The following is a 72,089-nucleotide window of genomic DNA, read 5'->3' as shown; positions in this document are numbered from 1 at the left end:
TGATACATAATTCTGTATGTTTTGGCTTAAATTATCAAGGCAAAATGCCGACCTGGCGATCAAGGATGTTCGAGTCGTGTACATGAGAATGAAGGTGGATCTAAATATTGGAAAATCAAGTGAGCTTAGGGTAGTTTTTAGGGGGGGGGGTGGCAACACCGCTCCAACTATGGATCTACCACTGTATATTAGTAGCTTTTTTTCTCGTAGTCGGTCATGTAGTTCATATCCAAGCATCCAGAAACATTGAATAATATTAATATTCAAACCTTTTTTATAGTTATTATTACTATGGTATTTTATTTAATGAGAATCTTCCTCAACATGTGCTAAAATCTCACTGAATGCAATGCATAGCATATTTTAGGAGTAACTGGATATATATTAGTCTCTGACCCCATAAATTTGGGCATCCTATGAATTCCCCAAATTGTCTACCAATGGTTTTAATACTATACCAATTAATTAAACGAAACACGGTGGTAACATAAAACCTGTGATTAATATTCCAATGTGTACATTATTGTTGAAGTTAAATCTCCCACAGTGACATCTATAAATATTCTGGCAGTTATTGTGCTTGGTATAAAACCTGAATATCTTGATAGAAGACCCTTGTCGGTGACCTACGGGCATTGTTTCATTTCTCCGTGAGACTCCTTGTGGGAACCTCCCGCATCCAAATGGAATATTCCCAGCGCCACACCATCGAGTAGATTATCCATCTCGAGACTGTAATTTACTTGTTCATTTCATTCCCTCCTTCCACCATACCTCCCTTTAAAAGTCGTCCTAAAAGAACTTGTATATGTGCACGCACCGGGTGGGCTCGAAACAAAAGTATTATGTTGTTGTTTTTAACATCAAATTTCGATTGGTTGAAAAAAAAGCGAGAGCAGTTCACTGTGTGGCAAAAGAGTTTAATCGTGATGTCAATTATCATGTCTCATCAACGAAGAATTAAAAAGAAATAATCAGACCTTACGTGTCTATACTACACGAAACAATTGAGATTTCTGGTTTTAGTTACGTAAAGCAAAGCAAAAAGGTGAAAACCTGAACGAACCTTGACCGATGAACTAATATTGCGTCTTTCTGATGTACAGCCTACATGTAGCAATTGTCTTAATATATTTATGGACTGAACTGAAAACTAGCATACCACAAAGTTTTTTTTTTTTTTTTTTTTTTTTTAAGACGAACTACAAGTTACTTTTTTATTTCTTTCTCTTAATTCTTTCACTCATTCTGTTGCTGGAAGGCGGAGACAGTAGTAAGGCAGTGAGGGTACAAATGATGGTAACACAGTCAAGGCGGAGTCCACTCTTGTCCGGCCATCTAATATAGTCGCATCCTATTGTCTGAACTTACATTGCGCATGAGCACTTAGGAAAAAGGTGGGGGAGTATAACATGGAGAACCCAGAATTTCTTAACTTTTCAAGGTAGAGAGAAAAAAATGAGATGAAGAGAGAGAGACTGACCTGAGTGAGTACTTCCCCGAGAGAACATAGCCAGTCGTTGTTTGCCGCCTTGCAAACCCCTAATTATCCTTTAATTGCGCTCAGAAAACCCGCGCAGAAGACTCCAAACCATAAAATACAACACAGGACTCGAAGGGGTGAGAGAGGAAGAGAGAGGTGAGAAAGATGGAGTAATCACGACTAGCTGAGGCGGGGAGAGGAACATGCAGGATCGCTTTGATCTTTCCCGCTGGACGAGCAGTCGCCAAAGGAAGCGACGCATGCATTTTTCGTAGGTAATCCTACACAGATAGGCGTCGTAAATTCTCATCAGTCTGTCAAAAGAGCTGGCCTGGACCATTTAGGTGTGCAGGCAGTTCTTGTCTATCCTATCCAACAATTTTGCTTCTAGTCATTCAATTAAAAGAAATGCCGTACGATACCACATACCAAGCAATGACATATTTTAAACTGTTCCATACATTTTTATCTGCTCTCTAGATATTCTTGTTCTATTATAGTAAAATGTATAATTAGCGCCCTCACTTGTTACATCCTCTTTTTCTCTCCAGTTCTTTGGTGAAAATCTTGTCTAGACTTGGTGACAGCTGAAGATTGGAGGCTGAAGACTGACTGCAGATGAGCTGTCGGTGGACAATGTCGCCTGTCCACATTACCAGTTCAGAACAAGATGTTGCTGTAGTCAATAATGACTGCTACCGCATACTTAAAAGGTGGTGGAGAGAACAAATGAACATGCTGTAAAAAGAAAGAAAAAAAGAAACTTTTCTTTTCTTTTCTTTTCTTTCTTTCTTTCTTTTTTTACAGCGCTCTAAATAAGCTGTAAGAAATACGTTAAATCGTTGAATATGAAGTAGTGTTCCTAAGATTTAAATAACGGATTATTCGGATATTCGAATAGTCGAATAACAGCAGAAAAAATCGAATAATTTTCGAATAACGAATATTCTAATAATTTTACAAGATTAATGCTTCTTCTTTATATTCGCCTTTTCTCACGTTTATATGGAGTCGGTGTTCCCGTCTTTAATTACAGTGAGAAAGGAAACGTATGTTACGTGCGCAAATCATGTAGTTTTTGGACATAACGTACAACTCAGTGTAAAGACATGCAGGAAACGTATAACAAACGTATAACTGAAAACGTATTTTTATATGCTTTTTCGAAAAAAAAATAAACGTCGGTCTGGAAATCACGTACAAATGGACGTATGTAACATATAGCTGACTATGTAACATACGTATATATATGTAACATACATAAGATTGTTAGATGTCATACATCCTGCAGCGGCATGATGCAGCATATAAGCGGGAAAAGTGTACGTATCATGCATGTATGATACACATGGATAAGGTAGGCTATATTCCGTATAGATTTTCATAGTAAACATAAGGATTCAATATATGTTTACAGTCTGTGGCAAAAGCTATTTCAGTTTGGTAAAACATATATTTGGGAATAACGGTGGTATGGCTGGAACGTGCAGAAAATTACCTTCTTTTTACTTTATTGAAATCTGTACTCAAATTGTCCTTCGAGGTCATCCGTGGCTAAGCGGTTAGCGCACGCGCCCTTGGCGCGGGAGACCCGGGTTCGATTTTCGACGGGAGCTCATGTGGTTCGGATTCCACGTTAATCAGTAGGTCCACGTCTCGCATAGCCTCGCTGCTGACAGGGACGCTAAACTGAAATTCAACTCAAAATTCAATTCAAATTGTCCTTCATTATGAAGGTGTTTACGAAACTAATTTCACCAAAGAAATGTTGTCGCTGACCGTACAATATAGCAATATTAGGATAACTTTTTTTTTTCACTATACTACTTTGCTCCACTCTATTTTGAGTATTTCTCTTTTTTCCATCCCGTCAACTTAAAATCGCCTTGTAACTTGCCATTTCATCTCATTTTCGGTCTTCCCTTCTATATGTTGCATTAAGTTTGCTAATCGTCTTTCCAACATATATGTCGTTTCTTCGTTCTACAGGTCCCAGTCATCTCAACCTCCATTCTTGAAACATTTTACTCGAGAATTACATGTAAACAGTGCCACTTATACAACTGTTTCTTATATTTTAACAACACCACAACGAGCTTAAATTTACTTCTGTACATTTTGAGGCGTTTTCATAGAACCTGATTCTCAGATGAGGCTGACATACTCAAAATTTGTTAAAATGAGGTTGCAAATATGCATGTCAAAATATTACTAAATGTTATATATATATATATATATATATATATATATATATATATATATATGTTCAGAAGTTTATTTCTTCCTATGTATATATATATATATATATATATATATATATATATATATATATATATATATATATATATATATATATATATATATATATACTTTTGTTCAGAATTAATTTCCCAATCTTAATACATCTTTGTTGACTTAGAATGGTATTATTTGTACGATATCAAAAACTGCAATCATATTTGTTTATTGCTTATTTGGATTCGAGTTCAAATATTTTTTTTTCTTTTTTTAGCACCGGAGATATAAGACTTGCGATCCTATGGATCAAGACGAGATCTGAACCACAAGAATTCCTACCATCAGATTGGTTTATTATTTATAAAGTTATTGAAAAAAAAGATTGTGGTAATCACATATGTTTGCTGGAAACTTGGCAGTTGAGGAATCACATCATCACTGAATTATAATAACAACACAACCTTAATGATTTTAACATTTGTTTTCAATTACTCTATTGAATTGTACTGATTTTAATTTTATACAACTTTTCTCTCTAGTTTCTTTTATTTTCTTTTTTTTTAAGTGGGCTTGCTAAATAGATTTCTTTTTTCAAATTCTTACCCTTTTCTCCGTATGTTCTCTCTCTTTCTTCAAGTTTTGTTTTATATATTAATTTACTATCAATAAAAATACTTTTTTTCTTTCTTTTCATTACAATATTTCTATTAAAAAAAGATCAATTCAAACTTAAATACTATTTTTTTCTAAGATTTTTTTTTCTTTTTCTAAGAAAGATCTCTCTCCCTTTATTTAATAAAATAAAGAGACGGAGAGGGACATTTTTTCTCTTCCCCGAAAAAAAGAAAGAAAGGAAAATGAAAGAAAGAAAAGAAAAAATGAAAAAGAGAAAAAAAAATAAAACTTTTAATGCCATTCCCCAAAGGAACTTAGGGATTCCCTATAACATGGCAAGTAGTCCCTATGTTCCTTTGGGGAATACCTCACACTCATCTTGCGGAGGTTTGAAACATGCACAATTCAATCGAGCAGGTATGACTTCGAGTGTCATGTTCTAAACCGCACTCTCTACGTTGAGTGGTTTTTGAATTACAGCCGTCCGAAGTTCATTTTCCCACGCATTCGGCATCCTATATCGCCGAAACTATCCCTCACTGACCAAAGTTCCACATGACTTTTTGCTTGTTTTGGTGTCGGGAATCAGCTCCCGAAGTTTGTTCAAATAGTTTCTTACCATCCTGAATATATATATATATATATATATATATATATATATATATATATATATATATATATATATTAAAGCACTTTTGGCACGGGAGACCCAGGTTCAATTCCTGTCCGGAGCTCATATGGTTCGAATCTCAAGTTACGCTGTAAATCTACGTCTCACACAGCCTTGGTGCTAAAAGGAACAATAAACTTAAATTCAATTGCTCTTTAAAAAACTGTGAATCATCTGGGACTTTCTTTGTAGTGTGTAAATTAGTGAATTATTTTTGCTTATGAGACGAAACATTTTTCGTCTGGTCGTCCCTATTATTGTCTCTAAGAAGTGACTAGAGTCGAACCAACAAATGTATTTTCAAATTCGAGACGAGGCAATAAGTTTCACATCGTTTGCAACACTAGTTCAACCAAGTTTTAGATATCAAATACTATTCCAGTGTTATATGGTTCATAGTACGTATGAAAACTATAAATTTATAATGGGATTATATGAATAGAATGAAGAGCATTTATAAACCTTTAAATGTATGCAAGTAGTTACACAAATACACTCCAATAGCTTTCGCTTACATGTTGTGACCTAACACCTATCGTAGATCTCTCCTAACGTGGAAAGACTCTGATAACTTGTAGATTAGATTACTTTTAAATTATCAGGGCATACATTTTGTATATACATTACAACATAACATGAGAAACCAGTTGAAGATGCTCCAACAGAATTGCCACAACGAACTTCAAAATAATTATTTTCTTATTAACTTCTACAGGCTTTATACCAATTGTTCTTTCCGCTTTAATATTGTACTCATTAAGCAATTCTTATAATATATCTATCCATTTATAATTTCCTTGAGTAATACTTTTTTAAACGATTTATTAAGACCCTGGTATGGAGCGTGGCGCTTCACGTATCAGAGACGTGGACATTGAGAAAAGCTGAAATATCCAAGCTGGAAGCATTTGAAAGGATGTGTTGGCGCAGAATGCTACGCAAATCATGGACTGAAAGTAAAAGGAATGAAAACGTACTAAGAGAAGCTACACTGAGAAATATCCGTTCTCCGGACAGCGGTATATTGGACAAATATACTGTATCTTCTTGCTTATTACAGAAATCAGTACGGAGCATACGTTATCCGTATGTTGCATAGGCACTGCCCTTAGAGGTTACATCATGCCGTTGCAGGATGTCTGACATCTAAAGGTCAACATACACTAGCGTATTTTCAGCGCGCATTTTCGGTCCGTAAAATGATGTCGTAAATTTCGGTCCGTAAGTTGGCCCATACACCTAGCGTAAAAATAGGCGCGTAAAAGAAGAAGAAAAAGAAACGGTCAGTTTTCGCTCTTCCTCTTGCCTGTTGTTTGAGCACGCAGTCGTTTTACAGTTTGCTCAAATTGTTTGAAAAGAACGCATATATCTTCTAAGTGCAGGTCCTACAAACATTATGCTATTAAGGAAACGAATAAAAAGAAAGATCAACAGAATAGATTTGGATAGGAAGTGATATTCAAATGTAGGAGTACTTTTTGTTTCTTTTTCGTAGTATCGGAATGTGAAATTCCCATAGAATATTTAAAAAAAGTTAAATCAGATTAAAAAAAGAAAAAGGAAGAAAGAAAAACAAAAACTAAATGCATGATTTTGCGAAAGCAATTTAATAAATTTTCTCACTAAATTTGTTAGACTTCTCGAACAAATAAATAATTCTACTCTCTTGGCGTAACATATCTCATGGAACCAGGGCCTACCATCCAGCTTGTGCCACTCATGTCTTTAGGGCAGGGTGCGAATCCCGAGCCGGAATTTCCTTGTATTTTGTTTTAATCCCTTCCAAGAGCAACAAATTGAAACATTGATCGCTCACAAAGCAATCAACTATCTCCTGTTAGGAACTATCTTATTCCCCTTCAAATATACACAACCTAATTTGCGCACTGCTTTTGGGTAATATATGCTCAGCACATCTGCTGCTCTTGTAGAATCTAGTCCTTAATGAAAGGGTCAAGTAAAAGAAGGAAAGTCAACCGTCTCCAAGTACAAACAAAGCAAGTTTTAATTTCGAAGCGTGACTTGACAAGCTATTTAAAAGTTACAAAGAATATCTAGAATAATTAAAATAGAAAACGAATTAACACTTGATCTGAAGTACAACATAACCAAATGAAAACAATATCAATGGTATTGTTGTACTTTACTAATATGAAAGGTGGCAACTAATTCACTCTCCTGTTTTCTTTCACGATCTTTGAAGCATAGCATTTGTTCTAACACTGACGATATTAATGCACCATGCTACATTACATTGGATAGTACATTTGCTCATAATAATAAGTTGCTTGGAAGTTAAAATATCTTTTTAAGATAAAAAAATACTTTACCTTAAATACAACTAATTTTTAAATATATAAGTGCTTGTGCTATCTCTTATCCGTTTAGCAACTGTAGAATAGATTGCTTTATATTTAGAATAGTTCTCATCAGAGTCGTAACTAAGTTGGGGGCCAGCGGGGCGGTTGCCCCGGGCGCTGATAGCAAGAGGGTGCCGAAGGAGCAAGAAGAAAGGAAAGTATTGGAAATGAAAATAGATTTGTTAAAAATTTTCTTGCTCGCTACGCCCGAAATCCAAACGTTTCAATAAGTCAGAACAAGTTTTTACTTATTACTTTTTTTTTGTTTTTTTTTTTTAAAAAGCTATTATTTCTTAATGACGATGTGACATATATGCTGCCAAGTAATGACTTACAGTGTAAACAAGAGCGTTTTCAAAATCAGAAACGGTCACAGTCTTGAATACGTACGAATTACGCATTTTGATGATGATGAATTTGGTTAATCACGTTTTTCTACCCAATCGTTTTAATCACGACGATGAGAATAAAGGCATGACAAATGAAAGGAGTGAAGAGACACACAAGTTGGTGTTCGCGTTGGAATATTAAAAATGAAGGTAAACAAGGGGAATAATAACGTTCTTGAATTTGAAACAGTTGTAGAATAGGGGTTTAATGGGTCAGAACTTTACCCCACGAATTTCGTCTTTTTATTATTTCATTGACATATGAAATGCTTCCAATTTAAAGGAATTTATTGGCTGCATTAACTACTTGTATCGCCAGGATTCTTTTTTGAGCTTACGTATCTGGTTGTATGATTTTTTTTTATTTATCTACATACCTACAAAATATACACACACATTATATATATATATATATATATATATATATATATATATATATATATATATATATATATGTGTGTGTGTGTGTGTGTGTGTGTGTGTGTGTATCCGTGTATTTTAATATGTTTATTAATAAAAGTAGCATTAAATTCAAAATTTTCTGTCATTAAGAAATTAGTTAAGTACTATAATTCTGAACATACACTATGTGATCAAAAGTATCCGGATACCCGGATGAAAATGACTTACATGTTCCTTAGCGCCCTCCATCGGTACTGCTGGAATTCAATATGGTGTTGGCCCACCTTTAGCCTTGATGACAGCTTCCACTCTCCAGGCATACTTTCAATCAGGTGCTGGAAGGTTTCTTGGGGAATGGCAGCCCATTCTTCACGGAGTGCTGAACTGAGGAGAGGTATCGATGTAGGTTGGTGAGGCCTGCACAGTCGGCGTTTCAAAACATTCCAAAGGTGTTCTATAGGATTCAAGTCAGGACTCTGTGCAGGGGCCAGTCCATCACAGGGATGTTGTGGTCGTGTAACCACTCCGCCACAGGCCATGCAGTATGAACAGGTGCTCGATTGTGTTGAAAGATGCAATCGCCATCCCCGAATTGCTCTTCAACAGTGGGAAGCAAGAAGGTGCTTAAAACATCAATGTAGGCCTGCGCTGTGAGAGTGCCACGCAAAACAACAAGGGGTGCAAGCCCACTCCAAGAAAAACACAACACAATAACATCACCACCTCCGAATTTTACTGTTGGTACTACACATGCTGACAGATGACGTTTACCGGGCATTTGCCTTACCCGGCCATCGGATCGCCACGTTGTGTATCGTGATTCGTCACTCCACACAACGTTTTTCCACTATTCAATCGTCCAGTGTTTACTCTCCTTACACCAAGCGAGGTATTTACCTGCATGATGTGTGGCTTATGAGATAAATCCAAGTTTTTTCTCATCTCACGCCTAACTGTCATAGTACTTGGAGTGGATCCTGATGCAGTTTGGAATTCCTATGTGGTGGTCTGTATAGATGTCTGTCTGTCAACAATCGACTATTCGACTTTTGTGCTGTACGTGTCCCTTCACGTTTCTACTCCACTATCACATCAGACACAGTGGACCTAGGGATCTTTAGGAGTGTGGAAATCTCGCGTACAGACTTCTGACACAAGTGACACCCAATCACTTGACCATGTTCGAAGTCCGTGAGTCCCGCGGAGCGCTCCATTTTGCTTTCTCACGATGTCTAATGACTACTGTGGTAGCTGATAATGATTACCTGGCAGTAGGTGGCAGCACAGTGTACCTAATATGAAAAACGTATGTTTTGGGGGGTGTCCGGATACTTTTGATCACATAGTGTATGTAGTAGCCAAACTACATTTTGGATTTCAAGTACAAACATTAAACATATTATTTACTTCTATCGATCAATGTTAAGAAATTCCCAAAGAAGGTCCCTTCAGAGTTTCCGTTACATTTCACAAAATATTTTTTACCGTAAAACAATCAAAATTAATATCTTCTTTATGTGCTCACATACAGAATATCATAAAATTACAAAAGTTTATAATTATTACTGGAAATTGATGCTGTTACCAATTTCGAACATTTTTAAATCACATAATTTTTAACGTATTAAAATTTATTTTCGTATATATAGTATGAAACGTAAATAGCTGTAAATTTTCATAATTGTTCTCAAAGTGGGTTTGTGCACAGCAAAGGCAGTTTTGTAAGTTTAACAAAAAAGTCCAAAATAAGCCTCTTGAAAACAGCTTTTATTTGTAAAAGAATAGAGAATGATCACTTTTGGCTGTTGCAATAATCTGTGCAAGCAGCATAATAAAAATTCAACGTAGCATAACGACAACAGCTGTTTCTTTTATTTGTAAAAAAAAAAAAAAAAAAAAAGCTTGATAAGGTGAGTGTAGGGGCGCCGAATTCTACTTCTGGCGCCGAAATCTCTACCAACGGCTCTGTTTTTCTTCCACCTTCTAGACATTTGTATTGTTTACTAACACTTATCGATTCGACTGTGATATTCCTCATTGTTATATATATATATATTCCCCTTCACCTGACCCAAATTCTTATTAATTAATACACTGAGAAAAGTCCGTTATTCGGACAACGCTATATTGTACAAATATACAGAATCATTATGTTTACTACAGAAATCTGCACGGAACATACGTTATCCATATGCTACACTTTCCCCGCTTAGATGTTACATCATTCCGTTGCAGGATGTATGACATCTAATAGTCTACCATATATCATATATGTATGCGTATGTTACATATGCCAGTTGTATGCTACATGCGTATATCTGTATGTGAGATCCTGACCACCTATATACAGTTCTTTCGTTCGTACAGAAAGCACGTTTATTCGAAACATGTATGCGGAAAGTATGTATAAAATGTACTTTTTTCTGTTATACATTTGCTGCACGTTAAGTCCTAAAACTACATTATTTACACATGTAACCTACGTTTTTACGTACGCCACATACATTTTTCTCAGTGTATAATTTCCCAATACGCCCTCTGCCCTCCTCTAATGTTAATGTATAAGAAATAAGAAATTTACAGCATTCAATGTAGGGTCTACTGAAAACCTTGTGACACAGGAAGCAGACACTTTTAATCGATGAAACCAACTTTTAAATTAAAAAAAAAAAATTGATTGATTCTAATGACTGGAGCAAAACACATGTTCAAATTAAATATAACAAATTTGGTGTTTTTTTTAAAAGGTCATTTATGTAATTGTAAACAAATTAATTTAAGTTGTTGGCCAATGTAATGACTATTAGTGAATATTCTACATTTGAACGCATCGTTTGATTATTAACAGTTAATGAAAACATAATGAAACTAATTGTAGATCTGAAATGAAGTAATTCAAATAAAACCGTATAGATCTAATTAAATACTACTAAAAATATTCCTCAACAATTTCTTAAAATTCACTTAAATTGGGAATATTATTAACAAGTTTGCTGTCCATCGGCGATTAGGGGCGTGGAGGTAATTGCTGCCCCTACTTTTTTGGCTTTACACTAAAGCCTATTTACATGCCCCCTTACTATTAGTAGTGTTTTGTCCCCCTTTCTAGTGTTCATACCCAATTGGCGTCACTGGTACTTTCCATTACAAGCGAATAGATCTGTGTTTTTGAGCAACTAGAATTGATTACGGAAAGTAAGATAAATTTAATGCTTTATTAAAATTATTATAGTTATTTAGTATACTAAATATTAAATTTGTCTAAAAGAAAGATGTTTGCACGTGTATGTTATATGGGAACATAAAAAACTGCAAATAATAAAATGTGGGGTTGTTACAAATGATTGTAGCTGTTTCATGAATTTGGCGTAGCTATGATATTTGGCATATTATCACGAAGCTTTACCATAATATAGACCTTAATTTATTTAATTTCGAACTTATAGTAGTCAAATTCCGTTCAAACATTAGCTATTCACAACTCTCTATCCTTCAATTCAACTCAGATTAGGTTATTTTCAAACAAAGTTAAACTATTCTGAACGACTGGTTTGTTTAAATGTTACTAGAGCTACCCAATTTTAGTTTAGATTTTTTTTCAAAAGAAGTTTAAACTGTTAACTCATTAAAGACGTTTTGAACCAAATCCATTCGTTCGTTTAAACTTATTATTATTATTATTATTATTATTATTATTATTATTATTATTATTATTATTATTATTATTATTATTACATTTGTTTCACAGCTTATGAACCAATGATTTGAAGCAATTTAAGTCGGAAGAGTTTCCATTTACTGGTTCAGAAAATAAACAGATTTGTTTTATTTTAAATTTTCATTTCTCTCAGTGTAAAGAGCCCGTCGTATTGTATGTTTTTAATACTCATAGTTCTTATATTCATTACATAGGGGAAAGGAGGGTAAGTTGACGAGGTGTTTAAGATGACGAATTGTCAACTTCAGAATCCTGAAGTGATATGGCAACACAGCCTTCATGCGGTTCGGAAGGCACTAGTGCCACACGTGTTGGGAGATAGAAACTATTCTAATCGGCCATGTTTCAGTTGACCAGGAGTGCTTTGGCTGTTTGCACATCGGTTCGTTGTAAGATTCCGGTGTCAGAAAATAACGTCTGAAGCTATTGTGGGAAGTCCCCAGGACATGATTTCTGTTTTTTTCGAAACAACGTAGTATATTAATTTCATCAATCGATCAATGTAACTCAGAAATAACTTGATGACAGATTTGTCTCTTTTGCAATAAAAAAATGGCTTTTTCGCGTAAGATGACGAATCAAATAGGCGGACAAGATGGCGAATTCGTCATCTTGCCCGAACTGCGTGAGCCTAATAAGGGAGCAATTTTGAAGAATAGTTTATGACTATGTTGAGACTATGAAGATTCCTTACCGATTCAACCAAGGAAAGAAGAAGGCCGGCAAGGACATCATCAAGACCTTTATGGATAAATTTCATTACTCTCTGCGAAAAGCGGAACCTACATCTGCAGGGAGGCTAGCTGCTTTCAACAAAACAAATGTTGAATCGTTCTTTAATGTCTATAAAGATGTTTTAAATTAGAAACACTTTGAATCTCATCAGATTTTTACCGTGGATGAAACGGGCTGTTCAACTGTACCCACGAAAACCCCAAACGTATTAAGTTCAAAAGGAAATCCAAGAGTAATTAAAGTTTCTTCTGCTGAAAGAGGTGTGAATGTAAGTGTGGCTTGTTGTTTTAGTGCTGTTGGCAATTACGTCCCACCATTCTTTATTTTCCCCAAGGTGCGTATGCAGGAACACTTTTTGAACAATGCTCCTCCTGGCTCTGCTGGTATCTGCAATGAGTCCGGGTGGATGAATGCAGAAGCTTTCGTAAAATGGTTGGAGCATTTAATAAAAAATGTGAGACCAAGTTCGGAGAAACTCGTACTTCTTTTGATGCACAATCATTCATCCCATATTACCTTACAGGCAGTTAACGTGTACAGAGAAAATCATATTAGCCTCTTAGGATTTCCTCCGCACACAAGCCACCGGATGCAGCCTTTGGATGTTGCTCTGTATGGTCCATTGAAAACTGCATATAGCCGTGTTTGTGATGACTACTTGATGGCTCATCCAGGTGAGAGAATCAGCATAAAGAATGTTGCTGCCATTCAATGTGGCATATAGTAGGGTGGCCACGATCAGTCACGCAGTAAAGGGTTTCCGTGCCACAGGGTTAGTGCCATTAACTTTTCAGATTTTCAGTGATTCTGATTTCGAGGCATCATTGACAACCGAAAACCAATATGTTCCTTAAGTTATAGCGACCCCAGCAACTGAAATAAATGCCACGGAACATTCAACAACTACAATGTCGAACTCAGCATCTGCATCATCTGTATCAGTACCTAAACCTTCTATTTCAAAATTGTCTCCTTCCTTTGCGCAATCTAACCAAATACACTCTGAACCTGCATCAACACTTGCAGAACCTGATTCTTCCATTTTTGAACCCGGACCATCTCATGCAGACCCTGGACCCTCAAATGCGAAATCATACATTGGTCTACCCCTTCTTCCTAAAGCAGTTAACAAAGGAAGGAAACAGCGAAAGAAGCTGCCTTCGTTGCTTATCATCAGCAGTCCTGTCAAAAGAACTCTGGAAGAAAGGAAAGCCGGGAAATAAGCCAAACAGAAGACAAAAGAAGATATGCGTACCCAGAAAAAAGGAATACGGAAACGAAAAGATAAATCTCCGCAGCATAAAAAGAAGACATGTATTAAAAACTTATATTCAGTCGACTCCTCTGACTCTTCTATATCAGTGGCTAACATGGACGGAGACGACGATTCCGATATTTTGGGGCAAGAAGTGTGTGCAGTATGTAATGAATACGGTAAAAGTGAAACGTGGTTCGCATGTAATGTGTGTCAGAATTGGACCCATGCTGCTTGTACTGGATTGTCTGTAACAGAAGCAAATTTCAAAGCATACATCTGTGACCTTTGTGCTTAAAATCACATTGCGCTTGTGTTCATATTCTTCTATGCATGTTATTATTTGGGTATTCTGCAAAATACTGCGTTTGAAATACAATAACCAGTTCCAGTTCTGTTCTCGCTTTTTGTCTCGTCATCTTACCCACCTATGGAAGTCATCTTACCCGCATAGGAGGGTAAGATGACGAAAGTGATATGGGGTCAATAAAAGTGAAATATCATCGTAACTTATGAATTTAAAACCATCAAACAATTAACAGAGTACAATGAAAGTCTAATAATTGCCGTGAACATAAAATCGAAACATTTCATCAACACAAGGCTGACAAAACATGCATAGAAGCTTACTATCGTCAACTTACCCTCCCTTCCCCTAAGGCATTAGTTATAAGGAATTAAGCAGAAAGTAAAAAGAAAAATGTAAACAAACTTGTTTGTTATACGAAACTGAAAACAATTAAATATCAATTAATTTCGAAGCTCTAGTAGTAAAAATGACACTAAAAAATACACTATTAAATAAGAAGAAAAATAGTACACTATTAAGTCAATTATTACATAAATTCTCCTGACAGGATGTACATGCTACTTATATAGATAGTAAAACGATTAAGTTGAGTTGATTTTGAGTTTAACGTCCCTTTCACCAGCGAGGCTATATGAGACGAGGCCTACTGATTAACGTGGAATCCGAACCACATGAACTCCCACCGGGAAGCAAACCCGGCTCTCCCACGTCAAAGACACGTATGCTAACCGTTTAGTCACAGAGGAGCTCAGTAAAATGATTGAGTTGTTCGTGAAAGAAATTATTTAAGTGTCAGATATTCATTGTTATTTAATATTTTGTGATAATAGACCTTAAGTTAACGTTTATCTGGGGAGAATTGATAGTAACCACACTACAAAGGTTGAGAAATGCTTTAATGGCATACTAGGAGTTAACATCTACTATTATGAGTGTAATCCTATTTCCTGCAAATGGGTGTCATTTCAATTTTGGCGTTAGGTATATTCTGTTTTAAGTCTACATAAGCTTTTCAAATAAGTGTTGGCAAGTCCCCATCATGACGAGATATAATAAATATTCAACATGGCTGGTACCCTGGATTGAACTTGAACTTTTAAGGCTGAAAGCAAGCACACTAAAACGAGCGGTACAATGATTGTGCTATTTAGACTTAGTATGTGAGCACTAATGGCGAAATAGGATTATTAGGCCTATTAAATTTAAATAGACTAAAGGCCAATCTACACCATAAAAGATCTTGTACAAGATCTTGTAGCTGTCATAAAAAAATCTTGAAACCCAATCTTTCTATTTACTGTCTACACATATCAACTTCTTGAAAGCAAGAAAGACATTTCCACCCATGCAGCACTGCGCTCTAGTGGACAAATAGTGAACCTTCTCATTACAGGGTTCTGCCTGGATGACAAATGGGTTTACCTGAATCACCTGAATGAAGTCTACATATATTGTATTTTTCTTCACATTTATGTGGCTTTCAGATATTCACTATTTTTAATTAAGAGTTCAAATACAGAATTACACACCTACTATTTAAAAAATCCTTACATTTGACCTTTTTCTAAACAAAGAATCGCAAAATTTGAAATATTAAAGAAATTGGCCTTCATTCCCTCTTCAACATCGAAATTTTTGACAATGCTGCAGCATGTGTTCAGTTATTTATAACAAGGAGTTGATATGCCGAATTTCACGTCCCTTACTTAAGGGATTTCTAAAATACTCTCGGTAAAACATTTGAACACCCATTACCGCTTCCTCATTTGAGTTCGTATTTTAATTTAAAATCCTTTCTGATTCCTTGCTATCATATTAAAATGATTTTTCTTCCAAATATCACATTTTTTAGTATATTAGTATGACCTGGGTCAGTGGTGTAACTACAATGGAGCGAGTAGAACAGTTGCTTCAGGGCGCACAGTAAAAGGGTGCATGTGCGAACGGACTTTATGCAAAGAACGTTTGAAATCATTTCAAAAGGTACGCTATGACTATTAGCAATTAATTGGCAACAGCCGATACCGGAGGCGGATCCAGGAATTTTTGAGGGGGCGGGCAGGTTTGAAAAATAAACTTGAAACATTTTTCGATATTTGGTTCGCTAACTAAAAGTGTGGACTGCAGTGCTTCATAATTCGTATTTATCTCCACCCTTCTAGAGGCGGCACTGAGGAGTGGCGAACGCACCCAGAATCTTCCTTTTGAAAGACGTTTTATATATATTTTTTTCCTAAAACCTTTAAACAAGCGCTCCGTTAGGGACTAATTTATATATTTTACTCCTCATGGAATATGGATTTCTCTCAGGATTAGAAACCTGCTTGTGTTTGATTATTTTTGAAAGTATATTTTAACATCAAAAGATGATATTATATTACGAACGTTTCTATTCTATCCATTAATTAAATCATATCTAAAGGTGAGACAAGTGTAATATCAGAGAAGGGGGATGGGATAACGAGTCAGTTGTTACGCCATGCCAGCTCTGTTGGCCCGTGTTTCACGATGCGAGCAGGTGTTTTCACGATTCATCTTACAAATATCTCCCAAACCGTTTTTCCCTGTTAAAAATCTTAGTGAACCTTCTTTGTAGAAGTAGTCTTAGAAATAAAATGAAAAACGAACAAACAAGCCAGACTGTACGATAACGAAGATATGAGTGATACCGTAAACGCTTCCAGAGGGAGAGGGTCTCGATTTTTACAAATATCACCTAACCAGTTACTTCCAGCTATAAATTGTACTGAATCGTATTTGTACTACGTAATCTTAGGGGGAAAAAAAGAGTGAACGCGCTAGGGTATATAGTAACGAAGATATGAGTGATGCCATAAACGCTTCACAGGGGGGTTTAGGGGAATAGCGGGATAAGCATCGGGGAGAATTTAGGAGAATTTTGAGAAATTATACCTTTACATGTGTGCTAACGATTGGTAGATAATTCATCTTGCTACAAATTTGTTCTGACATTTTCCCTTCATTGACCGGGCTAGTGGGCAATATATATATATATATATATATATATATATATATATATATATATAACCGGGTCACGGATAATTCGCAACAGAAAATGAAAAGGGGTCAATTCCCACCAGGAAAGCAAAAGGAGATAGGTTATTCGTTAGCTTTCAATTCGGTTCCAATTAGCTTTTACTGTTTGCACTTGAAAGTAAAATACAAACCCATTAGAGGGGAATTTTAACTTGCTTTGAATATATAATGAAACTGCCAATAGTATCTTTACCGGTGTCTGTACTGTCAGAATGGACGGACAGATTTGAGTTCAATATTCAGCAACTTAAAGCAGATATAGTTTTCGGCAAATTTCAGAAAACTACTCAAATCAATCCATCAATTCCAAAGTTACAAGCAAAATAAATTTTACAGAAGAGAAAGAAATTTTGTCGCTGATTGTACATTCGTCACTGGTTTGATTCGTCGTGTTGGAACAATTCTAGTTCATAACATGTAAATTTAAATATCTATTACATTCAGAGTATTTTCCCACATTTTCTGTACTTCAATTATAAATGGTGCCAAAATTTCCGTTTGCTTCGTTTCTTGGTGCCAAAATCACCGGTGCCAAAACTACCGTGTCAAAACTACTGGTGCCAAAATTTCCGCCTTTCGTTAATCAGTAGGTCCCGTCTCATATAGCCTCGCTGCTGAAAGGTACATTAAACTCAAAATCAACTCAACTCAATAATAATAATAATAACATAATCCAGAAATGCTTTAGGGGTGGCTGCAAATCGGATGATTAATATATATCCTTCATATACATAAAACAAAACCTAATAGACGACTAATTAGCTTCCATGGGCACGTTTTACGTTACAGAAAGATCAGTATTATAAACGTAATTTGGAAGATTGTATAAATATAAAGAAGCAGGCAACAATGTAATCCTGGTATCTTATGCGTTCATCACAGGGATGATACCGTATTGTAGTAATATACATAGAATATAGAAATAGTCTATAGTTGTTTTAAGACATTGGATAACTCCAGTATGTGACGTAAAATAAAGTACATTTTCAGCGAAAAACAATTCCGCATTTTTCGCCTGTGATCAGTACACCAAGATTTAAAAAAAAAAAAAAAAAAAAAAAAAAAAAAAAACTTGGACGAATATTATTTTTTTCCCCTCTGTGAATTTACAAACCCGAAATTCGGAAACAGTGTGTCCCAAATCCTCCCGATACGTTTCAAAAGTGCAACTATTTAATTTCACCAGTGCAGTGATTAAATCTCCATGGATTGGAAATTAAGATGTGTTTTGTGCTCCTGAAATTGACCTAAATTGCGTACTATTTCTCAATTAGTATAGGGGACCAAGGAGTGGTCCAAGGACCTATTATATCAGAATAACTTATAATGAAAGATATTTTTCCCTATGGTTGGGGATGAGAAGTCGAACCTAGAAATTTAAATGGAATTAATGTTTATGTAATTGAAATAAAAATATGGACTGAAAGTTTATTTGATGTGCATCGAGTGATGTACCCTAGAACGAATATGACATGTCTTCGACGTGAATATATATATATATATGTTTAGGTAGAGACCACGGAAAATAAATATATATATATATATGGACACTTTGACTAGTGCAAGTGAGTCTCGCTAAATAAATTGATGTTAGTAATATGAGACAGGACTCAAAAGTTGAATAATTTGGCTTAAAATGAAACAAAACTCATCGAAGATTTTCTCTAAAACATTTTTTTTTTTAATTACACGTTGTAGAATGGTCAACGAAAGATTTTTTTTTATTTTTTCATTTATTTCACGAAAATTTAAGTATGTTGACATCCTATTGTCAATACTTGAAGTATCATTATGTTTTTTTTATTCATTCTTCTTTTACTTTCAATGTATTTAAATTCGTTAATATCTATACATATAATGTAGTAATTCCATACTGTCGTATCTATGTGACTATTGATGACAAACATTTTTTTTTAACTTATGCAATTGTAACTTATCTGTATTCTGCTAAACTAATATTTTTTTAAATAGATGTAATAAACTGTTTTGTAAATTGTAGTTAGGTTAGTTTAATTTAAATATACAAATCCTATACGCTGTCCTGTATGAGTGTGTGTGTGGCTGGACATTAGATTTAGTTTGAATTGAAATATTTGTGTTTACCTATATGTAGACTTGCTCATTAATGGTAATCAGTGGCTGCAGTTTACAACTAATAAATACTAATGAAAACCGCTGATTCTATCTGAAATGGCTCTATGAGAGGAGCTAAGAGAACAAAAGAAGCCGGAACTAACCATTGTTTATTAATATTTTGGAATATTAAATCTCCAGAGACCAATTAAATATTTTTTTTTCCTGCGACCAGTTTAACAGTACAATCGATCTCAGAATTTAAACCTCAAGTGTTGAATTAACATCGAACAGTTTTGAAATGATAATATAAACTTTCTCATTGATTTTCGGCGCTAGCCTGGGGTGATCCCCGAAAATGTGGTCATCCTGGTGCTAGGTCCGGTGTGTGTGAGTCGACATGTGGCTATCTCGACAATCGAATACCAAATCATTACCGAATAATCATTGAAATCAATTTCAATTCGACAACTTTTCAACTCCTTTTACCATATCCCCTAAATTAACCAATAACAGATTTTCTCTTTCCTCCATCTTCTTACTCTTCCTCTTTTACCTTCTTCCATTTTCCTTTTCTTCTTCTTCTTCTTTTCCTTTCTCTCCTTCTTCCTCCTTTTAAAAATAAAAACTGAAAAAGGGGGTCGTGACTGGGAACTCAAGTTGAAATAAACACGGTCATACATTTATTACATTTTTATTTTCTCTTCGGAAGTCCGATAATAAGAATTCTTTTATTTTGATGAAATCTAGAATACTCTAAGTTAATAAGATAATTACATATCATCCCCACGAAGGATGAAAGGTTCCCACTCACGACTTGACTTGACTTGGGTTTACACTCTATTTCCAAATACACTATGCAGTACCAGTACCATACAAAGTTTTTTTCTTTTTCAACCAAACTATAAAAAATCTCACTTTTATTCTGTGGGTTCGAGAAGCCTCCCTCGTTGGACCTACTTGAGACCAAAAAAAAAAAAAAAAAAAGCTTGGACTTCCAGGGTTAATCAAACTTGGAAAACAATTCAGTTGGTATTCGACTCTGGAAAATCGAAGTCCCGGATACTCGACGCAAGAACAAACAGCAAAGAAAACCATAATGTCATGTTCAGCAAATGTTAAAAGCACAGGAAAAATGGGCCGCTAATGGATTTACATATCACTATTTACAAATAGTAGGTTTTGCCAATATCAAAAGTTCAGAACAGAAAATAGCAAACAAAATATAACTATTTATAATGCAATAAGTGTTTTATATGTCCACTTTCTATTATTCATATCATTATAAGAAACAACAAGCAAAAATTTTTCAAACATGTAGTTCCAGTGTTATACGTTATGCACAAAGACTGGAGTCGTTTCTGCAAAATCTGAAACACTCTTCCAATTTTCTCTTTTGGTGGTTGACCCACAGCATCTTGATGAAGCGCAGTTGAAACCGTTTCTTCAACTTGTTGAATTCCATGAATAAACTTCCAAATAGTTGGGTGGGACATTCCTACCAAATGATGAAACTTCTAGTTCCACGATTCACAAATATTATTTGTCCTAGTTGCTGTTCAAAGTGGCTTGGTGAACATTCCAAGTGTCTGGGGAATATAGAAGGGGCACATTACGTAAGCGAATATTCCCAGACCAAGCTTTAACACGGCAATACGCGCCGGACACGTAGTACTATCAAAATAGTCCAGAAGTTCCAGCTCTTCCTCTGAATTCTCTTGTATCAATTGATGCACATCTGCTATGAGAAGAAATGCCAATCCATTCGTTTTCTCGCAAAATAGACGAATATTTTCATTGCTCTTGTACCGTTCTGTGAGTCCAAGCTCTTGGACCTTCCTTCATGTTGACTGAGTCAGATGAAAAACCCAACAGTGTATACGACTTGAATTTCCAAAAGTTGCTTTTACAGCCGCATTTCCTCTATCTTGAAATCCATAACCACAGTTACAGGGTCTGGATATTCACTAAATTCATTGCACTGATGCACCACCACACGAAACAGTTTTTCATATGAATTTTGTGTGTTGCAGTGCATTAAGGCGTAGGCCTACACCTAGTAAAGGAAGTCTTACCTCAAATAACATATACGTGATTTTTTTTAAGGAACCATTGAAAAAATGCCGTCCACCATCCATGTTTCACTTCTCAATAGCTCCATAAGGCTATATTTAAAGACGCTTATGCTTTGCCTCTATTTAGTTCAACAAAGGTGAAAAATAACCGTGACAAAATTTCCTATATGATAATATTTCTGTGAAAGAATTACTGGAAATTTAATCTCTTGCCTCAAATACGATATCTAAAATAGGGCTATGTAACTCATTATTTAATAATAGAGAAAGCAACTACAGTTTTAGAGGAAGCAACTACAGTTGCCCTGTACAAAAGCTCCAATTTAAGCAATACTTTACATGCAGTACCATAACTAGGTGGTTGCGTGTTAAAAGGACATTAGAAGAACTTAAAACACCAAAACGGCGTAATCGAATTTTCCGAAGAAATAAAATTAATTTCGATGATTTTTTCCAAACCAAACTTTGACTTTCCGCTGAATAAAGTCGAAGTCACTACTCCAAAAATGAAATGAAATGAAATCTCTAAGTTTTACATCCCACGGTTATGCTGGCTAGGCTAAAAGAGGCAGTGATGAAGAGAAATGAATGAAATGGTGAAATGAAGAAAGTGTGAGGAAACGAGAGAATCCCGAGAAAAAACATGCACACGATATTTGTCCTCCAGAAAGCTCACGTGGTGCGAGTTGGGATCCAACGAAGAACCCCATGCACCAGAGGTAAATGTTCTACCACTGAGCCATCGCGGCCTCTATTAATAAAATTGCAAACCTTTATTCATGTTATAAGTCTACAGCATACAGTATATATATACATTGTATTATTTATACCTTTTATAAACTATGAGATGTAAATAATGCCACGGACCTTCTAACGTCGTAAATATATTTCACGTGAATTACTTTTCTATATTGAAAGTATTTATGGCCAAAACCTATCAACACGATATTTTCAGATTTCGAACATCCAAAACTGGAACGTTACGCGCTTAAAAGTAGGTCAGATAAGCTAGTGAATCTGCATGCATAGTAAAATTAAGTGAAGTTGACTGATAGTAACTCCCCCTCCATCACATTTGGTGCCTCAACTCTCTGTGCTATTCGCCTATCTTCACAAAATTGATTCCCTCCCTTCACAGTGTTTCACGAAAAGCACTTGGACCCAATAGAGCGCTCAACTCTTATGTGTTTGGTCCATAGGTCAATTTCAGCCACTGTCAAGTGAGTTTTTGGTGGACAAACACTGTGTGCTTGGGATTCTCCTGTTGCATCCAACTTTATTCAACCATTATCACCTATCTCATCATCAACCATAAGTCACGTTAACATGTTACTAATATATTAAACTTAAACGAGTTATACTAAAGTAATCGGTAATTAAAGGAATATTTAATTGATGTTATAATAACTGTTGTACGTACTCAGGCTTTTGTTTCCTTCCTTTGTTCTTTTTAGTTGTAAACAAACCTCGTTCACTAAATGACTCATCATCATCATCATTATCATCATCATCATCATCATCATCATATTATTATTATTATTATTATTATTATTATTATTATTATTATTATTATTATTATTATTATTATTATTATTATTATTATTCACCAATTTAATGCCCGAGGCTACAAATATCGTTCGGTAGTTAGTAAATATATGAAGCTTATAATAAACTAATAAGAGCGTGTTGCGTAGTAAAGTATTAACAGCACGAAGTAGAAGATATAGAATGAGGGGTGTTACGACCTCCCATGCCATGATACGATATGCATAAACCGACTCGCAAGAAAACGACAGTTGTTCTTTGTTCAATGACGTCACTCATGATGAAAGAAACAACTGTCCATAGGCGGTCAGAATCTCACATACAGATGGATGTATGAAATATATAGCTGACGTATATAATATACGTATACATGTGTAGTATACGGAAGTTTGTTAGATGGCAGACACCCTGCAGCGACATGATATAATGTCTAAATGAGAAAAAGGCAGTAACTATGTAGTATATGGATAACGTACGCTCCGTACAGATTTCCGTATTAATCGTAAGGATTCCATATATTTGTACAACATACCGCTGTCCGAATAACGAATTTTTCTCAGTGTACACATAATTCTATACTATATGCAATAATATCATATATACTTTGATTTTCATATTTATATTGTCAATGTAAATAGCAGTAATACAAAATATCAATATCAAAATCAAAATACTTGTATGTTTTTTTGTAGTTTCAATCAAATCATAGGGTCAGATAATGGGGAATCAGGGCCGTCTTACGCATCCTTTTGCATTGTTTGCTTAATATATGGCTAAACATGTCTTGAGGCTGTGAACTGTGGAACCTTTTATGTACTGCGAGCAGTGGCGGTTTTAGCGGGTAGACACGGGGCTACCTAAAAATATATAAAACTGAAAATATATAAACACTAAAAGATATAATAAAAAGTAAATTTATTTTCACTTTTTCTATTAATGGTAAATAATTATTTAATAAACAGCATCAACAACTACTGTACAGGTAATTTCCTATTGTCATTAATCAATCGAATGTGCATATGTATCCATACGCGAGGAGCGGACCTACCCAAAATTAAAATCCTAAAGCCGCCCCTGACTGCGAGCTTTAGCATGTTGGAGGTGAACTTCTGGAAAACAATACAATTGAAATGACTTGATACTAGACCGAAGTAAGTTTGTTTTATCTTTGTTTCAGCTATAATGTCAAACGGTTTACTTGCAACTGAGTCAGTCAATTTTCAATTTCTATGCAGTTAGCTTTCTTTCTTTTTTTTCTTTTTCTTTAATCACATTCATTTTTACTGATATAGATGTGAATAACGCTGCTAATAAGAGAATAGTATCTAGGTATTTTTCCAAGAAGAACAAGTAGAATAACATCTAAAATTTATGATAAAACTAAAAGAAAGAGTTATTCTTCTTACAGAATTATTGCGAAAAAATGAAATGAAATCTTTAAGTTTTACGTCCCACGGTTATGCCGGTTAGGCTAAAGGAGACGGTGATGAGATATGAATGAAATGGTGGAATGAAAAAAGTGGGAGGAAACGGGAGAACCCCGAGAAAACCCAGGAGCATGGTGTTTGTCCACCACAAAGTCCACACGGCGCGAGCTGGGATCGAACCAGATACCCCAAGCAACGGAGGTGAACGCTCTACCACTGAGCCACCGCAGCTTCTATCTACAATCAAAATATAGGCATAATTAGAATAATTGCAAAACCTAAAGATTTCTGCTCAAGTACAACCCTGAAAACTATGTACATCGGTTCAAATTTCCATTTAATCCATCATATATATATATATATATATATATATATATATATATATATATATATATATATATATATATATATATATATATATATATAATATTTGGTGACAATCAGTTTATCGGAAAAAACATTATTATTATTATTATTATTATTATTATTATTATTATTATTATTATTATTATTATGAAAATTAGTAATTGTGAAAGATAATAACTTCGATTAAAGCTGCTATGATTACAGAATTTAGCTTGCAGTACCATCCTGAATTCAGTATGCTATTTTCATATCTGTGAGGAAGCTAAATTATTTCGATGCCTACATTCATGGAACCGAGCTGTTAACAAAAGAAGAGACACTTGTTTTCCCTGGCAGTCGTAAAAATGTGTATTTTGGCTCTTCCCCCTCCAGCCCAAAAGAAACCGTTGTTTCGGAAGCGGCGCAACTGGATTTTCTTTTATGTCAGCGGGAGGGCGATAGCAGGTAGCAAGCAAGACGGCCCAAAAAGTTGGACACTGTTGAACTTCTTGCAAGATGGAAAAAATGTTTTATGACCCTATCAAGACTATGTGTACACGGGGAAATATGGTAGGGTTTCAAGATTTTTTTTATGACAGCTACAAGATCTTGTACAAGATCTTTTATGGTGTAGATTGGCCTTAAATGTACAATCTGAGGTTTGAAATAATTCACAAAGAAAGAAACACTAGCCTATGTATTGTGGGTGGTTTATCACATTTTCTTTTTCACGAGTAATGTTAAGATCACGTGAAAAAAAATAATGACTTTCTGAACCTATTTTGTTACAAGTTCTTGTAAAATTGAGAAGGTACTTAAAATAACAATCAGCAGATGGTCGAAAAAGCAAAAAAAAAAAAAAAAAAAAAAAAGGAATTTCGATAGTCAAACGCAATTTTTTGCTGTTTTATCAGGCAGATATCGAGATAGTATCTTGTTGAAGTATCTTGGGACTAATTGTCAAATATTAAATTTAATGTTAAATTCTTAGTCGAGAAACATCATGTTCGATTGGATTGGGTTTGACTTGAGCGACCTCTTAGACAGCGAGGCTATATGAGAAGTGAGATCCAAACTGCATGAACTTCTGCCGAGAATCGAACAGGATGTCCTGCGCCGGAGAAGCTTACGCTGACCATATAACCACGGAGGAGCTCTCATCATTTGCGAATTCTGATTCTGAAGTATTGGATTTAAATACATTTTTCTCTATGCAGTGAAAATTAATTATGAATTTTAATTAGGAAATAAGGTATCATTTTGTGCAATAGAAAATATTAATTTAGCCGAAATCATGTATTGTATAGAAAGACTGAAACTAGATTGGAATGATGATTTCTGGTGAGTCTACCAGCAAACCTCAGCAACGATTCGCGAGGACAACACAAGAACAGGTTTTCTCTTCTGAAAACAATAAGACCAGACCAGGGAGAAGGCCGTGGAAAGGCAAGAGACCACCTGCTGCTCGAAAACCCTTTCATCTGAGCCGTTTTTACGCGCCGTATTTACGCTCGAAGTTAAAAGCATCCAGACTTTTCCAGCGTATAAAAATTCGGTACGTAAACGTACGCCAGGTCCCATACACTAACGTATTGACAGCTGCTAACAAGACTAGCGCATGAAATTTTATGGCTACGGCGGAAAAATACGTCAGTGTATGGCTGGTATAACAGTTTTCCGTATATCACGTGGATATACTTATGTTACATTCCTCAGCTATATGTTATATACGTCCATTTGTATGTGGAATCCTGACCGCCTATATTGTTTCATACGGAAAGTACGTATAAATGGAACACTTATACAGAAAGTATTATAAAAAATGTGTTTTCAGTTATACGTCTGTTGTACGTTAAGTCCAAAAACTACGTGAATTACGCATGTAACCTACCTTTTTAAGTACGCCACCTACAATTTTTTTCTCAGTGTAACGAAAGACGATAGATCATGAACATAATAGGAAAAAAGAAGAAACAGCATGCTTGGCCATCTTATTCGGCACTCCGATTGGATCACCGTGCTGATAGAATGACAAATAGAAAGAAAACCAGTGAGAGGAAGACCAAGGATAGAATATCTAGACGCAGTTACGAAGAGGCCATATCAAAGTATAAAACAGCTCTCCCAAGCGAGAGAAAAGTTTTAAAATATCCATGTTGCCCACCAACCTATGGTTAAGGTGACAACAAGAAGAGAATATTTTTTGTATACGCTTTGTTTAAAAGTTCTGTTAAAACGTTCTACGATGTGTTGTTTTACGAAGATATGTGCTCAAAATTTAGGGCTCACAATTGAAAACATCGCAAAATATCATGACTTGTGCATTAAGAGATATGGCTCCTTAAATCTCGATAAATCGGAACGTTTTTAGGCAGTATTTCGGAAACAGGAATAGTGACGAGAAAAATTCCATCACTTCTTTCAGATGTGGTTTGATGTTTTATCCAACAGAGGGCTCAAAATTAAAAAGAAAATATATCGGAAATAACACACACACACAAACACTATATATACAAATACATAGAGAATTCAGTTACAAACATTTTAAGTTCGTTGAAAATCAGAATAAGACCACAAGAAAAAAAAATCGAGAATTGAGAAGAGAGGAGAGTTGTAGAAAAAAATGAGGACAAAAGACGGAGAAATATTATTTCTCTTGACGTCTTGTTTCGTGGGCAAACTGTTATACGTGTTGATAATTATGTTTCAGGTGTAGATTCAGAATTCAACAATTGTAGTAATGTTTTTTTTTTTTTTTTTTTTTCTTGCAAGTGAATGATGCGTTTTTATTATCTTATACAAAAAGTTCTGATATTAATTGTTGTGCAAAATAGATATCCTGTTTTGCTAAACGCAGTAGGGGATCTAGCCCGGGGCCCGGGGGCGAGTGTCATTTTGTATGACAAAAATAACTTAAGTTATTATTTATATATTTGTGAATGTTCATAGTAAAATCATAATATACCTACCAGTCTGGGATCTAGCTGGCCCCAGTGTTTACTTTCTGTATCCACCACTGGCCAATCGTATTTGTGCAAATTGCCTAGAACCACCAAGTCTTGTACACAGACAGATCTCCACCAAACCTAATCCTGTAAGGAGTTGTCTCTTCTCTTGTTATTGTTTTCGTCTCTGCGATAGGACCAACCAATTTTACATACCAGTAATAGCCAATACGAGATATTTACCCAGTCAGCGGAATAAAGTTCTTCGTTTCTCTCTCTCTCTGTCAAAACGAAATGAAATCTTTCAGTTTAACATCCCATGATTAGACCATTCAGTCTAAGAGTGACTATGATTAAACTCAGTGAATGATAATGGAAGAATCAGTGGAATGAAAAATGGGAGTACCTGAGAAAATACATGGACACGATGTTGTCCATCACAAACTTACTTGGAAGGAATCGAACCAGGGACATCATGCACCAGAGATAAGAGCTCTACCACTGAGCTACCATGCCCCCTCTCTTTCAGTCAAGGTTGTGAATTAAGACCCAGCAACAACGGGTTTTTGCGGCTAATTTAGCAAATAAAACGAAGAGATGTATTAGGCTTCGGTTGAAAAACGCTTCTTTTCATAGCTATAAACTCCGTAACATTCGAGCTCTGGATAATCAGTTATGCAATCGCCCCAGCTTGAAATCAATCGGACCTATAATACGATCAGAATTAGAAATGAATTTACAGTTTAAAGCCGCGTTTAAATTTGTGTTGAGAAGGGAATTATGTCACAGGGTTATTAAGGTCGCTGATATTGAGACCATTCATAAACGTCGTGGTGGTTAGGGAGGGTTTAGAAAGACAATAACTACATCACAATGTTGCCGGCCTGTAATACATCTTTAGAAGTGTTTGTCAAGCGAAGTGGAGGGAGAATAACTGAATACTAACGATGCGTCAGCACGGCAACACGTCCTTCTCCAAATGTAAATTCGCTTCTTATTTTGATCAGAGTATAGTTTGCGGTTTTTACATTACTTAGTAACTAAGTACTGTTTCGTTCAAACGCTGTTTCCAAATTGCACTCTGCCTGAACAAATTATTTCCAAAGAGTGACCTCTGGAAATAATTTTGACACCCACACCCTTGCGTTGCAGGAGGCCGCGGTTGCTCAGTGGTAGAGGTGCGGGGTCTCTGGTTCAATATCAGTACACGTCAAGTGGACTTTGTGGTGAACAAACACCGACCGTGTGCGTGGGTTTTCTCGGCGTTTTCCTGTTTCCTCCCACCATTTCACCCTTAATTTTACCATTTCATTAATTGCTCATCATCACCGTCTCCTTTAGCCTAGCCGGCATCAACGTGGGACGTAAAACTTATAAGGACTATAGCACCGTCCTCCAGGTGGACAAAGGCCTCCACTCTGATCAAAGTCTCAATTGGCTATCTAAAGAGAATCATGAAGATACAATCACTTTCATAAAATAAAATATGATCAAAAATATGAAACATATTCCCTTAGATATCCTACTGTACTTTCACAGAAATCTATTAGTTGAAGTCAGCAGGAGCCACATATTTTTCTAGCCCCGGGCCTCCAGATGGATTAACGCAGCCCTGCTGCTGCCTAATGTAAAAATTGAGCAAATGTAGATTATCTTTACGTTATATCTTCCCAGGGTCTTTACTAAAAAGAATTATGACAGTTACTAAATTGAAATACGAAATCTTGCAAATTAATAGAGGGCACCATTTACATATCCGGAAAATCCCAACATTTCGGGTTACAGTGCTAGCAGAAAAAAAAAGGATCATCAAGCTCTCAGGGTACCCATTTAGGAAGGTCAAAAAAGGAAAAATTTGAACTAACTTCCACAAAAAATATATTTGCTTTAAAGTGAAGCCGATACTTTTCCAATCAACATATTAAAAATACATATACATATATTTCCCGGTTGCCATCTTGAAAAAGTGTAATCAATTAAAGAAATCATGCGGGTTATCAAATTATAGGAAATTTAATGTTCAACGCGATTTTCTCTAAATCTTAACTTTCCTTAAACTATTTGCTGCAAAATATACCAAAGTAGGCTATATGGGGTGCAGCAACCCTGACATCCCAATCCAAAACACTCTGTGTCAAAAAGGAGACAAAGTTACGAACAGATACAAATAAGTAAAGTTATCAATGCATCCAAATTCTTTAGTCAAGGTAAGTTATGATATCGATTCTGCCAAGTTGTTGAAATAAAATTCCACACCTAAAAGTATTTGAGGAGCTTGGCCAACTAGTTACGTTACCAATACATCTAAATTTATTTTTCACCAAGCTAAGTTATGTTTTTGATCCTACTAAATTCTTGAAATAAATTTACCCATTCTGAAATTACTTGCAGAACTGGTTACAACAGATCATAACGCAACTTGGCTGAAGAATTTGGTTGTATTTCTAACGTAACCAATTGACCAAGCTCTTCAAATACTTTCAGAATGATGGATGGGATTTATTTCAAGAACTTGGCTAAATCGGTATCATAACTTGTCTTACCTTCACTAAAGAATTTGGTTGTATTGATAATTTTGCTTTTTTCCCTACTCGTTCGGAACTTGGATTTTTTTTTTTTTTTTTTTTTGTAACGAAGTTCTTTGTATTGGGATATATATGCTAATCTTGATGAAGTGTCTGTTGCCGCTTTTTCTTTATTTTTACGTAGCGTTAATGTTAACTGTAAGGAAGTAAAATTTCATCAATCTGTTATTCTACCTTCCAAGCCATTGATACTTATGCTATCTGATTTACAATTCACACGATAAGCTCGAAATGGACGGTTGGCGTGATTCAAACAACAATGAGCTGGATTTTTGATATGTTCAGATGTAGCTGTTTATTATCATGAACTAGATTGCGTTAATTGAAATCCCAATCCTAGGTTCCTTAGAAATCAGTGTATTGAAAATGATGCTAAGAAGATATGTTTTGCAGTTTTTGCTTAATTTATAACTTTTTTATTTACAATAATTTTATATATTTACTTATTCGATCCCCTCACTCCAACGATAAAATATTGGCTAAAAATCGTTTTACACAAAATATCTTCTTTTTAAGTTTTACTTCCCACGATTATGCCGGCCAGGCTAAAGGAGACGGTTTCTCCACCACAAAGTTCACTTACCGTCAGCTGGAATCGAACCAAGGACCCATACTCCAGAAGTGAACGCTCTACCACTGAACCACCGCGGCTCCCCCGTTTCACATAAATTCATATGTAGGTTGGATATATACATATATAACCAATGATAATAATCTAGATTTCAATAAACAATCGAGAAAAAATGGAGCGAACCAGACTTTCCACACGTTTCATGCGTTTGTGATGGAATACAATATGTAAACCAATTGATAGCATTAATTTGAAATCCAAACTAAGGTGATTGATGAGGTATATTATATAAACCTCAGAGCATAAAGACAGCCTAGTGCGGTATCAGTAAATTTTAAAACTGAATTTATTCAACATTTCGCCCATTTAATAAATCACATGCACGTTTGAAGTATTAGAATATATTTGAAATATTGATGAAAACATTCCGGTTTTGCTGATAAACATATTTTTTTTTCGCATACAGTTTTCTAGTTTTCGATATATTGATCACAAATAATACACTGTTTTTAACTATAATCAAACATTGCAAGACTCAAATGTTTTAACCCTGCAACCAAAAGTTTAATTACACCGCACTTCCCTTCGCCAAAAGTATTGTGCAGTACAACGAGCGCTTCCCATTGCTTATACCTTGGAGCTTCATTTTTTTTTAAATTGACTTGTAAGAAGTACCTCCAAAATAATAATGTCATACATTATCATTTAGTGCCAAAATCTGCTTTCCAACGGAAGAAATATGAGGTGTCCGGGTAACGAATCGATCTCATTCTGAGCTCTCGAAAATTGCACTCGAGATGATCGAGTGGTAATACAAAACGGTTTTATGGTAGTCAGTCTCGTATATATGTTGTTAAAGTTTTTCCCCTTTCCCTTACAAAATAGTTTCAAAATACACTGAAGATTATGTATTTTGACCGTACAGAGTTTTGTTTTTTCAAAGGAAATCAGTGTTTGTTACCTTTAAATTTAAATGCCTAGAGCTCTTCAAATGGATCTCATGAATACAATTTGCTGGCATTTCAAAGGAAAGTAAATGCAGGGTATAAGGTGTTTTGGAACCAAATTATATATTTAATGTTGTCGCACAAATGTGTTGTGTAATCCAATGGAAACAGGAAATACACTTGAACGTAAATTAATAAATCGTTTCAGAGGGTGAGTAGAAATAAACGGGAAAGTCCTGTGAAATTTAACGAATACGATTATCTTTACTACGAAGTCGTACTGATTCTGAACGAACCCAAAGACCTTCCGCATTAGAGGTAAGTTCACTAAGTCGATGTTCCCCTATATAAGTACACAGTTCGCCGACGTGTGCTGAGTTAAATGACAAGCAGGCAGGGTTGGGTAATTACGCGTAAAAACAGGTTTTCTACGTGACGTGTAAAATACGCGTAAAAAACGCGTAATTTACGTAAAATACGTAAAGTACGTAAAAAATTAGAAACAGGTCTTCAAATTAAAAGAAAACATTCTACGCGCTGAGCATTAAAAAATTCTTCCTAAAATTGTATGGAATCTAGCTGCAAAACAATCCGTAAGCATAAACTGGGAATTTTGTATTGGCTTTGTAAAGTAGCATTGTATAATAAGGTTTGCACGCGTGACTGTTCAAAACCCATTTCATCATGTTTCATGTTTTAAACCCTCTGTAATCGAGAAAAGTTTTATGCCAGAGAAGCCATGGAAGAAGCTATTGTGCAATATAACAACAATGGTAAGCCTTCGTGGTCTCTATTTGTGACGACTTTCTGCAATGTCTGAGAAAAGCATCACGAACAAGTAGAGGAGTTTCTGTTGGAAAACCTCGGCTCTTCAGGAATAACTAGCTACCAGCAATATCGGGGAAAATGTGGACATTTTGAAGAACTTATGAAGAAGGGAATTACAACACCACGCACATTCTGGTATTTCGCTACTCGGTAACATAAGGAGCTGTCGGAATTTGCTATGAAGTTACTGAACATCCTAGCATCTTCAGCGCAAATTGAAAGACTTTTTTCTCAAATTGGTCCTTTGTCCATAACGTCACAAGAAACCGGCTCAGCTTCGAACGTTCGAAGAAACTACTTCAAATATACTACACCCTCAAATTACAAGACCACTGAAGTTATGAATATTAGTGTGATTAAGAGTATTGTGTTCGAATTGTACTAAACTATAATGGAAATGGCATGTAACATTTTTTTTAGAATTAAAATAATGACTGTTTTAAATGAAATGATATACGCAGTTTTATTGGAACCAAGTGAAATATATTCAGTATTCGAACTAGGAAGAAAGACAAATTGTTTCTTTCAAAAATCAAAAATGGTTATACCGTTGGATTTATGGTTAAATTTGCTATTAATAAAGTGTCACTGTTATGCGTTTTGTTTAAAACTTTTGTCTGATTCAAAATGGCGGATTTGAACATGGTCGCCATCAAGGCAACTCTTACCATAGACCTAATATTTATCCACCTGCTTTTTATTTAATTATTATCATTAACACAAAATTTACAAGGTGGGGTAAAGGACTAATACATATGCTGCAACAATGTTTAATTTCCCTGTAACTTTTTACCAATTGCACATAAGTCAAAATTAACGTCACCATTGTTCTTCTGATTAAATTTGCGCCTTAAATCATGTATCACATGACCCTATTCCTATTTTGAAAACTTAACCTTAATTCAAAATGGCGGATTTCAAGATGGTCGCCGTCAGGTATACCCTTACTATATGACTTCCCCCTAGACCTAATATGTACCCATATATTTGTTATTCATCTTTAGTCGTTACAAGAGGTCTTACAGAGCTTTTACCTCCAACTGTATGAAGACTATTCTGTACTCCCATGTGATGTTCTGGTAGCTGTACCTCCTAAACCCCTGGAGCTTCGCACCTACAACTTCACTGAAATACTGACCACATTTAGTACTACTTTCTCATATGTGTCTCAGTCAGCAACTCGATTCACCCAAACGTAAGGTTTACTTGTCAGCAAATCGTTCAGAACATAAGTGATTAGTATGTTTGTATTGCATGTGGGAGATTCGTATTTGGTCTGCAACGCAAGTATATGCAATTCAAAATTTAGGTAAAATATTTAGGTACACGGGTCATAAAAACTCAAAGTTGACAACGCACTTTAACCCTTAACTATCCTGGTGGAGTGCGTGTGTGTGAGAGAGAGAGAGAGAGAGAAAGAGAGAGATAATTGTAATTATAAATTTTGTATTTCATACGTAAACCTCTCAAAAAAAAAGCTTTACCTTGTGCAGTTAGTCCATTTTCAAGCATGAATGTAAGTAGATTTTTTATCTTTATGAATATTTGTTGGAGTGCCTATGTGACACTACGACTTACTTGAAAATGCCAAAACAAGGACTAACAATCAAGGAAGTTGCTCACCATTGAAATTAAAAAAAAAAATCAATATTTGTGAACGAAACAATTAAGGTCTGTCAAATCTTACCGGAGTGTAACTTATTTTCACCAGAGCAGTTAAGGGTTAAACTTCAAATAAAGAAGCAAAGGGAAATCTACTGAATTTCCAGACCAACAATGCACATTCAAAAATTGAATAACTAGAGACGTGCGCTAAATCCCTTATCGCTTTAACGTTTAGGCTACCTCCGATAACCAGTTTTTAATATTTAATATATATATATATATATATATATATATATATATATATATATGTGTGTGTGTGTGTGTGTGTGTGTGTGTGTGTAGTGTAAAAAAAACTCTTACACTAGTTCCTGGTTTATATCGAAATTAATTGTCTGCCAGTTACTGAGATTTATCAGTAGTTTCTTTCTTTTTTAAGGAACAAAATCGAATTATCCTAAGTTCGTCTATAACGTTGTTGATCATAATGAACGAATGATAGAAAAAATCATGACATAAGTGATGTTTAATCGCCTAACTAGGCATTTCGTCACGGTGGTTTACCTCGCTTATTAGTTAGCTCCTTTACAAACCTTTAGGGATTACAGAATACCGTAACTTATCTTTAAAAAAACAAATTGATTATATAATTATAATTTATTTACGTGAACATCTATTTGCAGATGAAAATAATATTAATAAATAGCCAAGGATATTCTAAACGGTTAATCCTTTTGAAATTTTATTTTGTACTCAAGTTTTTTTCTTCTTCACTTTTCTTTATTTCTTGTTTACTGAGGCTTTATGAATCAAATCTTACGTTAAACTTGTTTTCCTCTTCTTGTCTTTTTTTATCTTTTCTTATTGTGACATATTCAATTAGAGCAATAAATGAGGCAGTGCATTCGAAATTCCTTGATACCAGACTCTAAACGATAACCAAGAAAGGTTTTTATAATAAATAAATAAATCTAGTTTTTCCAGGTAATATCTGGTAAGAATTGGAAGGCGAGTAAAGAAAGCCATGAACGTAACAGGGTAGGTTCGTAGTTAGGGGTTGGCAAGGGAGGGGGAAAATCTCCCCTACGACCATCTTCATTTTCCCCTGAAATTATTAGTTGTTTGTTTAGATAAATATATGTTCAAAACAATGAGAAGTGAAGAAATTGCTCTTAGGGAGGTATATCATCGCAAATAAATAAACACATTTACAGAAAATGCCTTATTTGGTCTCGGTCGGAATAATGAATCCGATCTAAAATACTAGCGCTTGAGGCTCATGGTCTTCCCGAGAGAAAGTAATATAATAACTTGACCACTCAGTTACCTTGGAGGTAACGATTCCTGGCATCACTGAAGGAGGGATGACAGTCATTTATCGTTTCTAGAAATTAAAGTGTTTTGTCAGAATAATTCTCAGGAGCTGTTAAAATTATACTAAGCTGAGCTAATGGGTCGATGCATTTCAGTTGCTTTATTTTGATGTAATTCATTAAGGAAAATAGTATCTCATGTGATAGTATTTATATACTTATAGCTTCTGATCACAATGTGAACTCAAACTATTCTCCTTCAAAGAAAATATTGCTTCTTACTGTTCTGGCGAGTGATCTATGATCAGGGTAATGAAATTAAATGAAATCTTCAAGTTTTACGTCTCACGGTTGTGCTGGATAGGCTTAAGGAGACGGAAATGATGAGAAATGAGTGAAGAGGTAGAATGAAGAAAGTGGAAAGAAACGGGAAAATTCCGAGAAAACCCACACAGATGATGTTTGTCTACCACAAAGCTCAACTGGCGCAAGCTAGGTTCGGACCAAGGACCCCATGCAGCAGAGATGAAGGCTCTACTATGACCAGGATGTTTGAACCATTTTTTTCTCAATGGTTTTCACATTTCGAAAGAGAAGATGGGTCAAAAATTTGATTCATGGTCAGCACTGAGACAATTTAATGATAAGTATTGCGGACACTAATATATTTTAAATACACAACCAGTGTTCAATACGCAGAGTATATCGTACAATGAGGAGGATTGGGTTATTTATTGATCACCGTGATGGGTATACATCACGGAGCTCCTCGCCAGCAAAATCAAGTTCTTGTGTTGCTGACGAGACGATAATCGAGCCGAGAAGGGAAATTACAGGATTATCGTGGGAAATGTTAATTAACCCAAATCTTAGATCTCAAACACTGGTGTACTGTTGCATTATTCATAGTATGCAAATTATAAATTAATGAGGTGATTGCTCGAACATAATGAACAAATTTTCAACGTTTAAATATATGTAGGTCATTACGCAATACACCGTAAGACGGGGTAACTTTGCACAAGATTTAAGCAATTTTAAATAAAATCTCATGTAACTTACAAACGTAATGATTTAGGACACTGTGTTTTAATCATGTAATAGCTAGAATATAAGGAAAACATTAGTGCAAGTTTATTAGTAAACATTCAGCATGACTATAGTTATTGAAATATTAACTTTGGCTTAAAGTAACTCCATAGGTGGGGTTACTTTGCACAACATACACAAAAGTATGTTCTTCATACGAACATAACGTTTATGTGCAATGTTTTCCATTCAATATTTACACATTTTACTTTCTACACAAAACTGTATACAGTCTACAAATATTCATACTAGAATGATGGTACCGCTATGATATTTAGTTTAGTTATCACTATTTGTAAAGAAAATAATGCATTTTCTGGTACCGGCACAGGAACCACATTATAATAGTTTTGCATATGTCCGACACAAATGCCAACCCTGGAACAGAAAACAAAATCCCCGTGAACTGATTTGCCTTGGTTATTGCTTATGTCCAAGAATATCAACCCAACAGTAATCAGTGGAAGATTTACGGGGTTTGGGACTTTCAGGCTGAAGCCCACCCAAATTGCATGATTTCTTTTTAAAAAAATAATTTAACATTAGTCCGTCATTCCTATCCGCATAAGCCGTAAGCCGCCCCAAAAGTCTAGTGATTTCAAAAAAAAAAAAAAAAAAAAAAAGTATTTGTGAGTGAAGCCCCTCTCAAACTACTTTTCTGGGTCCACTACTGTTGATAATTTATTTTCCAACAAGAAATTCATTCCGGCATCTACCTAAATATGAAATATACCTAAATTTAGAATGCAGGAGGTTCCAGTAGTAGACTAATAATTTCCTATATAAGCGTTATTTTGGACCGATGAAAAGTAACCCCGCCCCGAGTAGAGACTGAAACCGTCTCTCCCAGTTTTACTTTTTTTTTATTCACTTTTCACATTTCTTCACATTTCAATTTCAACTATTGCATCAAAGGCCCATTATACACAGTAGTATTGTACGAGGCTGACTTAACTTTCACGGATATTCTTCTAGATGATATCTTTCAAATTTTGGCGACCTTTACAGTGACTGTTTTCCATACCTCTACAACAATGAACCCTCCAGGTAATTAGAACTAATGTTAACCGCCAAAATTATAGCCAAAATACAGTTAGTTGTTCTGTCTTACGGTGGCAGTTGAAACTTTCTCTTTACTGTTCATAGTTTTGCTGACACAGGACTGTGAAACTCTTTTCATATTTTGTGACGCAGAAGAATTCTGCTAACTTCTAAATGAAATTCAGGAAAACAAATCAGAGCATACATTTTGTAGTTAAATTTACATAAACGAGACAAATCGAGACGAGACTAGAAAACAAACTTTCCGATAATTGAGACTAGGCTAGAATTCAAAAAAAAATGGATAAGGTAAAAAAATCATATTTATCATCTCGTCCCGTCTTTTGGGCAACGGGATGAATTACGGAAGGAGTTCCTACAGAAAAAAAAAAACTGGAAAGTCGCTTATCTATAGCATAATAGTATGTATACTATTTTCGTAATTATAAGGTAGTCAAATGAATTTAGCTTTCCAGTTTCTAGTTTCTAGTTCCGTTGTGTATCATGTGAAGCAAACTGTGGTGAGGAAATACGCAGACGAAACATTGAAGTGAAGTGAGAACTTCTCTACACTTATTAGATGGGCATGAAAATAGCCAAACAGCAAAACGTGCCTGCAATTCTAATGCACCTTCCACTCTCTGGTGTCACGTAGTAATTGCTTACCGAACACAGAAGAAGGGGATTGATTTACTTATGTATATTCCTCGAAGAGGTTTGCACAGTATGCACAAAAGATGAAAAAATGTAGAACTAATTACATCCACGGCAGACTACTGCTCCTAATAGTTATATACCTTACCTGTGGCTAGCTTAATGCAGTTCTCAATTGCTAGATGTCGCTTTGATCGCCTCATTTTATTCCCAGTTTCCGTCCGTTTTCGATGCATTTTAACACTAGCTTTTGTTGTCCATTTTGTCCCTTGCTTTTATTAAAGAATCGACTGCATCATTCAGTTCGAAAGTACGACATTAGAGCAAGTGCTTTATCTTTTTATGTCCGCCTCAAATCTCAAACTCAAACATTTTGTGTGTGTGTCATTTTCCTTTTAACAAGAGAGACCGAAAGAGATATGAGAAATGATAGCCATGTTTTAGTAATATATATATATATATATATATATATATATATATATATATATATATATATATATATATATATATATATACTAGCTGAACCTGCGCTCTCTACACAGCGCATCATACGCATATGAGCATAAATATTTACGGTACGCATATGAGCACGGTTTGCAAGATTTGAGCCTGCTTCCGGTTGGAGATTCTAATTCATGTATGATCAGTGTTTTCTTTTTTTCTTGCATGCAGTATGTAATAAGCAAATACATTACATGCACAATTAATTATAATGCCAGTTATATATGCTGTTCATTGAGCAAAACACTCCCCTTAAAAAAAAAGTTCATCTTAGACTGGAGAAATGGTTATCCTTCATTTTCCATTATTATTTGGTCATGAAACAAACGCCTGAGCGAGAAACAGAACAAGATTAAGTAGGTTTAAGAAAGGTTTTGTTTAGGAGGAAAGCTGTGACGTGTTATTCTAGCAAGAGTGTTTCGAATACCACTTTGTGCTTAAGAAGAGAGCGAATGTTGATAAACAGAATAACGGTATCCATGATGAATACGATTATACAGATGTTTGAGTCGAGTTATGTGGAAGTGGACGTAGCTATTTGAATAAGTGGCGTATAATGAGACATGAAACGTCTATTTCGCAGCGGCTATGATTTGTTGAAGGACGTGCTGACTTTGAAAAGGGTGAATATTTTGTAGAGTTAGAGCTAGGAATTCGAGAAGTTTGCTAACCGTGACGGGATCGTTAACTGAGTTGTCAGTGGAAGTAGATGATTCGACAGTTTTCAGAGAAACAACGACTTCAATGCGGGACTCCAGAGCTGGAGGTTTGCCTTTGCACCTATAGCTATAAGCTGGGTGTTGATCGGTGCAAGTTGGACATCTCGGAGGCTGTGCCATATTAGGTCAAACTCGAGTCTGATAAGGTCCAGAGCAAAAGCTGCAAACGGTCGGATTTGGATAGGCTGATGTGTGATGTGAATTATATTGCTGACATTTTTCACATCGTAGCAGCAAAGGTGTAGAATACCTGGGGGGCTGAACACGATGTTTTCGTTTATAAATATATGCTCCATGGGAAAGCAAATTGTCGATTGTGTCCTGGGAGGATGTACGAATACGCACCATATAGGTGGCACCAGCATTGATTCTGATTCGAATAACCTTTTGAATAGTATGCCCTTCATATTGACGGTCTTCTTGAACCTCCTCATCAGTGTAAGAGGGGTCAACTCCACGAATAACAACTGAAAGAAGTGGAGGTCGTTTTGGTGGAGGCGCTTGTTTACGTTTGGTGGAGTTGAGGGGTGTATCGTAGCCTGCTTGCCAAAAATCTCAAATAAAGTTTTATTGCGAATGATTATCGCGAAATTAGGATCGGATGATTTTAATATAATGCCATTGCGTGATTTGGTGACTTGGGATATAGGAACACTCGGTAAGTACTTACGAAGTTGAATAGTCTCGTTGGAGTACTTAGTATCAAAATTTTGCAGCATAAATGAATAAAATATCGGATGAGGTGGTGAAGAAGATGGAAGATACGATGTATGATTGATGTCTGTCAGCTGGGCTTCCATGTCAGAAGTATCTGAAACATTATCTCGATGTTATTTCTTTGCCGTATGGCGAGGCTGTTTAACAGAACCAGCATAGAGCTGTTAACTATGTGGCGATCTGAATCTCGTGGAGACATTGGAAGCTGTAGATGCAGTAGAACTGCCCGACTCCGTACGCTGTCTGTTGCTCAAATCCTTCCGCTTGGTCGCTTTCACAGCCGAAGCAGAGGGAACGGCAAACACAGTAGGAAGGCCATGATGGCGTCCATCCACCGAGGGTCCAGTGGCACCAGGAGGATCAGCCATAATGGGGAGCCGTGTGCCGAAAGAATGAAGCAATGATGCGTGATGTGAGTGATATGAGCAAAGGTGGGACAACCCGTTTGGATAGTTGTCTAGGTGGGGCAACTCCCCTGGCTCGATCTGTGGATTTGGCTGCCCTTGGCTAGATAAATCTCACAGACGGTTCGTGAGGAACAGACAGAAGGTGAGGCCCAGAATGAGGAATACGAAGGTTTTTCCAAAAAATCGTCACTGTATAATTAGCGACGCTTCAGAGCACAGCTCTGAGAAAGTTCGTATAAAAACGCCAGAGGTCCAACCTCCAACTTCTGATTTCAAACCTTCGATTTACGGTTATTTGAGATTTCACATTTAACAAAGACAAATATTTTAACTATATGTACTTTGTAAATAAATAATTTAAATATATCTTCTTCATAAAGTTTATATTTTTAAAATTTTTGTTCAAAGCCTTTGAATTTTAATAAGCCTTCACCAAAATCAATGCAAATGAATTGTGCTGCCATCTAAGGAGTTTTTTCAAAACTATACATTTTTGGACGTTTATATGTTTGTGGCCAATCCTTTCGACAATGAGATCTCGCAAACTACAGGCTCTAGAAAGATGACGTTTTCACTGATCGACTGAAAATTTTGCGTAGATTGTCCAGTTCTAATTGAATATATATAAAAAAAACATGGCCGTTATTTCTTTATTACATTTTTTACAATCACACTGTAAGTGTTAAAAATTAAAAAAAAAACTAAAACATTTTTTTTACGTTTTACGCATTATACATTCCAACACAACATGATTGTATACGGGTGTTGCATATCTCTTAAACGTTTCTTTCCTCGCCAAATTATAATGAAAAACGAAGGATAACCATTTCTCCAGTCTAAGTTGAATCTTTAATGTCTGAAGTGTTTTACCCAATGAACACCATATATCACTAGCATTATAATTAATTGTGTCTGTTATGTGTTTGCATATTGCATAATGCATGCAAGAAGAAACAAAACACTGATCATATATTAATTAAAAACCTACAGCCTAGCCCCTTAAATATCATCCACACTTTCTCGAAAATTATCGGGGTACAAACAAAACTTTTTTCGATTCAAACGGCACAAACGACTTGCTTTCGAATGGTGTATTTCAATTTTTTTGTTCTATGATATGGGGGGCTATCTTGGCGCCAAGATAGCCCCCCAAAATGTCATACCCTGTTTCTCGAAAACTATCAGGGTACAAACAAAACTTTTTTCGGTTCAAACGGTACAAACGATTTGCTTTCGAATGGTGTATTTAAATTTTTTGTGCTGTGATACGGCGGGGCTATCTTGGCGCCAATATACCCCCCCCAGTTGACCTCTCAAGTAACCCTATAAGGAAAATGGTACAAACGAAAATATTTTTGGTACAAACGGTACAAACGTAGTACAAACGAATGACCTAGCCATTGTTTCAATTTTCTAAAGTAGGGGGGCTATCTTGCCATATGTTATTTACTTGCATAGAACATATTGTAAGTAAATATACATTTATGCGTACTCTCTGAATATAATGCAATATTAATAAAATAACATACTACCGTGCAGAATATACATTTTAAAGAATCATCTGGACATAACAACAATAATATATGGTGATAAGGAACGAATTAACCTTTCAAAGCAGAATATAGTAATAGAATGCATTTTCTTTGTGTTTGTACAAAAATTCCCGGAATATGCCCATTTTTGGGAATCTTCCCGGGAATTTTCCCAGGAAAGATTCCCGAAAAATATCTTCCCGGGAATTTATCCATCACTAGTCAAGACAAAGTCAAGGCGTTTGCTCGCATTCGGAAACAGTGAACTCATGAAATGCACAGAAATTTTTCGACGAATATTAAGTCAATCACCATCTAAAAAAAAAAAAGTATATTTAAAGACGTCGTTTTGCCTTTTTTCACTCAAACCGGAAGATTTCATTCGTTTCGTTTAAACTGTTCCTCAAAATTGATTTTACTCAAACTGAATTTTCAAAGAAAAAAAAAATATTTTCCCAATATCTATAATTAGCCAAATTGTCTTTTTTGTATGAGCTATTCATAATACGTGCGTCAAAATATATAGTAAACACATTTCATGATTGCATGTTAAACAATTTGAAGGAAATTCCTAATAACACGTAATAATAAGTAATAATGCATTTCTTTTTTTTTTTCTTTTTAAAGTAAACTTATGTGTGCTTTGGAGTAAAATCACTCAAAGCTATGTCATAAAATAAATAAATAAACACATAAAAAAAACTTCCGAGACCAAGAAGTTTGTATCAATTTCCTACCCTCTTGGGCCCCCAATTTCAGAAATTTTTATATTACCCTTAGTCTAATCTGAGGATATATATATATTTTAGAAGACTTCATTGCCTACCGCAAATTGTTCTGTAGCTATGGCGAACAGCGAAATGCAGTCTGTTTCCCCCTCAGTTTTTTTTTTTTTTTTTTTTTTTTTTTTTTTTTTTTTTATAGAACTTCATTCTACCCTCAGCCTTCAATGAGCAAAATTGTACAAAATTTAGAGTTCCACGCCTAAGAGTTTCAAGTGTCGGGCAGAATTGAATTAAAAGATTAAGGCCCTCTTTTTCTCTGTAGGAGTGTCATTTTGTAATATTTTTATGTCACTCTCGACCTAAGGTTTCAGGAGAGCAATTGTACACCATTTTAACTTATTGTGTACAAGAGTTCTGAAGATCTGGTAAAAGTCGAAGAACAATTTAAGGCTTCCTTTTGACCTATAGGAGTAACTGCTTCCTTCACCTACAGATAAGCCTTCTTTACTTTCTCAGTCTTCAAGTTTACCCTTTCCCCAAACGATTGCATTAAAAAAGAGAAAGAGAAAGGTAAAACATGTTATTTACAGTTTACAGCAATGGTTCTCAAACTTGTTGTTACCGTGACCTACATTAAATAATAAAAAGTATTTTGTCGCCCATCTACTTTTATTCAAATACACGCTGACATTCTACGTAATGGTGGTGTATTTCAAAGTAATTAAATATTTTAAATCACATCTCTAATTCAATTTCGTTCAATAACATTGCGTATTAGTGATTTACATTTCATTTATTGGTGATGTTGCGACCACGAATGCTAAAAAGTAGAGCTCGATGCTTAAATTTTAACAAATCAAAATTTAGTTCGTTTATTTTATTTCTTTGGTAAATATCTCACTTTCAAACCAAATTGCAATGCAAATTTATGACTATACTGACTCTGTCTGTATGAGAATATCAGTCGTTGATGATCGAGCAAGTGTAATTTAAGTTTCTTCCTCAATAACTGTATGTATTATATGAAATCGTGCGCACGCTCCGCAAAGATTAAAATGTTTGCATATAAAGGTAACACAGAGCTCACACTACTCCCTACACAGTACCCTACCCAGTGACAGATTTTGACTCGCCCACTTTCTTTCAATCCAAACGCAGATCTCTACTGATTGCACACCAGGGCAGGGCCGTGAGTAATCAGTTGCTACTCTTCATCTCATTAACAAACGCTTCCAATTTTCATTTTCTGAATAATACTTCACAAAGTATGTTTTTACATGTTAAAAGGAAAAACTTATCGCGACTCACCAAAAAAACGACCCTCAACCCACACTTTGAGAATCACTGGCGTAGAGTGTAAGAGTCCGCGGTGGCTCAGTTCTCCTCCGAGCATGGGGTTCCTGGTTCGATCCTAGCTCGCGCCAAGTGAACCTTGTGATGGACTAACACCGTGCGCTTGGGTTTCCCCGAGGTTCTCCCGTTTATTCCCATTTTCTTCATTTCACCATTTCATTCATTGCTCATCATCACCGTCTCTTTTAGCCTAACCGGCATAACTGTGGAACGTAAAATTCAAAGATTTTTTTTGACTTTCCTGATAATTACGCGTGAGGATTACCACTCACCGATGCTATTTCATTCTGTTTAATTGGTCTCACTTATATATATTTGCCATTAACACTAATAACATTGTTGATTTATTACGTTAATTTCTTAATAAACATAATGTCATAATGACCTTCGTTAGGACGGTCACCGAAGGGACATGCTTAGCATTAAAACAAAGAAATGTCCACTGACCACTGAAGCCGTTAACTTCACCCCGCTATGTTCCCCTTGCGCCCTCAGGTGATCAAAATAAAAGAAGAGGAACAAATAACGGAATTGCCCGTGGACGTATCTCCAACAAGACGATCTTTTTTTTTTTTTTTTACCCTTTTCTTCTGGCAATTTGCAATGTAGTAGTGGTAGCGCTGACCTTGATGGCTGTCAGGTAAAGCTTAATAATTTCTTACCTGCACAATATTTAATATAATGTCTTATTTTAAAAATAAGGACAATAAAAAGTCTAAAAAAGGACACTGAAGGTCAAGGAAATAAAAACTATTATATATAAAGTTGATTTCCACTTTCATCAAAGAGTAGCAACGGATACTTTGTCAATTAATGCTTCCATTATGAGTCCTGTAATATTTCAAAGTATGCCGAGTGCTGTCTGTTTTTTTTCTTCTTCTTTCTTTTTAATGGACTCTCTCTGTGTTCTTCCTTTCTTAGAGTAGCGTGGAAAGGAAAATGATATAAGATCATCTTATAGCATCAAGGGCGCACCCACGGAGTGTCCACCGGGTCCAGACCAGTGTTGCCAGATTGGACTACAAGTAGCGGATTGGGCGATTTTTTAAGTGCTCTCGCTACAAAAATTTCGAATTGGGCGACACGCTATTTTTGGGCTACTTGGAATTATCTGTGGGCTATAAATCTTCAAAATATGCTACTTTTTTATTTTCATATGTAAAATTGAATATAATGTCTTTTATCTTATCATTGATGAATCTACCGATATTTCTTGTAAACTTTTATGTTTGTGTATTATGTGTTGTAAATCAAAGAATAATCGAATAGTATCTCAATTCCTGGAATTAATTCCTGTCATAGTTATTGTTACAGACTGCATGATGCTGTTAAACATTTTTTGTCTGGTATTGATATCAGTATTCAATAATGCTTTTGTATTGGAAATGATGATGCATCTAACATGTGCGGTAATAATAATTATCTTTACATACTCATGAAAAACGATAACCCAAATATAGTGTTAATGAAGTGTAATGCATTCTCTTCATTTATCTGTTCGCACACATCAGAGGAATTATCTGGAAACATAGACTATTTGCTCAGAGAGACGTATAACTGGAGTCAAAGATGTGCTCTGCGGATTGATTCCTATATGGAGCGATATAAGTTGGTAAACGATGGCAAGGAACTACTAAATCGTATTCCCAAAAATACGGAGATTCTACTGAACATTTTTTTTTTTTTTTTTTTGTCACACACGCACTCCATTTGTCGCTCCACGGTTAGAATTATTTGACTAAATCAGTGGCAATTTGAGATCTCAGCAGTGTTGCCACAGTCCTAGCTCTAGAATGGGCTGAAAAATAGTACCAAATTGAAGCAAAAAGGGCTGAATTCATTGTTTTATACCAGTATAATACATGGCTCTATAACATGAAACTAAAAGAGGTAAAGTTCTAGAACGCTCTCCCCCTCTTCCAAGAGTCAAATCAAGAAAGTGCTCTTTTTAAAAATTACTTTTGAAAAACAACCAAATAGGAGGACCTCGAACAACCGTGGAAGTAGATGAAACTTTTCTCGCACGTAGGGAATATAACAGAGGCCGCAAATTAAAAGGGAAAAGAGTTATCATCTTCGGTATGTATTGTAAGGAAACCAAACGCGCCTCTATTTCATAGTGATCAATAAACCGAAACGGTATTATGGCCGTATGTGAAAAAAAAATACTTTAAACTAGGAACAAATCAATCATCTGCGAATTCATGTGTAAAGAGTACCGGTACCTTATAATAAAATATTAAAATATAAATTATTGCACCTTATTCTTGCTTATTTCACCCCTGAAGGAGGGTAGTAGAATATAAGAATATAAGGTAAGTAAACTGACATTTGTAAAAAATAAATAAATAAATAAATAAATAAACAATAATAAAAGAAATGTAAAACCGATCCAGGGTTCTCGAACTTTCCCTGAAAGACATCAGAAGAAAGAGATGTAGGAAAAGTCTTACTGACATTTTTTAAAATATGACAAGTATTTGTTAAATGGTTCTGAATTGGGTAGAATTGTACCAACTTTTTCACAAAATGGGCTATGAAAATGCCAGCGTTGTACTAACGGGCCGATGAATGACAAAAAGAGCTTAATTTAGTACGATTGTGTCAAGTGTGGCAACAGTGGATCTCAGATTGGTTAAATAGAAAATCATTGTCGTTCTCTGTTGACAATGGACTGGAAATTTTTTTGCTGATGGAATACCGACAAATGGGGCAGATTTCTGGTGCAAGCAATAACCATTGAGAATTCTGCTAGTGATTTCGTTCTGAATGAATTGTCTCAATTTGCACTGATTATGTACAGCTTGCCAATTAGCAATGCAACAGCTGAATGAGTGTTTTCGAGAGTACCTGTAACTAATACAAGACTCCGAGAGAGAATGGGGTTAGAACTTCTTTCATTGATTCTCTTAGTTAAAATGATGTTTGAAGACCGATATATATATATATGCTGTTATAACTTCACATCATCAGCAAAAATCATCAGATTTAATTCGTCAATCTATCACAAAGAACCAGCCGAAAACGAAGATGAGGAGACTACATACGTTATTTTTACCATACAATTTTAAATAGAAAATAAGTGATAAATAATGTTGTGTTTATTATATTATTAATTAATCTTAGTATATATAAAATATTGCTGGGTTAGAAAAAATGAATATAAATTAAGCTTATTAGTGAGGACTCATTAGCATGTGATTTTTCTTACGAGTGAACTGATTGTGTGTTCGTTAAATTTATATTTTATACCAATTGATCAAGAATATGTGCAATGCAAATACTGATGTGAAAATAAATATCGGTGATAACTAGCATTACATTTTATGCTTACTCTACCTAAATTATACATATCTTATCCCAACCTAACCTAATCAAAAAGCCAACTTACCTTATCTCATCTAACCAGATTTAACCGTAAAAAATGCAATCTAACCTAACCTAATTAAACTTAAACATATATAAATTTACGTTAAATAATTTCTATAATTGAAAACAAAACTGAAGTCGCTACTCCAAGAGCGAGAAACACCATGTCCCTCATATATAGCCTATATATAACATTTTAGCTCTATTATTTTTTTTTTCTGAAAATATACGTGAAACTATTTTACAATTACTTATCGGACACAGAATTATATTCATTCAATTTACATAGATGTAGTGGATTGTAGTTTTGGAACCCCGTAACAAAATTTCTGGGTGCTGGCCTGTCGTAGTGTACGAATGCATAGACTGAAGTCACACCTTCACTTTCTGACACTACTTTCCAAAGTACAACTGTCCTTGTACGTTTTTGCATAATACTTATACCCCCCATTTATCTTTAAACCCCCTTGTATCTTTTAAATTAATAGCTTAAAATGTAAAAAAAAAAGAAGAAGAAAATAACTAAAATGTTATACGAAGTAAATATTGAAAGACGAAAATTATTTGAGAAGCTTTACGGTACCACCAGTTTACCAGTGTTTCCAACCCAACATCAAGTTATATATTTTTTCTTCAAGTACCACTTCGTCAGGTCATATACTAACTGAAAATACCCGTCCTTCGCACAAAATAATACAGTAATAGTTCAATTTTAAATATTTGAATGGCTTATTTAGATCCTTTCCCCCTTAAGATATCTACTTCAATCAAAGTGTAACGATAAAAAAAAATCAACTCGAGTGCTATGTTACAAAAAAAATATATATATTTGAACAGTACAGGAGTTTCGTTTCTTTCGCTATTTTGTGAATTGAATGTGATAACTTAAAGTATTATGGAAATTTGTATATTAAAATATTATATAAATTATGTCCTTAAAATAATAGAGGAATTCATTTTTTTCCTTAAAATCGAAGCTTTTGAAGATCACTACAGCATCGGAAACATCCAAATTGTAGATGTCTCTACAAAAGTAATAAGTAGTTAAGATGGCCAAAGTGCATCCAAAGTACAGGTTGTTTCAAAATGAATATTGAGGCTTTGTAGTATTTAAGTCCAAAAAGTATAACATCGTTGCCTTCTCATGGGGGTGTGGTAAGAGGGTAGAAAATTACCACCAATCGTCTACTGCGCTCAGAGAGCCATGAGTAACCAAGTTGGTCATTCCCCATAAACATTTTGCGGAAAGCGAACGACGTTATACCTTCCGTACTGTTATTACAATTAACTTATACATATAAATAATACATCAAATGAAAGAGCAACTCAAACTGTCTTGCACGCACGCAGGTGCATCCATTGTTTCCTATGTCTGCAGCTAGAAAGCGCTAGTAGCAAAGATGGCGACTAGTGAACAGAAAGCTTTTTTTTTGTATTTTGCATTTCGCAAAGGCTGAATCTGCAGTTACAGTGCAACATGCTTTCTGTGTTAAGTTCAATTGATATCCACCAAATGATAATAACATCCGTAGTTTTTATCGTCAGTTTTAAAACACGTGCTGACTTTGCAAAGGAAAGAGTATGGGACGACCGAGAATGCCTGTAGAATGTGTTGAACGAGTAAGAGTCTTTCGCGCGTAGCCCCAGGAAATCAATTCGGAAGGCTAGTCGTGAATTATCAATTCCAGTGACATCTGTGAGGAGAATTTTAAAGAGATTCAGGGATTTAAGAAAATGAGATTAAAGCGGGTGTTGCAACAATTACTACAAACACACTGGTCAAGGTTTGCGAAGAACTTGCCTTTCAACTTGATGCGTGCCCTGTGACGAATAGTGCTCAAATTGAACACTTGCAGCAAAAGGTGTTTGAATTGGCTTTCATTTGATGCATTATTTATATTTGTACGTTTCTTGTAGTAAATACTGCAAAAACTTCAAACCCCTTAATTCATTTTGAAACACCCTGTACTTTAGTGTCAAACATGATCATGATATGATAATGTTACAAATGAAAAGGGACAAAATTACAAAGAATTGGATTTTTTCTTTTCTTTATTTTCTTTATTTTTTTCTTCTTTTTAGAAATGTTTATTTCAAGAAAACTATTTAGACAGATAGAAAGTTTTCAATACAAGTAAATATCATAGTATAGTTTACAGTAATTTGTTATTTGTATTTGTTATTTCACAGATATGAAAAGAAAGATATAAAATTGGTGTTAGTGAATAGAGTTAGAAATTGATGATTAGATTAGTTACAAATCATTGTTACTGATTTGGTTAAAATTACTGTTAAAGATTGATTCCCACTGCTAAGATGGGAGATTTGTGGGAAATATTTAAAATAATTGTTTTCTTTTTTCACTTTATTTCTGTAATATTAAGGAATAGCTTTTAGTAGCTTTTATCACAAGTTCTAGAATTACATAATTGCCAGCAGTATTGCGAAGCTTATTAAAGTTTACCACATCTCCTGAACGGTTTGAGGTACCAAATTACTGTAAAGGGCATGGTTTATTTCTCTATTGGAAGTTATATAAGTGATTAGATGTGGCACTTACCAAAGCACTTTTCAAGAAACAAAAGTCTTCGAGGAAAAGTCAATGAAAAGAGTAAGAAAAGAAATAGTTTATTTTGTATTATCTATTATCTTCATATTTTACTTTTTTTTCAAAGGGGTAGCTTGCTGCTTTGGTGGTTTTCGAAGACCACCTAGACCGATCTACCCCCGTGCAGAAATGGATGCCTTCTTTTGTGGGTCGTGATTGAAATAATAGGGGTAAAATATATAGCGGACTTTCTGAACTTGAATGACTAACACTTTTCTGACTAGAGTATATACACTTATTTATTAAACCTAAATCTCATACACATGACGATCAACATGTTAAGAAATGTATATTATTATTATTATTATTATTATTATTATTATTATTATTATTATTATTATTAATAATAATAATAATAATAATAACAATAATAATAATAATAATAATAATAATAATGATAATAATAATAAACAGAAAACGATACGATCACTTACATAATTTATAAACATAGGTTAACATTTATTAAAGCATTAAACTGCAATGGAATTAAGTTGTTTCTTTCTCTTCCTGAACGCAACAGCCCTTATTGTGCCGTGACGTAGAAGAAAACATGTGGCACTCACGACTTTGGGGCGGTGCGTTGTCAGAACATCGGATCCCTTTTATGTTAGTCCTAACTTTCTAGATGGATGCAGTTATTCCCGGTAGAATATGCAAGTAAATAGATTTTTCTATTACTATTAAAGTGAATAATTATACTCATTCGCTCAATGTGATACTTGTGGTTGCTTAACTGTATAGAGTCAGTTGATCCATGGAAGAATCGTTGATAACAATAATAATAAATAACAGTAACTTAACAAATATTCTTGCAAATTATATGAAAAAGTTTGCGCCACACTTTTCATCTTGCTGGACACAGCAGTGTGCCGCGTTATACCGATTGTGGCACACTGGAATATAGGGTATGGCTTTTTAACTTTTCCCAACTATTTCAACTGCTTCAATCGAAATGGATCTATAATAATAAGAGAGTGAACTTAATCTTTTCACCCTTCGATTTAGAAATAAAAAAATCATTAAAAAAAATAATATACTCAGAATTTTATATAGTAGTTTGTTTTATTCGAAATTACTGCAACTGTTTTTGATTGAAATTATTTGAAATGAAATCTTTAAGTTTTACCTCCCACGTTTATTCCGGCTAGGCTAAAGGAGACAGTGATGATGAGAAATGAATGAAATGGCCAAATGAAGAAAGTGGGAGAAAACGGGAGAACCCCAAGAAAACCCACGTACATGGTGTTTGTCCAGCACAAGTTTCACCTGGCGCGAGCGGGGATCGAACCAAAGACTGCAAGCACCAGAGGTGATCGCTCTACCACTGAAACACCATGACTTCTGAAATTATTTAAGGGAGAAAGAGAATACCTTATGAAAACTTGATGACGAACCCATTTGTTAAAAAATACCACTTTTCGTGAAATATTGCTTATATACAGGGGCGGATTAAGGTTTTTTGGGGACCTGGAGCCAACTATTTTAAGGGGGTCCTGTGTTACGAATAGTTCTAGCACATAAATCTTCTTTGCTGCCTTCCACAGCCTCATAGACTTACCGAACTACCGAGAACTATGCTGTAATATTTTAATTTGCTCCAAGTTTACAATAATTAGCTTAGTTACATTCATTATTAACAGTTAAAGAATTATATTCATTATAAACAGTTAAATGCTGATGGAAAGACTTAAATCTAGCGATACCGCGAGCGTAACTTGCGGAATAGGGATGCGCACGAGACGAATTCAGACAGGATGTTCCTGACAAAAATCGAGTCGATACACGGCTCTTCCAATAGAGAAATATACATTTTTCGAGTCGAGACATGACTTTTACAGAACATTTTCGAGACGAGAAACCCAAAAATATTGTCTCGTGCGCATCTCTAGAGCGGAAAGAAATTTAGCATAAGTCTGAAGCATATAGTATAATTAGTTGATTGCTATATTTTTGCATTAAACAGAAGGACTTTAAGTTGCCCCCTGAGCTTGGGGTCCAGGAGCCTGGGCTCCATTTTCTCCTCCCTTAATCCGCTAATACTTATAGATTCAAATATCCGGGCTAAAAATTCAGGCCTGTGCAGACCTCTAGCACATGTGTAAATACAGTAGAGTTTCGCTTATCATACATAAAACAGGCAGGCAGAACGCCGGAATTTATGTATGACTTAAGAAAAGCCCTATTAAAAGTCAAACAATGATCTAATTTTACATATTACGCATCTAATAATCATGTTTTGTAGAAATGAATATAATGCATTGAATCAAGGGCGTATCGAGCGTGAAGTCCTGAAAGCTGTCCCCTTCCAAAACTCAAGCGCTTTTTAATAAACCTCTTTCCCTTTCGAGGTTCTTTTATATCAGATTACTTTGAGGCAGTGTCCCAACTGTGGGCAATACGTTGTTGTTATAATTCTAAGACCATAACGTAATGCCATTGATATCAGATGGAATTAGAGAACAATTTTAAATAGGATTACAATTTCGATTCCATTCTGTTTATAAGGTTAATGTATTAGAACGATACACTCATTGCCATTTGCCATTTTTGTTATGTGATATACGTAGCAGACAGTTTTTCTTACATGCGCCTCAAAAATATTTTTTGATTTCGTTTGTGCTACAATGCACTTTGTTTAAAGTAAACCAATTCATAAATGAAAAGTAAGAAGAAGTTTAAGAGAAATACAGAACTGTTGCATAATAATAATAATAATAATAATAATAATAATAATAATAATAATAATAATAATAATAATAATAATATTTTTGAAACATGAGAATTACGTGCTTACGAGGATTCGTGTTGGGGGCCCCCTCCGAAAGGAAAATCTGGATACGTGCCTGAACTGAATGATACGTGCCTGAACTTATGAGTCATGGTGTAGACGGGCGTGCTAGGCGATAGATTCCAGAGCATCAAAAGCAGACTAAGACCACAACTTGCAGTTCTTGCCGATTGATGCTACATTTTACCTGCCATGATATGTCGGATAATACGGTATGTGGAATAAACAAATGTCAGATAAGCGAGACCATGGCGTATTGGTGTTTCATGCACCTAAACCTCTAAAATATTTGTGCAGAAAACATCTTTCACTCACTAGCTAAATTTGTGGGTATGATCGCACATTTATAAAATATAGTCTTATAACGAATGAATATATATATATATATATATATATATATATATATATATATATATATATATATATATATATATCATGCTGAAAATCTAAAGAAGACCAACTTCAATAATTTTTATAGCTTTCTTTCTTAATAACGGGCAACTTGTTCATTTCATCACGATAAATCAGGTTTGGTACTAAGATGTCTGTTTGTGTCTATATATATTTTTCACACTTTATTGGAAACAAAATTGCTCTTTTTCCAAGAAAAGAGGATGAGAGAAGAGGCTATACAATAGCATAAACTGAAATCAATCGATATTACTAATATTACACTAATTTTGAATAAATAAGCCATCAGAGGAAACAAAAAGTTATTTCTCATTATATTGTTTCGGTTCTTATTAACATATAAACTGTACATTTTCTATGTTGTTTTGTAAAAAAAAAGTGGATGGGATGGGATGGGATTCGATCTGGTGTCAAAACAGTATAAGAACTAACAGTCCGCCACTCTACCCACTTGACCACAGGGCCTAGGTTTTGTTGCTTGTCTTTTTCCTTAGCAAATAAATGCTCATGGCTATAGAGCATGTCACTGCCAAACTTAGGGAATCTGTTTTCCTCTTTGTGTCTATATTTCTGTACAACATCTTGGTTACAGATGCTAATTTATATTTGACAGACAATTTAAACCTTAGATTTAAGCCAATACTGAAATATTTTACTCCGCTTTCCAGTTCCTTGATTCAGTTCTCCTCCTACCAATCGTGTTATTCCCTCTGCAATCGTGCTCTGCTACTGCAAAATCCCTCGAAACAGTATTGCTAGTACACACAAAACCGAGCATATTTTTTGCTTATATTTTTATTATTTCATTTTTTTTTGGAAATATCTTCTTAGATTGATTGGTTTCTATTATATCCACTTACTAATAATTGAATTTTACCCATAAACGTAAGGAAAATGAAATAATTGTGAAAAATCGTAGGTTACAATATACACGCTTTTTTTTTTTTTTTTTTTGCACATGAGGGCACATAAAAGTACACTATCCCTATTGCCACCAGAATGCACAAAAATGATCTGATATTCCCCTGAATAACCTTAAACTTTCAGATATTTCACCTTTGAAAAGCAAAGACGGTTTCGTATGTGTAAATACTATGCGTAAACCCTATTGAATTAAATATTAACCTAATATTAGCATGGAGTTAGAAAACTCTAGAAAAAACTTGCAAAGAATGTGGGACGATTTACTTTTAAGCAATAGTGATTTGAACTAATTTGCCTGTATCAATTTTGAAAGCAGCAGAATTAGTAAAACAACAAGTAATTATTTTGTTGATAACTAGGTACTAGTATCAGTGAAGACAATAAGTACGAACATGAAATAAAAACAAACATTAAAAGTGATGAATTTAAGGTCTAGAAAGTCTAGAAAAGTAGAAACCCATTGCATGGGTCTTTGAATAAATAGTTAAGAAAAAAATCATAAAATGTTTGTGTTGAGCTTTGTATTCTATCGAGCAGACACACGCACCCTATGAACAATTGAAAAGCATGACTAAACCTTTCAATATGTCTGTGTGAAGAGGAATGAAGAAAATCAACTGAGTTGAATGGGAACACAATGAGTCTTCTTCTTGTTCACCTCAACCATAGATTTGTGGGGAACATGGAATAAGTGCTGGAAACATGTGAGGGAACTATAATGATATTGGATGTAGAAGGCGCGTATCCAGAAATTTTATTGGGAGGAGACAAGCATTGGGAAGGTCAAATATTACAAGTCACTATGTCTATGTGGTACTGAACGGGTATTATTCTGTACACGGAAAGATGATAGGTAATTGTAAAATACTTCCACTTATAGTTTCAGAAAAAAATGATAGTACTCGATTGCTTTTATAAGAGAAAATGTACAGATGAAACGTAAAGTCAAATTTTCATGCTATATCAATAACTTCCTTGTGAAACATAGTTTTCTTGAGAAAGTGTACACATGTATATTCACGTATTACATTTTGGGAGGAGGCACGGAACAGGTGGACTCCACCATCGGTGCGTCCCTTGATATAGTTAATAAAATGAAAAGAGAGACATTATGTAAGAGGAAACAAAACATTGTAAAAAAATTTAAAAATAATAAAGAGGGAATTTTCTGTTTGAATCACCAGATTTGTAAAAAATAAAGATAGAGAGAAATGTATGGGTGGTTGTTCGGTGCGCCAAATTTTGTAAAAGTTGAAAAGGAATGTGAGATGGGTTTTTGGTTCGTGTTCCGGCTGTCACAACTGCTATAATGTGCGCCACCGTTCAAGTCTCTGTTCTAAGAACTAAACTGGTTTATGACTCGATGAAGACTGATTTCATGGTTTAGAAATCCTATCTCCCGCGGTATCCCAGGGCTTTAGGGAAATAAGATCCCCTAAACCAAGAGAGCAAGTGAAAATTTATTTTGTTCGCACCTGTATCCGTGTATTCACATGCTGTAATTCTGAAAAAGAATTTTGCTCTAATTTCTGGTTTGTAGGGACGAACTAGACTGATTTTAACTTTCCATGAAAATTAGAGAATAATAATAATAATAATAATAATAATAATAATAATAATAATAATAATAATAATAATAATAATAATAATAATAATAATAATAATAATAATAATAAGGTTGCAAGAAACAAACAGATATCTTGAATTTAAAATTTTCATTGAAAGTCATGAAAATCAGTTCAATTCACTCCATGGTAGATAGAATTGGAAAATTGCCCACATTGCCCTATTAGTTTAGCCTAACAAACCCTTGGAAACCAATGCTGTTCTTAAGGTTAGGGATACAATTTGTTCATGAAAGAAAAAGTTCACGAATTTAGGTTAACAATATAATAAAAGCTTTGATGAGTAAAAGCAAACAAAACATATGTTTAAATAAAAAAATCAAGTATGATGAAAACTAACATCGAATCTGAAATTTTATGATAACATATATGAAGAATAAGGCATAAGGCCTTAGTACCAAAATCAATCTAAGTTAAGTAAATTACATTTCTGTTTTCTTTCTTGACCTATAACTTGGACGAATTATTATAAGTAACCTGACACACGCAAACAAACTAATGAAACCGATATCCATAGCAAGTCCTACATGGAATTCATGATTCTTTATCCTTACATAATGAGCTCTTATAATTATGTACAATGCAAAGCTGCTTAATTTACAACCTTACATTTGAAAATACTTAGTTACGTGACATTGGATAATAAACATACGATTAACGTTGATCAACTGATACTTTATGACTAGTGATATTCCCAAGATTAAGAATTTAAGAATTATATACTTTGATGGGATCTGAATTTAAATGCCTACGATTTAGGCTGCGTGAAAAAAAAATAAGCGGAATAATCTAGAATCCGTGGATAAGGTGAAATAAGTTGAAATAAGTCGAAATAAGTCGAAATAAGTAAGTCATGACTCTGATTTAAGATTTAGCGAGACATTTTTTTTAGAAAAATGGAATGACATAAGAAAACTAAGTAAGCCTATACCTGGCTTCTAATCGTTTCTAATAATAGCTCATATTAGGAGATAACTACACCAGATATGAAATTAGATATCAACATAAATAACAAGAATACACAATACATACATACTATCAATGCGAGCAGTATTGTTATTTAACCATGCATAACATATACACACACATATTGGCGAATATAGAAAAAAATCAAGACACAGATATATATAGATAAATCATAAATATAGGCATTCATACATACATAGAGTACAATTAATACTCAAATATTCATGTTAATTGCAAAGACGTCTTTTAAAAGATTCTCAGATAAATGTGTCTAGTTTTCATGGTTTTTCTTATGTTGCAACAGTAGCATATGCATATAGCCGTAGGGTGTCGTCATTAGTGTGATCTATGCGCATAAACTTCATATCACTCTATTGTTTAGAGGATCAGAATGATACATTGTATGCGGCTTTTCTTAGCCTACTTCATGGTTATTAGCCAAAACGTATTCTTCGTGACAAAAATATATCTGTTCCGTTTTATTGACGGATTCCGTATCTCTAACTCAAAAATGACTGATCGTGAGATTATTTACGTTTTTCTAATCACTAGTTAACCTTTGAGCTCTCTACGTAAAATACTTTTATTGAGACATGACAGCAGAGCGTTCATTAAACTCCAATTAGCATATTGAAACAAATTAATTAAGTTACCAACTCCTAGGTGAATAACTTTACAAACATAGTGACTTTATACAATTTTAAAACAATACACTAATCGCACTTCTAGAAAATACATCCAGCTTTGTTCCTAATTATCTTACATCCAAAGAGTGCTTGTCATAAGCGTAGATGACGCAATTTCACTTCATACAAGTTTAAATATTCTAAATTAAATACTTAGATTGCCTTCTTTTATCAAAAATTGCAATTAGAACTACTAAAAATATACATGTCATTTTGTTAACATTTAGTTTCTTTCTTTATCCACTTCGAACTAAAGCACCTATTCTCAATGCGATGAAATCAGTTTTGAAATATCAACTATTTCCGGCTTTTATTTCTGTAGAGGACGTCTTGCATCTTATTTAATGCTGAGAATCGCCCTTTCAACGCCAAAAATAATGTAGGTGGTTCCTACCTTTCGTTCTTGCCATTGCGCTGACCACACATGCACATTGGTCCTTACGTTTCCTTGTTTCGTGCTTGAGCGACTAATGTCCTGGGTCCTGAGTTCTCTCCTCGGACTTCTTCTGTGCCTTCCTCCTAAACTGTCAGGGACGACGCCCTTTGGTCTGTCCATCTCCAACGAAACAGGGCTTCCGTCGATCCATCTCTTCAACAAAGCACTTTTCTGCACTAGCACTTTAAAATAACACACTGCACCAACATTACTGTTTATATTGTTAGTTTAGTGTGTCACGGTCTAATTATATTAAGTGTTTTTAAGAAGTGTTCATTGTAATGCAAACTAATCGCGTATTCTTAAGGCTAGTCTAAGTGCTTTCTGGAAATGTGTAAGCAACGTTCACATTTATTTTCCCGGCTTGTTACTAATCTTAGCTAAACCAGTCCGTTAACGCTTCTTGTTTGGAATTTTTGTAAATATATGTATATGCGTGAAAATGTATCACTCACACAAAGGTATGTAAATATTTTAGTGCATTTCGGAGTTTTAAAGTTTTATTTTTTATAGTTAAAGGAAATCTACGTATAAATGTCTATACTTTAGTGCTGTCGAAGATCGGCACTGGGCAGTTTTCTAGATTAGTTATTCATCATTGTAGTTGATGTGTGTTGTATGTATATTTATGAGTGTAGTGTTTGGAATTTTTGTACATGACCGATTTTTGTTTTTTGTATCGTACATGCTCCCGGTCTCCAACTAACTACTACTGACTTGGAGTTTTGAATTCTCAACTCACCGATCTTTTAGGACACGCCTCTAGCTGCGTTTTTGATTTCCTCTTTTTTCTCTCATTCGTCAAATTATTTTGCGCCCTCAATTCAATTTATTCGTATCCGACCATTTACGGTGCTCTAACGTCGTCTCTCCAAAATACGTGATTTCTTTAAATTTCGCAAGTTGTGTCTAAAATTTTTATAGAAGTTCATTTGGAGACTTCTTGTCTGGTTCGTGATCTTGAACCAACTTACAAACCTGTGCCAAAATTTTATCTAAGTTCTACGTGGAGACATTCTGACGGAAATGTGAGTTTAACAAATTCACAGGGATTATTTTGCACTACGATTCCATTCAGTTTGACCAGACTTTAATATTTTTATCCTCTTTCACAGAGATGTGTTAAAATCTCTCCTGTTTCTTTCCTTGGGTTCACGTAGGGTCCTCTGTATTTGTGGTCTTGTGTGGCTTCAGACTTTCAGCGAGTATTGTTTAAGAGACAAAATAAGGCTAGCTTGACTTCCTGGTTGCAACGACAGGTATACAGAATAATAATAATTAAAAAAAAATAGATTTGGATATGGAAAGAAAATAAAGAATGCCATTTCAGTTCCCTTTGCTTTTTAAACACACACAATTTAAAATGACATTCGCTAAAGTTGTTTTAATCATGTGCATAATTGAATTAAAAGAATTTATTTAAAATTAAAAAAAATGAATATGAGGTAACTGTCACAACATGTTCGATAATATTCGTCATCATATGTTTATTATTATTATTATTATTATTATTATTATTATTATTATTATTATTATTATTATTATTATTATTATTATTATTATTATTATTTCACTGTATTGAAGATGATGTTTTCAGGGCTTTTGAATTCCAGAATCATTTGTTATTAAAATAAACATAGGCGAGACATTTGTATTCAAAATAAATCCATTTCAAAATGCCTTCTGGAAGTTGAAAGTGCTTGTGTTCATATTATAAGATGTTTTTAATGGATGGGCGATAGACACAAAAAAAAATAATAAAAGGAAAGAAAAAATGCATAGAAGAATGATAGGAAGGGGAGTCATGGAGCTGTGTCAGTCGATCCCGTCCCATTCAGAAGAAGTAGAGGCAATGGTTCAATTTCGAGATAACCCACAGAAAATTGAACGCGAATCCAAGTGTCTACCTACAACAGAGAATAAAAGAGATGTGGCTATGTGTCGGGGTCTTTTTTTCCAGTGTGATGTTCAAAAGAGGCTGGTAATGAAGTGCGATATTTCATTTCCATCCCGTTACGGACCCAGTATAAACCTACTCCATTTAAACGCCTCGCTTTTATGAACTATTCCGAGTCGTGCATGAATCGAAAAAAATGGAAATGCTCCCTCCTTATCCGTCTTGCTGCAGTTTTAGAAATTTCTAGATTCCTTTCTTCGAAGGAAGATCTTTCTCTTTGTCTTCTCATGGAAAGTAAAGGGGGACGAGAAAGAAGAGAAAATATTTTAATGTGACAATAAAAATCTTTAAAAATAGAAATAAAAATACCGTAGATAGGCGCTGTTTTATGAAAGTATTGATAATGTTCTTTTCCAGATATGTAAAACATGTTGCGGAAGGAGAAGCTACAACTTCAATAAGAAAATTTTTCTCTTTTTTTTATTCCTTTACTTATTTCATGTGCGTACAATGGAAAGCTCTCTTTCGTTCAAGTATCGTTGCTGTGTTTAGTGGCGGGTACACATCTATAAATATATGATTTTATCATTTGATTTATATAGAACAAAAGGTAGGGATGCACTGCAGTCCAGTGGTTAGAGTATTGGACTTACGTTCACGTGGTCCCGGGTTCGATTCCCAATCGGTGCTTCCCAATTTTCGGCGTCCACCAAGCGTCGTAATGCAAGCTTGGAAGTAACATGAATAATAATAATAATAATAATAATAATAATAATAATAATAATAATAATAATAATAATAATAAACGTGACAGCTCCTGATACATCTGTGCGCTGACAACGCTCTCGTCGCTAAGATGGACGTAGTTCAGCCGGCCGTTGACAGATGGCGTTGGAACGGCTCAGGTAATCAAGGTGGGCTGATATGCCAAGTAGTTTTACTAGTTAAACACGTTGAAAAAATATGTTGATGTGCATTGTCGTTAGTGTCTATATTGTGATTGGATAACATACTGACAATAGTAGTAACTATAATCACTGCAAAATAAAAAAATAGTTAACAACACATAATAAAACTTGCTTCTAAAATAACAACCGAATCTAGTTAATAACTGAACTTATTGTATAGGGTGGCCCAAAATTATGTATATGATGTTTGACTAATTGTAGTATTTGTAATTCTGGACAAGAAGTTTCGATATGGCAACACTGTCTATCCTAAGAATGGGCATAACGGTCACTGAAATTAAAGTCTTTAGTGCCAGTGCGAGAATGGCTGACCGAAACATTCTCGAACCGCTGGATCGGTCGACGTGCGTATGGCCAGCTCAATCTCTCGATTTTTCACTATCTGACTTTTTCTTATGTGGTATTTTAAAGGACAAAGAGTACCAACATCATGTACGCAATTTGACCGAACTACAGGGTACCAATACGGGCCTGTCAAGCTACTCGTGGCAAGCGTTGTTCTTCGTCTCCAGACATGTCTTGATTTGGATGGTGCAATTGTGGACCACGGCACGGAGAACAGAGATTAACATTCTTGTAAGGAAAGGCATGATATGCTCAATTTTATGTTCAAGTTACCTTGTTAGTTTCTTTTCCGCTGTCTTTGAAACATCATGTACAAAATTATGGGTCAAGCTCTATATATAGTAACTTTTTTTATTATTATTTGACTACATCAAAATCCTAACTTTGATGATCAATAACTCGAAAACCAAAGGTCTTCCATTGACCATATCTAAAATAGTGGTAGACTTTGACGAATTTAGTGGGTATATGAAGTACCGTATTATGTTATACACATTTTTTGGTTCCGGAGTTATTTGCTATCAGAGTTGAGCTTTGGACTTAGTGAAAGAAAGAAAAGTAAATAAATATAAAAACAAATCCGAACTCCAACCTTGGTGGGCAATAACTCGGAGACTAGAAAGAGAAAAAAATCCACAAACCATAATATTCAATATGCTCAGTAATCTTTTAAGGCTTTACCAACATGGCAGTCTTGGTCAAAATCGAATCAAAATGTGTTCCATCATTCGTGTTTTAGTGAGATTTCCAAACACAATTATAGTGTAGAATTTCCCGAGAACCAAAAGTTTGCACATTATACCATTTCAAGTACACATGTCTACTATGCTCTTGAAGGTGTACCGCCATACCAAGTTTGGTCAAGTTCTAATGAGTTGAACCGGTCGTGTCAGTAAACTCGCCCATAACCCGGAAATGAAAGGTACGCATACCATAATATGTTGTGTGCATGTTAAGCTTCTTGAGGTCTATCCATAATACCATATCCTAGAAGCATATTCATAATACCCAATTCAGTCAAGATTGAGTAAGCTTCGTTGATAGCAAGTAATATAAAATATATTTCCACAAACACCAACCTCAACTTCGATGGTCAATAACTTGGAAACCATAGGTCTTCACATCACAATATTAAACACGCATACGGTACATACTTTTTGTATTAAGGAAACGAACGTCGACTAGACTGTTGAGGGCAGTGATGCATATATATAACATTAGCATGTATTTCCATTCAGGAGCAACGGAACCAAGTTCGAAAGTGGTGGGCTAAAATGTATCATATTATCCTTTATGGCTGCATTTGACCTTAGAAATGTTTGTTCCATGTTGTATATTTGATTTTGTCTTTGTAGCAAACAAAATAGTGAGAAGTAACACTTGTTCACCTTACCCTCGCCTTCGGTGCCACTGTTCAAATAATAATAATAATAATAATAATAATAATAATAATAATAATAATAATAATAATAATAATAATAATAAGAAGAAGAAGAAGAAGAAGAAGAAGAAGAAGAGAGTATTACTTATAGAACCATTTTGAGTATAAAACAACGGGGTTTTACGAATAATGCATTATTGGTTTGAAGTATTTAAATAGAATAACAGTTTTTTTTTTTCAAGATAGAAATATAACCATTGCAAAATCTAAAATGGACTTAACACTGTGTTTTTTTTTTTGGTTGTTCATGCATCAGCTAAAAAAATAATAGCGTTACTAAATAAGATTATGAAGTAGATAGTAACCTAGACAATATGATGTAATTATATAGTTTAATTGATTGACTGATTGATTACTTACGGTTTAATGGGACGTGTTAATATGAATTACCAATTACACAGCCATTACACTGTTCTTGAACACAAAATATACACACACATGGTATCCAGGATATTGGAACTTTGAAGACGGAATCATCATCATTATAAACCTAATACTAATTTTATAGCTTATTGTTGCCAGAAATAAAAAGTGAAATGTGTGTTTACTAATGGCCTTTTTTAATGTTGTTTAGAAATTTCCTCTCAAATACAATCCGTGTGAAATTGGCAATCGGTTTTGAAGCACGAATATTTAGGTATATAATAAGCTCAAGAGATGCATAACAGAAGAGGCAAATGGGCATGAAAAGCATTGTAAAATGCTTTGCAACAGCACCAGACAGCAGCTTCGATTCATTGAAATTGCTGCAATGTGGGTTATATTGCTGCTATTTGCATCGTAACGTGTTTGTAACATCTACCTTGTGGTTGCATTAACTTTAGATAATTGCTGCTTTTGACATTAGCAATTGCCTTAAAACAAAAGAAGTATACAACACGGCCGTTGCAGATCTCTAGCTAAGCTCTCACTCTCAGGTAGAGGTTCAGCAGTGATGTGGGATCCATTCTTCTGGACGGCTTCAACAAATGGACCAACCATCTTACTGTATTGTGCTTAATTACATTCAAACTGTGCGTTGCATTAAGTATTTCTCCGTCTTTATTACCTAGGATCAATTTCTTGGCTCGTAAACATTGGTCGCTCAAAATGTTTGCAACATTTTCCTCTGACTATCGATTGCAGCTCAGTCCTATTAAATAGCATGCATTCCTTATCTATGTTTCTTTCTTCCCCAATCCCACTTGACAAGATGCTCTTAAAATGTAGCTTTTATACTCAATAGTATTATGTACAATTTTACAAACAGAAATAACCATATCATTAAAAGGTCAATATGTTATATTTAAGAATATAAGAACCCTGGACAGATTAAACTCTGTTATTATTATTATTATTATTATTATTATTATTATTATTATTATTATTATTATTATTATTATTATTATTATTAACTTGAAATTTTGAAAGAATAAATTGCTCAATTAAGGTCTCAAATAGATAACTAAAATACCTAGTTATGATAATAAAACCATGTAAATGTTTAGAGCAGGAACCAGCAATGGGTCCAAATGATATCAAGAAACAAAAATAGATTAAAAATAAAATAATTAAGAGAGACACGTAACAAAAGTATATAGTATAAGTTCTAATGTATATAAAAAGCCTGTAGTGCAAAGCAATATATAGTGTCAATTCACTGTTGAATCTACCTAGCACGGATTTCTTGAAGAAATCAAGCTAACCAGCCGGAAATTTTAAATTGTGATTTTGTGATCAACACATCGTTAGCCCCATTCATGGTGTGGCTGGCTTTCTTGTATAGAGCCCGCTGTTTCTTCAGGTCTTCCTCCATTTACCTTCATAACGATGGGTTCACTGCTAATTTTATTGTTTCTCCAGCAATCACCCATCAAACTCGACATTACTTGGTCTCGATGATCACATAGAACTGGTATGCCACACTCCTAGGTCATTAACCTGGAGTCTCGGTTCACATTGTAAACCTACGGTAGACTTTCAAACTATAGTGGTCCAATATTTTAACTAGAACTGATATACAGGATGTTATAAAAATGTGTGACAACAGATACCTCACATCAAAACAAGAAATAAAAAGTCTATATGAACCTGTGCTCAAAAATGGGTAGTTTCGGAGTATAGGGTGCCAAAAACGTGAAACAAGTGAACCTTAAAAAAATCATAGCTCTACTCCTATGGGATCTATCGTAGTCGGGTCAAGGCATCACTGAGGAACCGGTATGTGAACTATCCAAATGTCCATGTTTAAGAATGTTCAAATACTTGCACACCGATTTCTAGAGAGATAGGTGGAGAGTGATCAAGTACTTCCAAAATGTCTCTCTAAACATGATTGTGCAAGTACCGCAGGTTCTGAAAGATGAATATTTGGATAGTTCACAAACTAGTTCCTCAGCAATGTCTTTACCCGACTACGATCGGTCCTATAATAGTGGAACTATGCATTTTTATGGGGGAGGTGGACTATAAACTTCAGACGCCGAATATATACAAAGAGAAGGAATCTCACTACCCTTCAGTGTTTGCTCTGTAAAATAATAATAATAATAATAATAATAATAATAATAATAATAATAATAATAATAATAATAATAATAATAATAATAAATACAATATTAAAATCGGAAGCGCTTCATGTTGAGAACTTAAAATTTCAACACGCGGATTGAAGCCAAGATTTAATCTATCCTTGGAACATTAAATTAATCGTTAAGAAACGTTAAATGGCATCTATTATCTGTTCAATCCACATAGTAATGAAATTGGTGAATTTCAATCACTTCTAATTTCAATAGAATAACTAGATCTGAAGCAGAACCTGTTCTAATATCCCCAAACATATACCATAAAACGTATATCGTACCTATTACCTTACTCTATGGTTGAGTGGTTTCGATAACTATCGGCTTCAATAGAGATATAAAGATGGAGAATGAGTATATTCTTGAAACGCAGAATTTGTAGAAAGACAATGTTTGTCGATACATCTGAACGTTTTTACTCTATGCCAATCAACATTACAAGCTGAAATGGTAAATGTGTATCACTTTTGATTGCAATTGAGGGATAAGGGCGGAAATGTAGCATATTCTTCGGAGGTTGAATTCCTATTAACAAACTGTTTCTCACTAACTTGCTCTGATATCTGCCTACAGATGGACTGACGGATGTGGTTGTTCAATAAGACTTTCCATATGTGTTTGGTAGGCTGACAATCGAGAAAACAAATCAAAGAAACACATCAAACTGTGAACTTATGGCACTTGTTCTCCCTGATCGGATAGTTTTGATGTCATAGCAGATATGTAACAGCATGAAAAAAAATGGGAGGGGTCGAAAGGTTTTGGAAGTGTCAAAATTTGATTTGAGGACAAATTATATTAAAATTTGTCCCTAAAATTAGACTAGATTTATTGGAAAGTTGAGATTTCGGGAGGTCCGGACCCCCAAGACGGACCACTTGAATACGTCCTTGGTCATAGTAATCTACCCGCAGTCTGATTTGCATCATACCATTTACGTTCTTTTGTTCGGTACATAGCGTTTGTGTTTATTTTCTTCGAGCTTATGCCCGTGCTTCAGAACCAGGCTATATGAGATGTTGGCAGCAGCTTAATGTGCGATTCGGTTATTCGAATATTCGAACAATTATTCGTAATTCGAAGAAATATTCGAGTAACGAATTTTATTCGAATTTTAACGGCATTAATCTAGAACATATGCTTCCACTGGAAGAGGGGTCCACGGTAGATCAATGGTAGAGTGTTCACCTCTGATGTGTAGGGTTCCTTATTCGAACCCGGTTTGCGTCAAGTGAACCTTGTGCCGGACGAACACCGTGTGCATAAGTTTCTCGGGGTTCTCCCGTTTCGTCCCACTTTATTAATTCCATCATTAATTTATTCTTATCATCACCGTCTCCTTTAGCCTATCCGGCATTACCGTGGGTCGTAGAACTCCAGCTTTCGTTTCAATGTTTTCTCCCGGTAGACCAGAAAACTCTAGTATTTCGTACGCTAACCATTAAACCAAAGGGAGATCTAGTCCGGAGAGGTGGCATGGCTCTGTAAATCCAGCTATCTTGTAGGTGATGCAGCGTAGTGGGGAATGACCTTGTTGATCTTGTATTACTGTTACTGACCCACCAATTGCACCAGCTTCAAACTCCAGTCATCGGTGCTGCATAAGGACGCAAAATACAAACACTCAAATTCAGTTTCAATGGGAATTCACTTCTATAGGGGTGCTTGGGACAAATGTTTCTATAAAAGAAGTTACTAGTAGGCGCAGTTGTATTGTCAACATCCTTATGTTAAAAATTTAGTAGTTGTCATTTATAAAAAAGTAGTATACATTTAATACATCATTTCGATACATAAAGTACATTATTTCGTGCGTAGTTTGGTGTTTCCTTTTATAGTTTATGATTCTGAAAAAAAATACTCGATACACCCGCTATCTACACCAGCAACACCAAGCACAACAACAAAAACTATTTAATATTGTAATAATGGCATTTATTTCCTCAATTAGTTATCCAAGTGTTATTTCTCCCTCTCTGTTTTTAATGGAATGAAATCTTTCAGTTTAACGTTTCACTATTATGTCCATTAGTCTAAGGGAGACGGTGATTAAGTGAATAATGATGGAATTATTGGTGGAATGATGAAGTTAGAGGAAACGGGATTACCCTGAGGAAACCCAAAAGCTTTTATCCACCACAAACTTACTTGGCCAAAGATCAAACGAGGGACCTCAAGCATCCGAAATAAATGCACTACCACTGAGCCACCGAGGTCGCTTTTTTAAAACAAAACTCAGGAATAACATTTTGCAGGCCCACTAATTACCTAGGTTGTTTATGAAATTTAAATAATATCATTGGAACTATCCTAAAATATGGCAGTCAGCAAAATTTTGTGTGCTTATAGTAACGAAGATATACTTTCATCATAAAATGTGTACTTCTTTTCGCAAAGCGAACAATGATGATGATAATCATAAGTTAAATGATGGAATGAAGGAGACGGTAGAGAAAATGCACACACATGATATATGTCCTCCACAAAATCAATTTTATACGAGCTAGAATGGAACCAATGACCCCACGCACCAGAGGTGAGTGCTTTATCATCGACACAGCCAGGTGCCAACTTTTCTTTAAAAAAAAATACAGACTCATTGATGAATTAAGTATTATCCAGCTTTATGTAATAAGCACATAGTGCACTTTCATTTCTTTTTACCGGGCTATTTTGCTTTCTTAAAAACAATATATTGCTTCTAAACGTCACATAAATTTATCACCTAAACATAACAGAGTGAAAACTGAAAGCAAAGAAGACATTCAATCCGGAACATAAACTTCTATAAAATTTCTGACCACTAAGTTCCAATTCCCAACACAAAGAAAGCAAAACGCTCTTAACTGCTATAATCCTTTCTCTACCGTGGTCACGCTAGTATCAGCTGGAATTTAGGTGTGACCTAAGCTTGCCCATTGGTCACTGTGGCTGAAGCAGTCTGCTGGGAGCACCTGAACCTACCGCAGCTGAAATTTATCAATTGATAGAAGGCAGCTCAGGACTCTGGAGGACTGCAGATTGGCTGCATTATCAGTTCCAGTTTCCGAACTATCGGCTTTCTCCGTGGTTGGTTTCCTCACGGGGCTCAACCATCCATGTATCACGATGAGCTTCCAAGGGAAAAAAAAATGCTGTCAGCTGTGCAAGACACGCACCTAGTGCACGCAGCTAACTTTATCTAATCCCCTGTGTTCAAGCTATTGAACTTGTTCCTTTTTATCCACACTACCTAAACGCGAAGAACAGACAAGAAACTTACCCATGTTTTTTTTATTGCTGTATTAAAAAAAACGAAACGATAGAACAAAACTTTTCCGTTTTCTTGAAACACATACAAGGAGAGAGGGAGAGAATACGTTAACCAGATACGGAGCTACAAATCTGCCCAAAGCAGGATAAAGCTTCATAAGTCACTCCAATGGTTAGAAGAGAATGGGGGAGCTCAACGTAACTACTTCCTGATCGATTTTCCATGGCGTATCAATGTGTTGTTCATATTTAACTTGAAACAGTTTCCTTCGCATTCAACATATATACAGATACAGTTATTTACATATCTCAGAATACATTTGTGTTCTTATCTACGCGCTGCAGACAAAATTTCACTTTAATAGCAAAGTAAAATATTCCAGAATTATGGCAACTGAAGTGCGTTACTTGCTATTCTTGATATGAAACATTTATGAACGATCAGTTGTGTATATATATCATAAGAGTACTTTGTGTCGCATCTTAATAAACTAAAATATCTTGCTTATTTGCTTGCGTTATTAAGCAACAACATTCATTGAAAATATCATCAATAGAAACTGGAACGGATTATTTCGAAAGATGTAGGTCAAGATCTACTTGTAAAGTACTATTTCGGCATTTGTCCAATAGAAATGGGAGAACCATTGCGAAAACATGATCCCCGTGGGAGATCCGGGTTAGATTTCCAGTGTGAGCTAATGTGGTTCTGATCCCACGTTAGTCTGTAGGTCCATGTCTCATATAAGCCTCGCTGCTGAAAGGGACACTAAACTGAAAATCAAGTCAAAACATGATGGTTCGCTGAGGAGTCCGAATTCAGGACTTTTAAGATACGGACATTTTAAGTTCGGAAAGTTGATTTGAATATCTAGGACCTCTTGCTTTTCAGTATCATTGATGCCATGACTACCTGTATAGAGGGCAGGGTATGGTTCGACTTCTTTCAATTTCTATCTATAATTTACTAAGCTAGATCGAGGACATAATTGAAGAAGTCAGATGCAAAACCACACAGGCCTACTTTGACCGAAAACGAGTTGAGACTGGAACAGTGTTCCCTACAATGTCATGCATTAGTTAATGTGCAAAACAACACAAATTTCCATTAGGAAGTTCTTAGAATATGATGAAGGGAATGATTTGACTTTGTTTAGCGTTCCTTTCAGTAGCAAGGACCCCGAACCACATGAGCTCCTGCAGGGAATCGAACCCGGGTCTCCGACTACAAAGATGCGTACGCTAACCGCTTAGCCACGAGAACTAGTTATGCACCAAAACAAAACCAATTTTCTAAAAAAAAAAAATGTGTTCTCTGGTCTTGAGTGGTTTTGCATCTGATTTCTTTAATTACCTATAGGTTTAGATTCATCATTCATTCTGAACAGACTCTTACAACTCTCCTGAACATTGAAAGACTGGCTCCTTTACTTGGTTGGTAGGTTAGAATTTACCATTCATATCCAGCAATAAGGCTATAGGAGACGTGAACCTACAGTTTAAAGCGAGGTCTGAACCCCCGTAATATGTTCAGATTGCAAGGCTCTCTCACCGGAAATCAAACCTAGAAGACAGAACCCCGTGTACCTTAAGCGGGTACTAGCAATTAGACCAGCGGAGAGAGCTATGGACGCTCTTGTTTTATATTATATGATCTAATTTACGTGAGCATACTGTATTAGAACTTTGATCTGATTTTAAGCGACCAATTGAAAAATTTCTGACTTTTGTGAAACGTTTTTGTACTGTAAATAATGTTTGATATTTGACAGATTTGAAATCTAATTAAAGGACTTTTTTTTTTAATGAGCATGTATAATCAATAACATTTTAACATTAATATGTGCGATTTTTTTTGCTGACATTTAGTATTTCCCTCAATCTAAGTAGTAGTAGTAGTAGTAGTAGTAGTAGTAGTAGGGACGGATTAGAAGCCCCGCATGAGTTGTTTGGCTTATGTTCTCGACATAAAATAAGCAAACTAAAGAGTTAAGGGCGATATAAATGCCATTTTTTTGTTCGTTATAAAACCACATACACACACAGTGATTTTATTCCTTAGATTTTTTGAAGAGTAAAGGAATGCTTAACCAAAATATGTTCCATATGACAGCAGTAGAACTGTGGGAAATATAATTTAGCCTGCCAAGATGTTCTCAAATTTTCACAGTACTCACAGCAAGGTCAAACTCAGGAAAGTAAGCAAGGGTGGTAACTAATAGGCAATATAAACTATTCAAGGGGAAAAGCAATTCTTTATATTAGAATTGATTTAATATACAGAAACCGTCTATGAAATTCAAGGGTAATCTTGAGCAAATCAAAATGCAAATATGATTTCAACCTCTTGTCGCCTTAAAGATTCGCTCTTACATCACTTACTACAACATAGTAATTTCCTAACATTAAAGTTTATGCAATGCAATTATCGGCTTAAAAGGTTTGCATTTAGAGCATCAATTTCAAATGACCTAATTGTTCAGCTCATAGTCCTCACACTCACTCAGTGAGGTACCCAAACGAGTTCGGGGTTTGAAGTTGATATATATAACTCATGCTTGTCCTGAACTAATATGGGATTAAGTGCTTGAAAATTTAATAAAATGCTTACGCCGCTGCACTCACATAACTGAATTACATAAGCGCTAATACATCAGTTTATCATACGTCAGGAAAGTAAAATCTCCTGTGTACCTACTTATATAGAAAGCTATAAAACTATAAAAACTTCACAGATAATTGTCGAAACAATGAATATAATAATTATAATAACAAAAAAGTACAACTCACCTCATTAATACGGATCTGAACCACCTGCAATAATATCGTATTCGACACTGAATTGAGGCGTATAACACGCGAGTTGCTTCAGACTACTAATAACACCAGAGCGCAAAATTTCCTGTTACCGGGTGGTCATTGACCGCCAAATATTTTAGTTTGATGATATACATTAGGCCTTTACTTTGTCGAAAGTCAAATGGAGACCAAACTCCTGGATCCACACCTGAAATTTAGTGTTCTGTATTAGACCGTTTATCAAATACTATAGTATTAAATTGCGTCAGCAGTGACAGTGGAGGAAATCTGTACTGAACTAGCTATTCTGAGGCTGCAGCAACTGTTCAATAACTTCTAAGTGTGGGGGTTGAGGAGGCCGGGGAAGGTCTCTACCTTGACGCCTGAATAGGTGTTTATGTTTGTGTGTTGACGTTCATTTTACTTAGACCTCACTCACCCTCGCCCTCGTAGTGGCAGCTGACCCACGCCCTCGTTCACCTTCGCCCTGGCAGTGACAGTTAGCCCTCGCCCTCGTTCACCCACACCCTCGTGCTGGAAACTTGTCCTCGCCCTCGCGAAGGGAGTTGTCCATCACCCTCGCGCACTCTCGCCTTCACAGTGAAAGTTGGCTCTCGCCCTCGTTCACCCTCGCCCTCGCGAGAATGGTTGTCCATCGCACTCGCTCGCCCTCGCTCCCGTACTGGAAACTTCTCTCGCCCTCGCGCACCTTTGCCCTGGCAGTGGCAGTTGGCCCTTGTCCTCGTTCACCCTCGCCCTCGCGAAGGGAGTTACCCATTGCCCT

Source organism: Thermobia domestica, chromosome 6, assembly GCF_964235325.1.
Source record: "Thermobia domestica chromosome 6, izTheDome1.hap1.1, whole genome shotgun sequence".
NCBI lineage: Eukaryota > Metazoa > Arthropoda > Insecta > Zygentoma > Lepismatidae > Thermobia > Thermobia domestica.
Note: the sequence above shows the minus strand (reverse complement) of the source record.